Raw genomic sequence first — 72,089 nt, 5'->3', positions numbered from 1 at the left:
TAAAAAGCAAAATGACTGCCAACCTGAATAGATGCCCCTGTGTTTCTGGGCTGTGCTGGGTAATGGAAGGTTCAGTTAAGTTCACTGTTCAGTTTTAATGCTTTTGCCTAGGAGATGCTATGTGCTGTTATCAGCTGCTAATTACTAGAACAATATTGATCAAATATAGGAAAAAGAGATAAAAACAAAAGGGATAACTGGGGCTTGGCTAACTGACAAACAAATGGAATATGATGACAAGATTTATAAAAGCATGAGGATTGTTAGGGACTCAGCTAGGTATCAGATCTAATTCCCATTATGTCAAGATAAATTTTGGTGAATTAATTTAATTTAATTTTAGATCATGCCTAAGTTGCCTAGCAGGATCCTGACGGTGCCTCACAGAACAAAACTATTGTAATATCTTATGAGAACCATAATTAACTAATAACATTATTATTCAAAACAATGATTCAGTATCTGAAGAAGTGTGCATGCACACGAAAGCTCATACCAATGACAAACTTAGTTGGTCTCTAAGGTGCTACTGGAAGGAATTTTATTTTTGTTGTTGTTTCGACTACGTCAGACCAACACAGCTACCTACCTGTAACTATTATTATTCAAGACTTCTTGTTTCTTTTTTACTTTCTGATCATCCACTTCTTGCTACTGGAAACAACAACAATTGAAGGAATTTCAATTTCAATGAGGGATTTTGCAAACCATTCCCACATGGCAACCTTGGGGCTGGCTGAAAAGGATCCAAGGGATCATACTTGATGTTATATAGTACACATTTTACCTGCCCTATGGTATTTATAGTTGATGGTGGTTAAAGAAAGCCAGGAGTATTATACAGTACTTGATTAAAGGGTGACAGAGGGATTGCAGTCTTTATTTCTGAAAGCTGAGCTGGAGAGTTAGTCAACTAATTACCGGTATATGTAATTGGGAGACTGAAGTTGCTGACATTGTGCAGCCCCAGCTGCCTCAATAGCTGTGGCAAAGCGGTGCATGTGGGGCTTGTCCACACTTCTGCTTGTGCTGTGCCTAGAAAGCACATGGCTGAATGGTTTTCCGCTTGATTTGTGCTTTCTAGACATGAGTTCAAGCAGTTTCCACCTAGCTCTGCTCCTTTCCAAGGGAAAACCTGCTCTTTAGTAACAAATTGGAACAAATGGCAATCCGAGGAAATACATGAAGCACTGTTTGCTCTGATTGAGTGCTAAAGAGTGGTTTTCCTTAGAGGAAAAGCAATGGGATGAGAGAAAGTGCGTGTAAGCTCTTGGGCTCTCTACCCAGGGGATTAAATTCATTCTAGCCTGTCAGACATTACTGACATTACCAGTAGGAGAACACTTCAATCTCCCAGGACATTCTATACAAGATCTCAAAGCAGCTGTTTTATTACAGAGAAATTTCAGGAACAGACTGGAAAGAGAAGTTGCTGAATTGGAAATCATTACCAAGCTTAAAAGCATGGAAGCACCTGGGATGAATAGAGACATCGGATTCTTATCTCATTATGCATGATCAAGCTTTCTTTAGCACCTCAGCCCAGGACTAATTGCAGCCATCAGCAGCCATTAACAGCCATCTACAGGTTTACCACTCCCATCAGCCCATCACCCATTCCCACCCACCCCCACCACCCTCTGTATATATATAGGGTCTGACACTTCTGTTTCTAGTGTATCTGAAGAAGTGTGCATGCACACGAAAGCTCATACCAAAATATAAACTTAGTTGGTCTTTAAGGTGCTACTGAAGGAATTTTTTTATTTTGCTTAGACATTACTGATTCAGCCCTATAGCAGAGAGAATGGGAGAGGCATTGGGGGGTATGGTAAGCCCCACCCTGCATAATTGATGACAAGATGATACAAATGCACACCATTTGAATGGCAATGCCCATCAACTTTGGGTGGCCATGGCCTCCTCAAATATTTTATTTTGGGGAGCAAAGGGACCTCGGCCCCTAGGAGTTGGCTCCTATGAAGATGCAAAGCATACTCATTCATTCACCATCTCTCTCTCTCTCTTTCTCTAGATACCTAACTGAAGTTTGCAAAGTGACCAACCTGATATGTCTTGTTTACTTCCAGTGAGCTGCTAATCTACAAAAGACATGGTGTCAATGATTTGCTCAGTTGAGATGGACTCCCCTGTGCCACTAGGCATTAGGACAGGAATGCCATATCACTTGTCATTGAACATAATAAGACTATGCTCTTTGGAGAAAGGCAATCTGGTTGAAAAGGCAGCTGTGCTTGGAGACTGGACAAGTCGCGGAGTCAACCGATAATGGCCATGCAACGTAGCAAAACTGAATGTGTTTTAGTGGTGAACTGCAACCTGCATTTTAAAATGCCTATCATGTTCTTTTTCTTTTTCTTATTTGCCAATTCTCACAAATCTGGTCAGTCCATAAATAGCCTTTCTCCTTGGGAGTGTGTCCATGAGAGTGGCTGAGCGGCAGGTATCTATCACAACATAAACAAGGCTGCAAATGCATCATACAGCAGTAACTTGGTATTCATTCATCTCCCCCCACTACCCAACTTTGTTTCTTTTGTTTTGCAAATGAAATTTGTACTTTCTTGTGATTTATGTTTTTGGTCTTTCTGAAAACACTGAACTGAAAGGATAATACTTGTAACAAGATTAAAGGCTGCTGACCTTCACCACTGATGGTGAAGAGAACAGAACTCCTTATTTAATAATTATTCTAAAAGATCCATTAAGCCAGAACATCAATCATCTACTCCGCAGAGCTTACAATGACTTTAAACTACCATCCTGTAGTGTCTCATATACGCAATCAGGCAGCTTTAGTGTTACTGAATACGCTGGCTGTTTTATGATACTCTATATGTCAAAAGCCCAGCTCCCATCATACTCAAGGATTATCATAAAATCCAGCATGGGACTATATAGGCAGAGGAGAGGCTAAAGTCTAGTAGCAATACGTACTTGACCTGTGGGCCAGGGGTAGCTGGCATGTGCCCTTCAGATGTAGCTAGACAACTCCTAGTATCCCTGACTATTGGCTATGCTGGCTAAGGCTGATGGCTGTTGGAATAATAATGATACTGATAACAAGTTTATTATTTGTACCCTGCCCACATGACTGGGTTGCCCCCAGCTTGCGGAGGGTACTACATGGGCTACCTCTTCTGTGTGCCCTTCCCATAATAATGACTTTTCTGGTGAAGGGGGCCTGTTTTAGGTGAATATGCTGAAATTCTAAGAACACACCTCTGTGCAATAGCTGGTCAAGGCTATGACTCACATTCCATTAAATTAAGCGGAGAAACTTCCATTGGGTTATAGAGGAGATGGGAAAGCGTCTTATGAATGTTTGTCTTTTTTGTATTGTTTTTTAAAAATATGTTTGTGCTGATGGTACAAAGTCTTGTAAATTGTCATAATGTGTGCCTTCCTGTGAACATGAATAGGAATCCAAAGTGATGTGTGTGTATATAAATAAAAAACAGCCTTATGTTGCTGTCATCTAGTGATTGTGTTTCATGCTCTGTTGTGTCAGCATTCATTGTCAGGCTTAACTGCCTGTTTTGTGATCAGTTTATTACAGTCAGTGAATGAGAAAAGCAGTTATCTTTCCCCAAAGTTATTTACTAAGAGCCTAAGAAAAGCTGTGCCGGGTCAGAGCAGTGGCTCATCTTCTCAGCACCATCTTTTCACCCAACCAGATGCCAAAGGGAAGCCCACAAACAGCACCTGAGGACAAAAGCACTGCAGTTTCCAGCAACTGGCCTCTGACTGTGGAGCTAGACCAAAACCATCATTGTTAGTAGCCATAGATAGCCTATACCTCCATGAATTTGTCCAGTCATCTTTTAAAGCCACCCCAATTCCATAGTTTAACTACGCACCATGTGAAGAACTAGTTTCTTTTATCTGTCCTGAATCTTTCAACGTTCAGCTTTGTTGGGTATCCTCCAGTTCTAGTGTTATGAGTGAGGAAGAAAAACTTTTCTCTACCCGCTTTCTCCTCCCATGTTTATTATTTTATACACTTCTGACATGTCACCTCTTACTTACCTTTTCTCTAACTAAAAAGTCCCAAATGAGGTAACTTTCCCTCATACGGGAGTTTCTCCAGCCTCTTTTGGACCAACAATTGTGTATGGACATAACCAACTAAACAAGAAAGGATCTCAAGATCATAGATGTCTATGCAACAAGCAGTTGAATATTACACAATCATTTCCAAGAGAAAGCTGAATAAATTTTTTTTGGGGGGGGAATAATGGGTGGGATTCACCTAACAAGCCCCACCAGTGGAAGCTGTGCACAAGAGTTTCCACTTGCACAATGGCACTTTATCCCCTCTGTCCTCCTGTGCCTCCAAAATTGGCTTTTCGGGGGTGGGAGAACCCCCCAGGACAGTTTGCAGGGGGGGGGGGAGAGAATCATTCCACCTGACAAGCTGATCAACTTGCAGAGATGAAACATTTGTAAGAGTGTGACGTTGAATTCCACCCAATAGGTCAACCACTAAGGAAAGTAGACCATCTCTCATCCGTTTTGATCAAACAATTGCAGGGCCCTTTTACATTAATGCAAACATCAAATGCTATAATGGAGCAGCTCTGTGATAGAGAAGGAGGTGGAAAACAAACAAGCAAACAAACCCTTCAGGGTAGCCACAGCAGAAGTTATTAGAAGGGAACTGGTTGTGGATAGGTATGAATTTCTGCTCATACAATCAATGAGCTCCCAAGTTCCTGTAAAGCCAAATTTACATTTGTCTTGCCCTGCCCCCTGCCCACCAGCAGGTTGTAGAGAAAGGAACGTGCCCCTGAATCTGAAAAAGGTTCCCCATCCTGATTTACAGGCTCATAGTAGCCCTTGCAGGGAGTAGGGGCTCTGAAATTGTACCATGGGGTTGTGTGTCTGGCCTCCACATGGGGGCACCAATTTTCCACGAATGATTCTTCTGCACAAACTCTGCCTTTAGTTGTTTTGTTCAGGCATTATACTTGTTGAATGCAAAGGAGGGAAAACAAATTAACAAATAAACTAAAACTAAAACATAAACAGCAGAGCTGATTAACCCTGGTAGGCAGCTGCAAGGAAACAGGAAATTCTCTTGGGCAGAAACCTCTGTGTTCTGTGCACATCCCTTTGGAACCCTGGCCAATGTGTGGAGAAGTGCAGAGTGATTGCAGACAATGCTGCTCATGAAATGATCCATGCCTTTACAGCTAAGAATGAACAAAAGGTTACATTCATGAAATAAGTTGCTTGCTTATATTGCAACATGTTGATACTCTGAGGCAAAAATCACATTTACTGTTGTGATACCATTGTGGAGTTAATTCAGTTTACACAGCTTTTGGTCACACCAGTGAAAGTGATGAAGTCTGCAGAGAAATTTGCTGGTCACATCAGCCTCTTACATCACTTGATGTATTCCATCAGTATTGTCGCTCGTTTGTGGATGTGAAGCTTAAGAGTTAAACACCACAAGTTGTTATTCTCTGTCATGAATTTTCTCTGGTGACACTCCTTAGGGGAGACATTATCAGTTGCTGCTACTGTTCCTTATTCTATTATGGCTGCTAAATTGGTCAATATTATCTCACTATATCATTTCAATGCTTCATCACTCCTCTTCTGCTTATTTCTTAAAGCCTCCTCATGAAATAAAAAATATAAAACCCCTTGTGCATCTCCAAGCTTCTCTAAGTGGGTGATTGTTTATTCGACACACTTCTTTCCCTATTGGAATGTGAGTGATATTTCTACATGTGCCTTGATTATCTTCAATGAATCTATGAATGGGAGCTTTGTGGAGTTTTGCTGATACTATCCAGAAAGAGAGAGAGAGAAATCTCCAGACGAAGCACACTGCGTCGAGCCAATTAAGCAGACTCTGCTGGACCATAAAAGGAAAGAGAAACAGACCATAGCTGTTTGCTTTCTCTTTGGTGTTAATTATCTCAAGATATTGAATCCTGGGTCCTAGAGACGTTTAAATGATCCTTGTAATTGGGATATGGATTCAGACCATTAGAATTTTTCAGGTTCGTTTACTCTGTTCCCTCTGCTTGATGTTTCCCTTTCATGTTCCCTTCCTGGCTTCTCTTCTTCAGGGCCCAGATGCCACTGTTATGAATTCTTAATACTGTATTGTCAATAGATACAAACCACATCATCCTGATGACTAGAGAAGTTAATGTTACTGAGAACTTGGGTTCAATTATATTGGCTAGTGTTCTAAGAGCAGGTCAATCCTCTGCATGTTTACTTGGAAGTGCAATTTGCTGTGCTCAATGGAGCTTACCACCAGAGGCACCAGCTTGCGAGGGCAATTGGAGGGTGTCGATGCGCACAATGTCAGGATGTCGGGAGGAGCTGGGGGTGGAGCTGAACACAGTGGCAGCACAGCTTTAACGGCTGGCTCCTCTCCCTCCTGCCATACCCACATTTGTGTGGATGAGCCCGCACCATGAGAAGGCTAGTTGTAGTGATTGATAAAATCGTGTTTATGGAAGACAATCTTACTCGGCTACGAGTGATCACCAAAGAAGAAGAAGTTGTAGTGAGAAAGATAGCCCACCGATGCCTAGCACAACATAGGAAGCTGCATGAAGATCCCAGGTTCAAATAGAAACGTAGCTGGGAGGGAATGGAGGAAGCCGACAAAGATATGGGATATAAGATAGTTTGAAAATATTGTTGTTTTTGTTGTATTGTATTGTTATGTTTCTTGTTCTGCTTTATTATGTTTTTTGTTATGTTTTTTGTTTTGTTTTTTATGCTGTGTTATTGTAAAAAATCTATCTATCTATCTATCTATCTATCTATCTATCTATCTATCTATCTATCTATCTATATGAAGATCCCAGGTTCAAATCCCAGCCCTACCTGGAGATTCCAGGATTTGAACCTGGGACCTTCTGCATGCAAAGCATGGTCCCTTCTACAGACCTACAGACCTTCCCCACATTGCCAAGACGTGGCCAGGATAGCGGCAGCTACTAGACACCTCCAATATAAGGGCTGTGTGAATAAGTGTTTTGTCCTTGTCACCCTTGTCCAGTAGGGTGGTGTTTTTTCTCCCATTAGCATTCCGGTGTTCTGATTAATTCAAGAGAGTTCTGGAAGCTTATCTGTGTGAAAGAAACAAGCAGAAGGTTCATGATGTTTGGGTTATTCCTTCAGAGAAGCCGAGTACAGCTGGCTTAAACTGGTTCTCTTACCTCTTTCTGTCAAGGTCATGCTGGCCAGAAGGAGCCTTGGTTTCACTTTCTATCTCTTTTCCTTCTGGTGTGGTGTCCTGTATATACAGTCAAACCTCTTCTTACGTCCACTTCCGCTTGTGTCCATTTCGCTCAATGTCCACGGCAAACCTGGAAGTAACTGGCGGGTTTGCCGCCGTTCGCACATGTGCAGAAGCGGGCAATCGCTGCCCACACCTGCGCACAACGGCGCCTCTTCCAGTGACCCGTTTCGACCTCCAGACGGACCTCCGGAACGGATTATGTTCGCAGGTAGAGGTTCCACTGTAGTGTTAAGGTTTAGACTTATTATAAGTTATTGTAAGCTTAAGTTAAGTCTGCTGCAACTGGATTTCATATGGACAGTGCCAATCCTGAATGTATTGGATTTGTGGCCATTATGCTCATTTGCCTTCAGTAGCAGTAATGCTTTGCTGGATGAAATACAATTGCCTCTGGTCTATTTTGGGGGGATCCTGCAACTGAAATTTAAGTTTTTTACTCTGCTATCTATACGCTGGAATCTGCTCTAGATGAATACTGAGTAGAATTCCATTACAGTCCTGAGTACAGTGGTACCTTGGGTTACAGGCGCTTCAGGTTACAGACTCCGCTAACCCAGAAATAGTACCTCACGTTAAGAACTTTGCTTCAGGATGAGAACAGAAATCACGCTCCAGTGGTACGGCAGCAGTGGGAGGGCCCATTAGCTAAGGTGGTACCTTAGGTTAAGAACAGTTTCAGGTTAAGAACAGACCTCCAGAACGAATTAAGTTCTTAACCCAAGGTACCACTGTACATGCTTGTCCCAGATGTCACCAAAGCCTGCCTGGAATTTAATAAGAAAACTGTACCCTAAAAAGTTATTCACTATTTTACAATTTTACAGAACAATGTTTTAAATATATATAGGACTATTTTGAGGGCTAGTCTTTTGTGGTTTTGCTTCTGTTTGTTTGGTGTTGTCCACTTTTACCTGTTACAGAGATTTTCTGCACCAAACTTTACAATACTGTAACGTTGTGGCAGCGGCCATGAATGGAAGGGGTATAGATTCCAGCAATCCAGCATGAGTGTTCTGCTCCCCTATGCCACCACCATCATGCCTACAATTGCTCCGTTCCATCAATTCTGCTGGTGTACCATTTGCAGAGGAATGGCTCTGCCAGCTGAGTGGGGCATTCCACCAGCATCTCTCTCATGGTGGTGCTGTATCTGCTATTCTGCTGCCATAGCACGGCTTCCTCCGCATACTAGCAGCCCTTAGTTGTGGAGCATCAGTGTATGATTGCAGCCTTAGAGGTGCTATTTCCAGTGCGGGATTTCTGCAAATGGACTGCACAGAAAAGTTTCATTGTGGTTAGCTGGAAAATACAGATTCACTGATTCACCCAGGCTTCATCCCACACAAAGTCACACCACGAATTCTTCTTCAACATGTCTCGGTCTATGATTTGCTCTTTCCAGACCTCTTCATAGTCTTCCCCTTCGATGTGCTTGATCTCTTCTGCTGTGCAATTCATGTTTACATTCAGTCAAAACGGAATGTAACTAATTGGATGTAACTAATGGATGTAACTAATTCAAAGGGACATTATGTAGCTCAGGATTCGATCATGGAACTACTTGAACATGTTGACTTTGGAAGTATGCTGTGTAATCCCCATTGGACTGTCACGCCATCTCTGGAGGAGGAGGAAAATTTTTTAAACAATAGCAGAGTTCCCCAAAAATAGACCAGAGGCAATTGTACTTCATCCAGCAGAGCTTTACTGCTACTGAAGGCAAAAGAGCATAATGGTCACGAATCTAATACATTCAGGATTTGCACAGTTTATTAAAAAAAATCCAGTTGCAGCACTTACAATAAAACTTACAATGACTTATAATAAGACTAAACTTTATCACTATAGCATACAGAACAGAACACCACATCAGAACAAAGAGAGATAGAAAGAGAAAATGAGTGAGTTAAACCCAGGCTCCTTTTGGCCTTACTATTATAGTCAGCATGACCTTGACAGAAAGATAACAGAACCAGTTTAAACCATCTGTACTCAGCTTCCCAGAAGGAATAACCCAAACAAGAACCTTCTGCCTGCTTCTTTCACATAGAAAGAAAACTTTCCAGAACACTCTTGAACTAATCATAACAGGAAAGATCACAAAGAATACATCAGATCAATACTTTCTGTACTAAGAAATGTAAACTGAGGTTCAGCTGAACCTCAGCATGTCTTACTTTCTCTGGATCATAGAATCATAGAGTTGGAAGAGACCACAAGGGCCATCCAGTCCAACCCCCTGCCAAGCAGGAAACACCATCAAAGCACCATCAAAGACATATGCCTGTCAAGCCTCTGCTGTGGGATCAGGGCAGTGGGAAAACACAAGGAGGTGTCACAGAGGTACCTATAAGTCCTTAAAGTATGTGTATTGCTAATCCTAGCATAAAGAGTTGCACAACAACTAATGTAAGGGCTTACATCTTCTGATTCATAGCTTCCACACTACTTAAACACACCAGTGGCATAGCGCTGCTCATCGGTGCCCAGGGCGGGTGCATGCACGTGCCAGGCTGGGGTGGAGCACACTTGCCCAGTCCTCACTGCCGTGCAGAAGCAGGGAAAGGCAGGGCACAGAAGTTGCTCTTGGTGGGTACAGGACATAGGATGCTCTTCACCCTCTGCTCTCATCAAGCTCCCTCCTCTGGAGCCAGGCAGGGCATGGGGATCCCTGTGGGGGCACCTGGTTCTGTGCCTGGGGCCTTGGCCCCCTGCCCCCCCACTATGCCACTAAAACAAACACAAAGAATTTGTAATTGTGGAAGTCTACTATGCCATGGAAATGTTAGGTTTGATATGTAATCCAGTCTATTTCAAATGTATATTATTTCATGCTAACTCACCTGCCCCCCAAACCCAATAAAAGATCATAACAATGAGGTAAACATTGAAAGAACAATATGGTTGGATGCTAGCTGGCTGATTATCTCAATTGGAATTATTTTCATGGTATTTCCCACATTTAGGATATTCCCTGTCCCTTCCTCAACCCATACTATCTGTAAGAGACAAATATTGGATAGTAGCTGGCCTGATGGCGCTAATATACAGGATGAGGATCAGGCTAAGTAAATAGGGCCATCCTGCAATCCTAATCAGTGTTTGAATTGTGGGGCTTTTATGAAATCCACACTCCTCACATAAAAGTCAAGCCACTCCTTGACTTTTTCAGCCAAATCAAGTATAGCCTTCTAAAACCAGTAGCTAAGGGATCAGAATTTGAACACGATGTGGCATATGCCTTGCACTCTGGTCATTATTATTTTTTTCTCCAGTATTTTTCTTTGCATTTCTTCCACTTAAGGGCCTCTGCGGCCTGCGCTTCTTCTGTTTCAGAAACTTGTTTCATGTTCTTCCTGTAATGCAATCCCCCCCGCCCTCCAGGAGCTAGATGAAATTCTGATGAGCGGCTCTTATACTCCTCACAGAAATGACATGAGGGCTGGAGAAACATGAGCATTTTCCCTGTAAGCTAACTACAAAGCCAAGTGTTGTTACAGAAGGATGGTGTTTTCCCCCCATTAGCATTCCGCTTCAACACCAGGGATCACATGAGAATTCAAGCATCTTCCGATATGTCCATTTGTAATGGGCTACAGTTTAAAATGAAATATGATTTCCCACAAAATACTTGTTTTACTGGGCCTCAAAATAGCATTTCCCGCTTTCAGATTAAGTATGGCAGATGAGAAAAGAATCAGCCCCCTTTCACAAACAATCACAATTACCCTAGGGATAAACCATCTTTGACTTCTGGTATATACAATATCAAAATACACATGTAATCTTTCTGCCCATCATTCTAAAATGAAGCTGTCATATTGCTTAGTGCTCGCTGCAAAATAGCTATTAGGCTGCGGAGAGAGCAATTCTCATTCCATGGAAATTAACTGTAAAGAAGTCACATAACACTATAATCAGAGCCTATTGAGCTGCCATTGGAACCCATGACTCTCTTGACTTGGATTGGAAATGGGGCTGGTCCTTCTATTAGATGGAGAGAGATGGCTCCCTCAGACAGTTGATTCTGGGTGTCAGGAAAGGGTGAAAATTGTTCAGTTATTTGTAATTTTACTCTCAGACAGAAGCAGATGTGGAAATGTTTTTCTCTCTCCCTCAGGTGCCAAAACAACTTAGAATCATAGAATCATAGAATCATAGAATCATAGAGTTGGAAGAGACCACAAGGGCCATCCAGTCCAACCCCCTGCCAAGCAGGAAACACCATCAAAGCATTCCTGACAGATGGCTGTCAAGCCTCTGCTTAAAGACCTCCAAAGAAGGAGACTCCACCACACTCCTTGGCAGCAAATTCCACTGCCGAACAGCTCTTACTGTCAGGAAGTTCTTCCTAATGTTTAGGTGGAATTTTCTTTCTTGTAGTTTGAATCCGTTGCTCCGTGTCCGCTTCTCTGGAGCAGCAGAAAACAACCTTTCTCCCTCCTTTATATGACATCCTTTTATATATTTGAACATGGTTATCATATCACCCCTTAACCTTCTCTTCTCCAGGCTAAACATACCCAGCTCCCTAAGCCGTTCCTCATAAGGCATCGTTTCCAGGCCTTTGACCATTTTGGTTGCCCTCTTCTGGACACGTTCCAGCTTATCAGTATCCTTCTTGAACTGTGGTGCCCAGAACTGGACACAATACTCCAGGTGAGGTCTGACCAGAGCAGAATACAGTGGTACTATTACTTCCCTTGATCTAGATGCTATACTCCTATTGATGCAGCCCAGAATTGCATTGGCTTTTTTAGCTGCTGCATCACACTGCTGACTCATGTCAAGTTTGTGGTCAACCAAAACTCCTAGATCCTTTTCACATGTACTGCTCTCAAGCCAGGTGTCTCCCATCCTGTATTTCTGCCTTTCATTTTTTTTGCCCAAGTGTAGTACTTTACATTTCTCCTTGTTAAAATTCATCTTGTTTGCTTTGGCCCAGTTGTCTAATCTGTTAAGGTCATTCTGAAGTGTGATCCTGTCCTCTGGGGTGTTAGCCACCCCTCCCAATTTGGTGTCATCTGCAAACTTGCTCAGGATTCCCTCAAGCCCATCATCCAAGTCATTGATAAAGATGTTGAACAAGACTGGGCCCAAGACAGAACCCTGTGGCACCCCACTAGTCACTACTCTCCAGGATGAGGAGGAGCCATTGATGAGCACCCTTTGGGTTCGGTCAGTAAGCCAGCTACAAATCCACTGAATGGTAGCATTGTCTAGCCCACATTTTACCAGCTTCTTTACAAGAATATCATGGGGCACCTTGTCAAAGGCCTTGCTGAAATCAAGATAGGCTACATCCACAGCGTTCCCTTCATCTACCAGGCTTGTAATTCTGTCAAAGAATGAGATCAGATTAGTCTGACATGACTTATTTTTCAGGAACCCATGCTGACTTTTAGTGATCACAGAGTTTCTTTCTAGGTGCTCACAGACTGTTTGCTTAATGATCTGCTCTAGAATCTTTCCTGGTATTGATGTCAGGCTGACTGGGCGGTAATTGTTTGGGTCCTCTCTTTTCCCCGTTTTGAAAATAGGGACAACATTTGCCCTCCTCCAGTCTGCTGGAACTTCGCCTGTTCTCCAGGAATTTTCAAAGATTATTGCCAGTGGTTCTGAAATCACCTCTGCCAGTTCTTTTAATACTCTTGGATGTAGTTCATCTGGCCCTGGAGACTTGAATACATCTAAACTAGCCAAGTATTCTTGTACTACCTCCTTACTTATTCTGGGCTGTGTTTCCCCTGCTGAATCATCTGCTCCATATTCTTCAGGTCGGGCGTTTTTTTCTTTCTTGGAGAAGACTGAGGCAAAGAAGGCATTGAGGAGTTCTGCCCTTTCTCTGTCCCCTGTTTGCATTTCACCATCTTCTCCTCTGAGTGACCCCACTGTTTCCTTGTTTTTCCTTTTGCTACGGACATACCCATAAAAGCCCTTTTTGTTGCTTTTAACCTCTCTGGCGAGCCTGAGTTCATTCTGTGCTTTAGCTTTTCTGACTTTGTCTCTACACGTGCTGGCTATATGTTTGAATTCCTCTCTGGAGATTTCCCCCCTTTTCCATTTTTTGTACATATCCCTTTTAAATCTTAACTCAGTCAAAAGTTCTTTAGATAGCCAGCCTGGCTTCTTTAGGCACCTTCCATGTTTCCGTCTCATTGGTATTGCCTGAAGTTGTGCTTTTAATATCTCCCTTTTAACAAACTCCCAACCATCATGAACTCCCTTCCCTTTTAGTATTACTGTCCATGGGATTTCACCCAGCGTTTCCCTAAGTTTTCTGAAGTTTTATTGATTAGCCTTGGATTACGCTGCCCATTGACTTAACTTTTCCACCTCAGATAGCAAAATGTCTTGAGCAGGCCATGGCTGAAAATAGGTTAACTGCACAAACCTCTGTCCTTCACCCAACTTATTTTATTTATTTATAAAAATTGTGCACCGCCTTTCATCCGAAGATCACAGGGTGGTTCACGACATAAAAATATTAAATGAAAACACAAAACACATAATATAACAAAAACAAAACAAACAAACAACTGCACTCCAACAGATACATTTAAAAGGCTGTACGATGTTAATCAGGTAAACAGCTAGTGGAAGGGAAACATTTTCACCTGGCGTCTAAATACATGTAATGAAGGTGCCAGGCGAGCCTCCTTAGGGAGAGCATTCCACAGACTTCTCCTGTCTCCTCCTTAGTGGCCATAACATTAAAGTCCATAACATTAAAGTTCTGAGCTCCTTTGGGACAGAACAATGAGTATGGTCCTGGCTTCTAGTGTATATGATATTCTCTTCCTTCCTGTCTCTCTTACCTCCTCACTCTTCTTGTGGCTCAAATTCCTTTCCTGGACTTACAGCCCCCAGTTGCCTCTTCCACCTGCCCTGTTTGTGTGTGATGGGTAGGTGAATCGGTTCAATTGTGTTTCTCATAGGTTCAGCTTCTTCCTGTCTGAAGTTCAGTTCTCCACATTTCCACATCAGTACATGAATGCTTAAAAAAAAGAAACTCGCGAAAATGCATCAGTATGTACTAAGTTTCTTGTAATATGCATATTTTTGTACGAAATTTGCCAAATCTACACATTTTTGTAAAGCAATTTCCCCTGATATAATGCAAATTTGTTTGTTATTTTCAATAATAGATGCATTTCAATGCACACTTCACCCTAGTACAGTAGTACCTCTGGATACGAACAGGATCTGTTCCGGAGCCCCATACACATCCAGAGCAGTACTTACCCTGAAGCGCAGAATCTGCGCATGCTCCCTGCGCGATTCAGCACTTCTGCGCATGTTCATGACGTCATTTGGCGCGTCTGCACATGCGTGAATTGCTGAACCCAGTAGTAGCCCGTTCCGTTACTTCCAGGTTCGGCGCGTATGTATCCCGTGTCATACGCAACCTGAAGCATACGTAACTAGAGGTATGACTGCATATGTATTCCAGAAAAAGACACTGTGAAATTCAGAGAAGTGCGAATTTTGAAGAATGGCGACGTTTTAGTTTTTGTATTGTTTGGGAAGTGTGACTTAGGTAGGTTCTCCTTTAAAAATGAACTGAATTGAATTTATTTTCCACCCTCAAAAGGATGAATTGAATTTATTTTCTACCCTCAAAAGAGATGCTTTGCCTGTACTGTACTGCACTTTGGAGCCATCACCAACCTGAAGCATACTCATCTATCATTCTGAACATGTTACAGCAAGAAACACAGGAGTCCCCTTGGTACAAGAAAGATCCATTCTACTCTGTGCTGGTTTGTACTAATGCTAACACTGTAACAGAAACTCTAGCATTCTGGATCAAATACCTAATCAGACTGCTGCACCATCTAGCTCAGGGCTGCCTACATTGACCACAGGGTTTCAGACAGGACTCTTTTGCAGCTCTTCTTGGGATTGGGCATGGGACCTTTTGCATGCAGAGCATCATATGCGCTACCACTGAGCTATGGCCCATCTCCAGAGTTTTTAGACCATTTCCTATTGTAACAAAAGTTGCACACCACTCCCCCCTCTCTGCTGAGTGTTAGCAAGATTCCAGGGGGTTCCTTTGAGAATCAAGACTTGGCAGATTCTCTTTAGCTTTAAGAAATGTGTTTTGTTCACATATTTACACCTGAGTTTGGATGGAGTCCAGATCTTACAGCATGGTCATCTCAAGAGGGGCTTGTTCCACACAGCAGTGCAACTCTGGAGTCCAAGGCATCTCTCCCAACCTCCTTTCAGCCAAAGATGGATCTCAGTCTTTGTTTCAGCTATGCCAAGCCTCATGCCAAAGGCCCCAAACTCTTCCTCTGGCATCACACCCACGCTTCAGGGCAAGGTTATTATTATAATAACAGTTCTCTTGCATTGCCAATGGCCCTCCATGACCCTGAATTGTTTCTTAGTGGCCCTAGTTTGGCCAGGTTGTTTTGCATAGTCTAGCCCAGGAATTCTTCTTCATGTTACAGTGATACCTTGGTTCCCGAACAGCTTGGCTCCTGAACAAATCAGCTCCTGAATGCCACAAATCTGGAAGTAAGTGTTCAGCTCCTGAATGCCACAAATCTGGAAGTAAGTGTTCTGGTTTGTGAATGTTTTTCGGAAGCCGAATGTTCAACATGGCTTCTGTGGCTTCCGATTGAGTGCAGGAAGCTCCTACAGCCAATTGGAAGCCGTGTCTTGGTTTTCGAATGGTTTCAGGACTCCCAACGTACTCCCAGAATGGATTAAGTTCAAGAACCAAGGTACCACTCTAGCCTGTAACACTAACACACTGTGTTGTGAATTTCTGCTGCATTTAAGAAAACCGATACAAATGTGCTGAATACTGTGTACAATTTTCCTAATGGTTTTGTTTCTGTAAGATGGACATCCAATTTATATTTTGAACTTCTAGGATGGTGACACTTTCTTGCAAAATGTCCTTGGGTGAAATAATACATCTACTTGAGTGAATGCCAGTAATGCAGAGCACAGTATTTGCTTTCAAGGTAAATCTCCTTTTGTGCACGGAATTCTCCAAGTAGGTAATCAGCTATTCAATGCAGGAACACGTTTCCCAAGTCTCCACATATTACGCATGGCAATTTAGTACAGAAGTCACATTCTCGTTAGGAACAAACTTCTTACCTTTAGGCAACTAGTTTTGGTTCCAATACAAAGGCTTATTATAACAGCCAAGTACTTCTCATATGCTATCTGCTGTCTCTTTAACTTTCCTCCTCCTTTCTGGGGATTCCACCATATGACTCTGACTCATAAATACTCTCTTGAGTCTGACTCAGTTTCATTTTGCTACCCTCCAGTAGATTTTGGTAGTATGTACCCCCTTTTGTGTATGCACCCATTTTTATTTATTAATGCCATAAAATGTATATACTGCTTGTTTAAAAATAATATCATCAAAACGGTTTACAAAAAGATAAAACAAGAAAACCCAAGGAGAATTCACAACCATACTTTAAAACATACAAAAGTTAAAATGCTAAAACAGATTGAAATTACAGATCCACATGCAGATAATCAACACACGGTTCAGTCATGGGGATGTAGAAAGTGTTTAACTTGGCTAGTTTGGACTAAAGTACACAGAGACTTCCCATAGGTAGTATTTTTTCTGTGGGCTTTTTAATGCACTGACCTGGGCATATATCCAGGCTGATTTTGGCTTTGAAACAGCGGCCAGACTGATCTCTCTGGAATGTTACTGGGAACAGCCATTTGGAAAGTTTTAACACACAGCAGATCCCTAGTCCTACAATCTGATCCATGTGATTTCAGATCACATCTTATTCTTCTGAAACTGTACCAGTTTTATTCATATTTGTTTTCATGTTTCCATGGAAATGCACGAAGCAGCATACAATAACTGAACTGACACATGATTGTCCATTGCTCCCTTTCATATCCAGCTGTTAGAGTGCACAGTCAAAGCTGATTTGTGTGGCTTTTTAAATGTGTTTTTGGGAAGGAAGTCATTGTTTTTGTTGTTGTTGTTATGTATTTTGTATTCTCATTTTGTAATTTTGTAATTTTCTGTTGTGATTCTCCCTGGGATCTTTGAATGAAGGGTGGCATACAAATTTAATAAATAATAATAATAATAATAATAAAGGCCTGAACACAGCTTATGCTGTAATGTTGCTTGTTGGCTTTGATAGATACAGTGTTGGATAAATATCTGAGGGCTGTTTAAAGTGGTATAAGTTACAGGTAGGTAGCCGTGTTGGTCTGCCGTAGTCGAAACAAAATAAAAAAAATTCCTCCAGATATGTATCTGAAGAAGTGTGCATGCACAGGAAAGCTCATACCAATGACAAACTTAGTTGGTCTCTAAGGTGCTACTGGAAGGAATTTTTTTATTTGGTTCTAGCACAGATACGTTTACTTGAAAGTAAGGATGAAGTCCTATGGAGTGATACCCATTACCCAAACTAAGGCCTCAGGACCAAGCCACATGTTGCACTTTTCCTATACACACCTGGCAGTAGGTCTCCTTGAATTCAATGGGAATTACTTATATTGGAAAGCATTGTCGATTTACTTCAAGAACACTTTCTGTCCTGTGCTCCATAGGCATACTTATGTGGAAGCAAGTCTCACTGAGTTCAACGGTGTTTACTCACAAGTAAGTCTGCATAGGACAGCCATATATTGTAGACCAGGAGTCGGCAACCTTTTTCAGCTGTGGGCCGGTCCACCATCCCTCAGACCATGTGGTGGGCCGGACTATATTTTGAAGGGGAAAAAATAAACGAATTCCTATGCCCCACAAATAACCCAGTGATGCATTTTAAATAAAAGCACACATTCTACTCACGTAAAAACACCAGGCAGGCCCTACAAATAATCCAGAGATGCATTTTTTTTTTTAAAGGACACATTCTACTCAGGTAAAAACATGCTGATTTCCGGACTCTTCCGTGGGCTGGATTGAGAAGGCGATTGGGCCGCATCCGGCCCACGGGCCTGAGGTTGCCTACATTGTTGCAGACATATTAGTTGTGATTCCTGCATTGCAGGGCATTGGGACTAGATGATCCTTGGTGTCCCATCATACTCTACAATTCAATTTCTATGGTAACAGTAGGCCAGGAGCCTTGGTATGACAGTCTCTGCCATAGTGTTTGTTTTGCATTGTTTTTAGACCTATCTCCAGTTATTTTTATTTTATTTTAAAGTACACTATAAAGTTTCAAAAGACCATTTCCGAAATGCAAAGCTTGAAATACACTTTAAGCTTTTTTATAATATCACCTTGCCACGGCCCTCAGATGAGATTCATATCAATAAATAAAAAACATCCTCAATTTCATAGCGATCCCACCCTTCGTTTCAAGTTAGCAGCATAGGCAGTGGTAATGGAAACAGCCCGTCGAAAGTTTTCTGCAAACTAAACCTTCGCTGTACTTTATTTGAATCACTCAATATTGCTTACAGGTAGGTAGCCGTGTTGGTCTGGATTGAAGTAAAATAAAAAAATTCCTTCAGTAGCACCTTAAAGACCAACTAAGTTTTTATTTTGGTATGAGCTTTCGTGTGCATGCACACTTCTTCAGATACTATCTGAATATTATCTGAATATCTGAATATTCTGATATTATCTGAAGAAGTGTGCATGCACACGAAAGCTCATACCAAAATAAAAACTTAGTTGGTCTTTAAGGTGCTACTGAAGGAATTTTTTTATTTTACTTCAATATTGCTTGTCATCCATCATCATCTGTTGAAACGCCTCAAAATTCGCCCTCAGTTTATTGGCGATGATTTGAGACGGGGCGGGAGGGAGCATCTGTCGGGGACTCGGATGGAAAGCCAGCCTCTCCCTGGACGAGCGCGCTGGTAACGGAGAGGGGATGGGTGTGGCTACAGGCAGGAAGAGCCACGACGCTTGGCCTCGAGCGAGAATCAGAGCGCAGGGCGTGGCGAGCAGCGAGAACCGCAGCGCTTCCCTGGGCGCCTCCACTCTGTGCGCGTAATCGCTGCCGTGCGCTTCGCTGCTCTCTCCGTCGGTCGAGTTTCGGTGAGTTCCGCGGGCGTGTGGGCCAGGAGTTGTGGACTGGAGAGGGGTAATGGCACCTTATAGAGAAGTGTGTAGTGAAGGCTCTTGCAGTGCAGTGCGCTAATAACAAAAAATAAAATCCTGCGATATATAAGGAATGCGTAAACATCGTTGCAGGAGGGAAGGCATTCTCTGTCTGTGATAGTTCCGTGCGCCTGCTGAGGGGAAGGGGGGACATGGGGACACGTTTGCCGGCTTGGGCGTTGGCTCCTGACGTGACGATTACGAAATCGGAACTTCTGGGTGCTGGCAGGGAATCCTCCGTTCTGCCTTTTTTGCGCCCCCGCGTTTCCTGCGCCTTTGCCAGAGTTTACTGACAACTCCACAGAGCACAACCTGATACTTTCTGCTCGGCTTCTCTTGCAGCGTCTCGTCTTCGCCGGATCGATTCCCGAAACAATGGCAAAGGTGAGTCATACCCGGATTCCTTTTCTTCCTCCTTATTAAAATGTGTTTTATTAAATTAACGCAGGGGTGGGGGGTGGGGAAGCAGCCTTGGCGCCATCTTGCAGGGCATTCATTTATCCGTATGGGTTCCTTCTCCCAGTCTGTCTCTGAAGAGCTCAGGGCGATGTGCAGGGTCTCTAACCGCCCTCCCTCTTTATTACAACCCAGTGAGGTACCGGTAGGTTAGATCGAGGGAAGGTCTCATTAAAGCTCACAAAGTAAGCTCTGCAAAGGAACGGTCATGGTGGCTGTTGGCTTTAAAAAGATGCTTGGCAGAGACATAACAAAGTTTTCCTTCCCCTGTTAAGTACTTGGAAGTTGGCACCTGGCTTACTGGCAGTACATGCGAAAAGGATCTAGGGGTCTTGGTGGACCACAAGCTTAACATGAGTCCACAGTGTGATGCAGCAGCAGCAAAAAAGAGAGAAAAAGCTAATGCTATTCTAGGCTGCTTCAACAGAAGCATGGTGCCCAGATCATGGGAGTAATAGTACCACTCTATTCTGCCTTAGTCAGACCACACTTGGAATAATGTATCCAAGTCTGGGCACCACTATTTAAGTAGGATGTTGACAAGCTGGAATGTGTGCAGAGGAGGGCAACCAAGATGATCAAGTGTCTGGAAACTAAGCCTGATGAGGAGCACTTGAAGGAGCTGGGTATGTTTAGCCTGGAAAAGAGGAGACTGAGAGGAGATGATATGATAGCCATCTTCGAATATCTGAAGGGCTGTCAATCACATGGAGGAGGGAGCATGCTCGTTTCCTCCTGCTCTGGAGCCTAGGACTCATACCAATGGCTTCAAGTTACAAGAAAGGAGATTCCCACAAACATTCAGAAAAACTTTCTGACAGTAAGAGCTGTTCAGCAGTGGAACAGACTCCCACAAGAGGTGTGCACTCTCCTTCCTTGGAGGTTTTTAAACAGAGGTTGGATGGCCATCTGTCATGGATGCTTTGGCTGAGATTCCTGTGTTGCAGGGGGTTGGACTAGATGACCATCTGAGACCCTTCCAGGTCTAAGATTCTATAATTCTATGACCGTGACAGTCTGGTTCCCCATCATTTTCTTAGTCCCTGCCTTACTGAAGAGGAGTGTTTTCTGGTGGTTGGGGAAGTCTGTCCTAAAGATAAAAGGGACTTTCACTTCTGCCCTTAACTTTCATACTGAGTCAGTCCATCCAAGAGTTTTAAAGAGAGGCAGAATCCATAGCAATATGAGCTCAGCCTAATCATGTGAAATCCACGTCAGACTTTCCCCCATTTTTAATTGTTTTAGCCAAGTTTCCTGCACTGTAGATTTGTGGTGTGAGAGGGTGTTGTCTATTTCTAGTGGTTAAGAAGCAAGAAGCCAGGCAGAGAGAAAGATTCCAAATTCCACTTTCCTCCTCCTCTGTTTTCTATTACTTACTCCTTGTGGCCAGGCTTCTTTTGCATTACAGTACATTCATTTTCTCTCTTTCTGAATGACTTTTTCTTTGTAAACCTTAAAGTTATTTTTTTCTAAATAAATATGAAAACTTTTTAGTATCTTTGCAAGACTTTACTTTGGAAGTGTCCAAGAATGGCAGCTGAAGGACTAAACACATGTGACTACAGATATTTTATAAGTTTACAAAAAACAGCCCTGGGGGTGAAGATAATTTGGACCATGATATTGGTCTGGGTGGACACCTTTTATCCTTTGCCCCAGTGTCATAGTGCCAGCGCAAATTGCCCCATCCCTGAGCTGCCCTCCGCAACATCCAAAGGTCCTGATCCACTAGGCGCTGGGTTGGATTGAACCCTGCACCTTGCAGAGTCAGGCCCAGGCTGCCTTCGGGCCCAGCACTGGCAGCAGCAACAAGCAGTTCCTGCTTGCCCAGCCATACTCATTGCCACCACACCAGCGTACTTACCTGACCTGGGGGTTCTGGATCACGGGCTCTAGTGGGCAAAACAGGTGCCTCAGCTATCTCCCTCTCCCACTGAAAACAAACCAGGACTTCTCCAAGAAAATGCACATGGCACAAAGGAGCATTAGGCCCTGGTGGGCCACCCCCTCACCCACTTGTGATGGGCCAAGTGGGATAGCTAGCCAATCAGGATTAAAAAATAAAATAAAATAATTCCTTCTATCATTTCTCACTTCCTTCTGTGGCCCCCTAGCCTCGTGCTGTGTCCCCCCATTTATACATTTTCACCTGTGGCTCCCTTTGAATATCCTGGGGGGGGGGGCAGGAGGGTCATATGGCCTTCAATTGGGAAATACTGCTTAACCAGAAGTTGGTTGCCATTCATAAACATCAGAATCAACACTATGTGTGTCTGCAGCCTGAACAAAACATCTAAGAAAAATATGTTTATCATGGGGTTACAATCCAGGAGGAAGCTGGGCTGCATACACATTGAGCATCCTTGCTCTGTTCCCAGACCATCATGTATTGGGTGCATAGGCTTTTTTGCATGATCAGGGAACCCCAACTGTCTGTGCTTCCTGAATTTCATGGGGAGTCTAAGCATTTTCTGCCAAATATGCATAGGTTCTCTCTTCAGATCTTTTTCTCAACACAGGGAGGTATGAGTTGGAGATATTGGAGCCAGGAACAGCATTTGTGGGCCTCTGCATGCATTCATTAGAATGTGTGTGTGATAACTTCTGAAGAGGGAAAAAGAGGGAGTAAGAGGCAAAATAATGTGAAGTACCCGGCTCAGCTCATACAAACATTCCATTTTCTGAATTCCATGAAGCTCACAGTTTGATCTTTGAGAAGATAGATGAGACAGAGAAACAGCTTGATTATTTAATGGGATGATGCATGATGTAAATGTAGTAAACGATAAGGGGCTCAGAACAGCTAGTTTTGTTTGCAGTTACTCTGATTCTTGAAGCCTGAGAAATAAGTCTGTTCAAATACCTTCCACATCATATCTAGTCTGGCACTGTGATAACATTCAAAGCAGCATGGGCAAATCTGGCTTATGAGGAATGAACAAGCAGGAGCTAACTACAAGTGAAGTAAGATAATTTTTCAGTCTTATGGAAGGCATGCTAAAGAGTACCATAGATTACAGAAGTTACTGGCACTTAGTATTTGCCTAGTCTTGCTCTGCTGTAGTCTGGGTTGACTAACAGTTGTAATGTTATATCACAGTACCGTCACCTAATGTCTAGAATAACCACCTTGCTGCAATGATTACCCGCGTCCTTTGTAATTGGAGTAGTTTAGCTTTCTAACAAAGCTGTTTCTATAGTAGCGGTGCACAACTGTCACATGTTTGGATGTTGTCCCAAGATACTAGGAAAGGAAGCCCAGAACATTGAGTTGATTGCAATGTGTGTACCTTTGGAGAATATGCAATATAAAAGATGTGTGTACTGTTTTTAGGTATGTTTAATTGGGCAGTCCTTAAACCAATGTTGCTACATATAATTTTGTATGAAGGGCAACACTGCCTCTACTCATGTACAGAGTGTCTTCCTACTCAGGAACACACAGTTGAAAAAAGGGTCACTAACATGGCTTAAAACCTGAGCAGCCCTTGCCACCTGTCCATGGCTTGTTATGAACCTATTTATATTCAGAGAAAGTATATTGTAAAATATATGCATATTGCATCAGCTGTAAAGGGTGGAGCACATCCATTAATTTATCTTTTAAAAAACCATAGGCAAGGGTTTGGTTCTTTTCTGGTTGGTGCTCATACTCCTTTATAAAAAGAAAAATGATTGATTCATTCATCTACCTTTCATAACAGACATGATCTTCAATGTATGTATCCTATAGGAAATGGCTCCTAGAGCACACATCCCTGGATACACAAAGCAGGCTCATTCATATTGTGAGCACACTCAGAAGTGTTTTCCTGTTAGGGCGGGGCGCGCTGTGGTCTAAACCATGGAGTCTCTTGGGCTTGCCGATCAGAAGGTCGGCAGTTTGAATCCATGCGACGGGGTGAGCTCCTGTTGGTCTGTCCCAGCTGTTGCCACCCTAGCAGTTTGAAAGCACACCAGTGCAAGTATATATATAGGTACTACTGCGGCAGGAAGGTAAATGGCATTTCTGTGTGCTCTGGTCACGGTGTTCCGTTGCACCAGAAGCAGTTTAGTCCTGCTGGCCACATGACCCGGAAAGCTGTCTGTGGACAAACACCAACTCCCTTGGCCTAAAAGCGAGATGAGCGCCACAACCCCATAGTCACCTTTGACTGGACTTAACTGTCCAGGGGTCCTTTACCTTTACTTATATAGACATAAAATGATTTTTCAGAGCAGGGCAGACTTGAAGCATTATAGGTTTGTTGCTGTCCAGGGCATGCTTGGTCATTTCCCATCCTGCTGCTATTTCTGGTCCTGCAGCATTTTTAAGGTTTTTGAAGCATTTTGTTGCCTGTGGGAAGTGGGGCACATTAATACAGACTTTTAAATACTCAGTGCTAGCTTCTGCCAATAAAATTAGCAATAATAAATGGGTCAAGGATACAGGTGCAGTGGCACAAATTGTCCAAAATAAATTGGCTTCTCACCCACCCACCAGTGTTCTAATGGAAGAGAGCCAGGAAGAGACCTCTTTCCAAGTCAGTTTCACAAAAGCATGGAGCTTTGCTCTGAGGTGATAGGATTGCGAAAAGGAACAGTGAAGAAGAAAGGCCTTTGAATCCAGTGTGGGTCGTGTTGTCTCTTTTCCGCTATCTGAAAACAGATGGTGCGATTCCTCAACAAGCTGCTGGTTTGGAGGCACCCAAGAAGAATATATTTGTTCTCTTGGATTAATTATCAAAGGAGAAGATGGATTGGATTTTAATAGTGATGTAGCAAACAAATGAATAGGCGAGGGTGATGTTAAAAGTAAGTGCTTAGGAATCGATGGTGTAGCTAAGGACCAAAAGTGCAAAAGACAGCCTTGCAATGTTTTTTAAAAAGGAGAAGTATATGCAATCTGGTAGGAAGGAGTGGTGGACGGAGAGACTGCTTAACTCTTTCCAATCCTGCTGCTGTCCACTAAAAATCCCTCTGCTGATTTTTCTCCCCACGGAGTGAGAGAGAATTACAAAGTTTTCTCATTTATAAAGGATATTTTTAGTAGAGAAATGGCAGGAGAGGGAAGAGTTAAACAGTCTTTCCTCTGTTGAACTTCCACTCAAACTGGCAGGTTTCCATGACTCCTATTCTTTTTAAACAACTAAAGCAGCCCACAGGCCTTGGGAAGCTGTTCAAACATACCTTGGCTGATCTTTCTCTCCCCTTACATCACTGCTTAGCTTGTCTTCTCTCCCATTCACCTCCTGCTAACTCTCCTGTTTTCAGAGCACACGTATGTTTGCAGACTGTAGTCTCCCCACCACCACCCTGATAGCGTTGTTTACATAGTTCAATACTGGCAGCTGTCCTGGATAATGAAATAATGGGAAGACTGGTAGTTTTCTGCCTGGGTTCTGCCACAGAAAAATCCTAGTAAGCTACCTTCTCAATGAATGTCACTGTCTTTACTTGGAACGCTAGGATTACAGCGGTTAAACATGCATATACTTGCAAGATGAGGGCTTCCAATCATCTGAGCTGTTAACTAGGATTGCTTGTGTGTGAACAGAAGCTCGTTGCAAAACTCTGCATGCAGGATTGAGTCTTCAGTGTATTGCATCCTCCTCCCCAACCCTTCTGTGGTATTTCTCTCCACCATAAGCATTCTGCTGGAATTTGCCCACACATGTTATGATAAGATCTAGAAATGAACACTTATGCCAACTCTGTGTAACTCTTTCTTCCTAACTGAATACTCAGCATGTTCTCAATTGTAGTCAAAACAAAATTCAGTGGTACCTCTACTTACAAATTTAAGGGATTCTGAACGCACATTTCTAAGTCGAAAAAATTTGTAAGTCGAATCCCATAAGAATGCATTGGGAGAAAAAATTCGTAAGTCGAAGCAACCCTATCTAAAAATTCGTAAGTAGAAAAAACCCTATCTAAACCGCATCCAAGATGGCGGATGGAGCTCCGTTCATAAGTAGAAACATTCGTAAGTAGAGTTATTCGTAAGTAGAGGTACCACTGTAGAAAAATTCCTTCCAGTAGCACCTTAGAGACCAACTAAGTTTGTCATTGGTATGAGCTTTCGTGTGCATGCACACTTCTTCAGATACACTGAAACAGAAGTCACCAGACGCTTATATATAGTGAGAGGGTGGGGAGGGGTATTACTCAGAAGGGTGGTGGGAAAGGGTGATTGACTGACTGATAGCTGTTAACGACTGTTAATGACTGCAATTGGTCTTACAGGAAAAAGCAAGGGGTGAGATGGCTAAAGATAGCTTTATCATGTATAATGAGATAAGAATCCAATGTCTGGTGACTTCTGTTTCAGTGTATCTGAAGAAGTGTACATGCACACGAAAGCTCATACCAATGACAAACTTAGTTGGTCTCTAAGGTGCTGCTGGAAGGATTTTTTTAATTTTTTTTTTGACTACGTCAGACCAACACGGCTACATAACTCAATTGTAGTGTAAGTGTTGTAATCCTAACACAAACAACAAACAGCCCCAAAAAACTTAGCTGAACTGGGGAATTAATTCAGCCATACTGAAAAAAGCAAGTACCTCTTTAATTTTACTGCAGTATCTTTTCCCCTCATATGTATTTCATGACAAGATGAAAAATAATCCTTGCTGATCTCCCAGTCTTGAGACACTTTCAGATTATTTTTTAAAAAAAACCTTTCTCCACACCAGTTCATAATCTGATCAAAAGGTCATTCTAAACTGATTTCAATAGACAGCATACATGCAGCAGTCTTCTTAACCAAACGCTCCTTTAAACCCAAATTTTATTTATTGATTCATATTTTAAAGCTAAGAATCATTTGTAAGCAGTTTGTAAGAATAATAACAGGGGCCTGCATGTAATTGGCCTTGATACGAAAAATGGTGGTCACGATGTTCCTCTTTGCTAAGGAAACGCCTTATTAGTCAGTTGATTTGGACAGGCAGGCAAGGAGCTTGTAAGCTTGGCCCCTTCGTAAGGAAGATGCTTTGGTGCCTTGCTTCCAGGTGTCCAAGAAGGGCTCTGGTTGTCTTTCCTGCAGGGAAAGGGGTTGTTAGAACAGTTAGAAGGCAGGGGTGTTGGACAGCTCCCCTCAAGCAGTCAAACAACCCTTGGCCTTCCAGCCTTGGAGCTGGGAGGGAGCAGAGTCATCACACAACTGCTGGAACAACCCTGTCTTAAATCTTCCACTTCAAAGATGTTAGAGGTGGGCCTAGTCATTTGCTAGAGGACACTGGCACCCCTGCCACAGTGAGCAGAAACGTAGAAGTCTGAACAATAGTGTTTATTTGAATTGATTGTAAGTTTGGGCAGGGGTATGTCAGTGGGTGTGGAAATATTCATTTAGGAGCAGGAAAAATAGTGTTTACTAGTCTTTTTGAGTTTTCTAGTCCAGAATAAATTGAATAAAATGTTTTATGTTTGACATGTTGTTATGTTGCCTGTTGCATTTACTTTGCCTAGATTCTTTTTTAAAAAATGTAGTGTAGCATGGCAGCTATCCCATTGGGATATAATGATTCAGCTTTGGCTTAGAATAACACACGCATCTGCTGCCAGATAAATTACAGCTGCTGTTCAGATGCCAATTCTGTTTTGTCCTCTGTCTTTGCCTTTGACTTATGGTTGCCCTCTGAGCTAGATCCCTTTTGCCAGTTTTCTAACAATAGAGCAGATTAATTGAAACTGGTGAATAAAGAGTTGCGATTCCTTGCTGGAGTCAGAGAACAATGCTAGTTTAATGTGCTTATGCATCATAACATTTGAGTCAAACTTGTTGGATTCTTTTTTTATTATTATTACTTTATTTAAATTTTCAAAAAACAACAACAACCCAATTGAAAACAGTTCAGTCCATATTCAAACATAGAAATCATAGATCCTTCTACAGTTTCAATACCTTCACCTCCCTCCCTCACCCCTTGTGCTTCCCTTCACCTGTGTGTGATCCTCTTTGCCTACTATTCTTTTTGTTATCGTTGCATTGACCTCTATCTAATTTATCATGCCATTACTATTCTATTGTATTTTGTATCTCCTTGCGGCTTATTTTAATTATAGCATATTAAATTTCAGACTCTAGCACCAACTTTCCCCATATATTCCTTTACACATTCGCATTCTTTCTTATTTTCTTGAGTCAAGCATTCTCTAATTGATGCTGTTAGTTTTGCCACCTCCACAAACTCAAACATTTTAGTTCTCCATTCTACTACTTCAGGTGTTTTATCAGATTTCCAACTTTTTGCCCATAAGATTCTGGTTGCTGCGGTTGCGTACAGAAATGCATTCCTTTTATCCTTGCCAGATTCTTATTGTTCCTGTCTTTTAGATATTGAGTTAATATTAGCGTTAGATGATTGAGGATTCCACCCCTGCTTTTGGAGTTATTCTAATATTGCCAAAACTGCAATGCCTTGATGTAATGTTGTGTTTCTTTCCAGTATACAAAAGGCACCGTGAAGGATTTCCCTGCCTTTGATGCCAGAGCTGATGCTGAGGTCCTTCGAAAGGCAATGAAAGGCTTGGGTAAGGCATTAATTGTTTTACAGACTAGGTGGACCATTATCAGAGTTAATCAACATGTTCGGATTCCTGCTTCATCCCTTGACATAGCAGTCATTCACTGATGTTTGCATAACCAGGATATGGCATGCTTAGAAAAGCAATCATTAACAATGTGTTCCAGTAAAAGTAACTTTATCCTTTTTCCCCCCTGAACAGTGGAAGCCCTGTTCTAAAATAGTTACATTTCTCAGGAAATGTTAATTATTGTTTTTCTAAAATAAAGGCACCACTGATTGATTAAAGTGTGAGCTGGAAGCATTGATTTGGCTTCATGATGTCACAGCATAGACAAATTTGATTGGCTATTTGGCATCATTGGGAAGCCTGATCAGAATTAGAGTGATACTTCCTGCTCCAACTCGGATGCCATGTTGTTGTACATTATCACTAAATCTAATTGGTTGCCTCACACATACCTTGGGCAAATTTCCCTTTTTCTTTTAATGGCGATGAAGCAGGAGGTTGGAGAACTAATTAGTTGCAAGCAGTGCTTGAAAAAGGTCATTTGAGTTCATGGAAATCTCCCTCATAGACCAGGCACTTTCATGGGCAGAAATCTGGTTTAGCCATGCCATACCAATAATGCATGTTAAAATATGTTTGGATTGGATATTGTATGGTGAAGTAGAGAAATATTTATATAACTTGCTTCCAGCAACTCAGAATTTCTAGAAAGTGAATATTCATGTGTACTGTAGCCTATTTTCAATGCTTGACATATTTATCTACAAAATATTTATGTTCATCATTGCAATCAATCACTCTGTTTTTAATTTGCATAATTTAAGGAACGGATGAAGAGCCAATTGTGAAGATTCTAACGAGCAGAAGCAATGCGCAACGCCAGGAAATTGCGGTGGAATTTAAAACGTTGTTTGGCAGGGTAAGGAGGCTACTTTGGGTTGGGAGTTGATTTGTGTGCACTTGTCTGTATAATATGGATTTAGTGATGAATAATACTTCAGGTCATTTACCTTCCTGCCAGAGCAGTACTTATTTATCTACTTTTAATACTTCAGGTCTACTGAATTTTATATTACTCCATGCATTCATCCCCAAATAAATACCATACTTTTCTGTGTATAAGACTAGGTTTTTTTAAAAAAACTAAAAAATCATGTTAAAAGGGGGGATAGTCTTATACAGGGGGCAATCTCCCCCATTTTATTAATTTTGAGTCCCCCCAAATAGAGGGGCATCTTACACACAAGGGCGTCTTATACACAGAAAAATACAGTATACACCCTTCATGAACTTTTCATTCATCCTAGTGATGTTCCAGTTTTTATGGCTGATGGGTTAATTTTAAACTGCATTTCTCATTAGTCAGGCATTTCTTATTAATTAGGCATTCTTCATTCTGTCAATTAGGACCTGGTTGATGACTTAAAATCGGAGCTTACAGGCAAATTTGAGACTCTGATGGTTGCTCTGATGAGACCTGCACGGCTTTTTGACGCCCATGCACTGAAGCATGCCATTAAGGTAAAATGAGTGGCACAAAATGAAAATATTGATGACTTTTTCTTTTTCTTTAGAAATGTTTCTCCTATCATTATGTCTTCCAATCATTATGATGATGATTGTTCTGCTTGATTATCTATGGTGATTGCTTTCATTTTAACGATCTCATTTATTTTCTGATCCACCTGAGTAATTCCAGAAACATCTCAACCACTTGAGCTTTCAATGGCCTTTTGTCTTGTGGAAGAAGTGCAAACAATGTCTCGTCCATAAGTGTGTGCAAAAAAGCCATACATGCCAAATGATCGAATTTCACAATCACAAGGTGTCTTTCCTTTTATAGTGGCCCTCTATGTTAAATTTATGAGTGAACCCCATTGAAAGCTGTTCTGCTTCCAGTGGAAGTTTATAATGGCCATTAATGGTTTGTGATTAAATACATTATATACAATGCTATCCATAGGGATGGGTAGCCAGCAAGGAAAGTTCACAAGAGCTTTGCCTGATGAACACTGCATTTTGTTTCACAAAGTAGCCAACCAGGTTCCTATGCAAAGCCCATTAATGGGACACAAAGACAACAACTTGCTCCCATGTTGCTTCCACCAAGAGGTATTAAGAGGCATCTTCCCTCTGAGCCTGGTGATTTATTGTGATTTAATAGCAATTGGCCACCGCTATATCTTACGATGGCAAATTCCATAATTACCTGTTGTCTGCCCTGAATTACCTTCTCATCAATTTCATTGGATGGCATCAGGTTCTAGAACAGTGAGAGGGAATAAAACTTCCTCACTTTCTTCACACCATGCATAATCCGGTATGCCTCTTATCATGTCTCCTTTGCTGTCCCCCTTTCTGCTCTAAGAAACCCCTAGTTGTAGGTTTTCCTCATAGGGCAGGCCCCTTGTCATTTTTGTTGCCCTTTCCATGTAAGACAGATAACCGTTCTGTAAAACTGCTCACATTTGGCAATATTTCTCTCAGCACCTTTTGTAAGTACCTTTCAAATTTCAGCACAGGGCTTAGGCTGGGAAACAAAATAACCTCTAGATATTATGTGCAAACGTCTGGTTAGATCCAAGAATGTTTAGCCGGGACAAGCCCTCCAAGATACAGTTACTTACTAGTACAGTTATTCAACTATGTAAACTGTTTCCAGTTGCTTATCCACTCTGAGCAGAGTATTCTAGCCAAATACTGATTATCCTTTCCCAGCTAGGAATTTGAGGCGGGAAGGTTACTGGGGTCGCTGAGTAAATGAAAGGCCCATGATCTCATGTTAATTTTATGTGATAAAAATAATAATCATTAAGCTGACAGAAGGAGGAACAGGGATGGAATGGTTAATGATTAAAAGACTTGTTACTCAAGCCAGCTTGGTTATACTATGTAGAATGAGTAGACCTTTGTGGGAGGTTTTTTTTTGGGGGGATGCCTGATGAAAGCAGCCATTGATAATTCTCCATGACCACCCACCTTACAACTCTTCTGTTGTTTTACCCTCCTGCCTCAAGAGACTGGAATGACATTTTGGGTACTAGAACCCACACTGGGAGTCCACACCTCTGCAGGGCACCTGTAAATGGTGACAAGCTCATGTTTGGAGCCTGGCTGGCTAAAAAGCAGTGGTTTACCTAGTTTTCCATATGGTCATTTCACTCATGAACCTATCTGCATGTTGTAGGAAGAGGCCTTCTTACACTTTCCTCCACTGTCTGTGGAGGTAAGGACCCATGGCCAGGCCTTAGTACTGGGCCCACCCTTAGAGTTTCACTTCCTACAAGAACTTGGCAAGGCCTTTTCCTGTGTGTTCAGATAGCAATTGAAGACAGTGCTGCTTCAGTTTATTTTTTATGATGTTCACTGAGCATTGATTTATTCCCTTCCTGCCCCAGTTGCTGTTCAGTTTTGTTTGTTTGTTTTGGTGCATTTTGTATTTCATTTTAGTGTTTTATATAGTGGATGCAAGCCATTCTTTCAGTCCCACATCTGGACAAAAGTGAAATGGTTTTCTAAATTACTAAAAAGCATATGGTGGGAGAAGGTTCCAGGGGACAAAAGCAGGGAAAAGATTAAGCACCTTCTTTCCCCCACTGTTTCTCCATTGCAAATGCCCCAGATTTTCAGACTTTGGTCTGCCAATGAAAGTTGAGTAGTAGCCCCATGAATGCTACAGGATAAAAAATAGGGGAGCATCTTTGCCACTGGACTGGCTTGTAGTCTATTTCTTGCCCCAATTCAAAGTGCTGGGTCTAACTTTTCAAGCCCTAAGCAACTTGGGGTTGGGTTACCGACAAATACCTGCCCAGACTTTAAGATCTTTATCTGAGGTCCAAATACAGTGTGACTACTAGGGAGAGGGTCTTTTCAGTGGTGGCACCCTGATTATGGAATAAACTCACCAGAGACCGTTTCCTGGTACCTACACTGTGGTCTTCTTGGTACCATTTGGCGACTGTTCTTCTTTCCCTAGGTTTTTAAATTCTCTAACCTTAAAGCAATATTTTAGTAATATGATTTATCAAAGTTTTAAGATCTGTAAAATGTCTGTTGTGAGTATGCTATATTGATTTTATCCTCTGTTGCCAGTTTTGTGCTGTCTTGGATTTTGTGGTTTGTATATTTTGTGGTTTACATTTTTATTATAGGCCACTTTACGTTGTTTGGCACTCCCAAAATATGGATAGTAAATAAAAATAAAATACAGATTTTATACTTACAGTGGTGGAAAGCAAATACATGACCTCTTTGCTACATGGCAAATTCTGCACAAATTAGTGCAACTGACATCTCAACTCATCGAACAGATGGCATGAATTGGCCCTTGATTTTGAAGCATCCCTGTGTGTTCAGAATAAAGAATTACTTTGTTCACAAGTGCTGCAAATACATGCTGAGCAGTAAGCTCTGAAAAGAGGGGAGATAAATGAATCAAAATGGTTTATCAACCATAAATTCAACCAGATGTTTGCAGAGCAAATCTAGGCTTGTAGTGATAAGGTAGTTTAAAATATTGGCTTTCAAAGTATAATCTTGTAGCGTTGTAATGTGACCATAGATATTAGAAGAAAGATACATCTATACAAAGTGGCAATTAAGCAAATGCATTAGCACTGCAACTCTAGAACTATTTAGAGTCCTGGGCACTGTCAAGGTCACTTCCTAGCCAAAGGAATGCACACGGCTGATGGTTAAGTATTTATTGTCAAAGATAACACACACAGTCGCTTCTACAGCTCTGGATATCTATACATACCATACCAATTTAACGGCTAGGCAGCTGTTCCTAGGTCCGCGTTCTATGGAGCAGTTGCAGCAACAGGGGACCACCTCTGCTCCACTGGTTTATGTACCTTCCCCTGATGGGTTTCATGCATGTAGTCAGAGACTGCGCCTGCGTGGAAGCTTCCTCCATTCCTCCCTTTTCTATTCTCTCCTGGTTCTGGGGGACAGTGGTGTATGGCAGGGTGGGGAAGCAACTGGCCTTTCACTTGCCTGACCTGCCTCTTCTGCCTCTTCTTCCTACCCATCCTATGCTCCATCCTCCAGCTCTGAAGCTTTTCTTGCCTCTGGCTCTTGCCTCCTGGCTGGTACAGATTCCCATTGACCACTGCCCCCTTCTTCTGATTCAGACTGCAGCTTGCTGCCCCCCCCCTCAAGTGCAAACAGAAATTGCAGTGAAATAATGCGGTCTCGGGGAAGGAGATCCCACCAACTCCTCTCCACACCCCTATCTTCCCAGGAAACAAGAGGCATATATTTCATTCTTGTTAAGAATTGGAATGGATCTATGAACTAAGCTGAAGTTTTGCCTTCTGTTTTCTTCATAGACTTTCATTTAAAAAATAATAATAAAAGTTTGTAACAACTGGAGGGCTGGAGGAAATCTGGCTGCAAGCCACATCTGATCTGTGAGCTGGGCGTTCTCCTCTCTTGGTTTAACCCCCAAAGTGGGTCATTTCTGTCTTGAGTGCTGAATAAATGCATTCATTTATAATAAAACTTTTAAAAAGCAATCTTGTTCCCATTAGCAGGCATGCTTATTTGTGCTTTGTATTTATTAGGCAACAACAGCTGTTATAAAAGTAACCACTAATGGCTCTTAGCTCCTCTTCTTTGCTTTTGTTATAAACTTTGCTGGTGGAGAACGGTTATATTGGAGGAAATGGGAGGCAGATTCAAGCACACACTTTCCTGTACACATGCAGAGAAATACCATGACCTCATTGTCTCTGTTCCACAGCTGGACATCTGTCATCTGGCAGGACTACTGATAAGAGATGGTGGTCATTCTGTTCTTTGGCGAGGCTAAAACCATCCACTTGGCAGGCCCATTGGGATTTTTTTAAAGTTTTATTAAAATGACCGTGTTGTAGGAATCCTTATTTCAGCTCTTAACTCTGCCACATTTCCTTTGTGAGTCAGTGCAAATTCTATTTCTGGGTCTTCATTTACCCTTACTGACGTGGCATTCAGGAAGCAGAACTTTGTAGTCTTGAGCATTATGAATTTCTTTCAAATGCATTTTAAGTAATTAAATGTTTGAGGTGTGGTTGTTGCTGTTTTTTTTAAAAAAAGAAAATTCTGTAGTAAATGAACGTCCCCATGAGATTAAGATAGAGGTGTATACTGAACAAAAATAACTTACATCATTTCATCAACAGGTAGGTAGCCGTGTTGGTCTGGATCGAAGTAAAATAAAAAAATTCCTTCAGTAGCACCTTAAAGACCAACTAAGTTTTTATTTTGGTATGAGCTTTCGTGTGCATGCACACTTCTTCAGATACAGTGAAATGGAAGTTTCCAGGCACTTATGTAGAGAAGGGGTGGGGAGGGGTGGGGATGGGGGGGGGATCACTCAGAAGGGTGGTGGAAATGGGTGATTGACTGACTGATAGCTGTTGATGACCGCAAACGACTGCAAATGGTTTTGCATGAAAAAGCAAGGGTTGAGATGGCTGAAGATCGCTTATCATGTATAATGAGATAAGAACCCGATATCTCTGTTCAAACCAGGTCCCTCCATGGTTTTGAGCTTGGTGATAAGTTGCAATTCAGCAACTTCTCTTTCCAGTCTATTTCTGAAATTCTTTTGTAGTAAGACAGCTACTTTGAGATCTTGTATAGAATGTCCTGGGAGATTGAAGTGTTCTCCTACTGGTTTTTCTGTCTTCTGGTTCCTGATGTCAGATTTATGTCCATTTATCCTTTGGCGTAGGGTTTGGCCTGTTTGTCCAATATAGAGAGCTGAAGGGCACTGTTGGCATTTGATGGCATACACAATGTTAGAGGATGAGCAATTAAATAGTCCTGAGATGGTATGTTGGATGTTGTTGGGGCCAGTAATGGTGTTGTCTGGGTGTATGTGGCAGCAAAGTTGGCATCTGGGTTTATTGCAGGCTCTGGTACCAGTGTCCATGTTAAGTCTGGTGGTTGTATTATTGTGGGTGAGGAGTTGTTTAAGATTGGGTGGCTGTCTGTAGGCAATGAAAGGTCTTCCTCCCAGAGCTTGAGAAAGGGAGCGGTCATTGTCCAGGAGAGGCTGTAGATCTCTGATGATGCGTTGTACTGTTTTAGCTTGGGAGCTGTATGTGATGACTAGTGGTGTTCTGTTATTTTCTTTTTTGGGTCTGTCTTGCAGCAGGTTCTCTCTAGGTATCTGTCTGGCTCTGTTGATCTGTTGTTTAACTTCATCAGGTGGATATTTTAGTTCTAAAAAGGTTTGCTGTAGATCTCTTAGGTGAGATTCTCTGTCTGTAGAGTTGGAACAGATGCGGTTGTAACGTAAGGCCTGGCTGTATACGATGGATTGTTTGGTATGTTTGGGATGGTAGCTAGAAGCATGTAGATATGTTTGTCGGTCAGTTGGTTTTCTGTATAAGGTGGTGTCTATACGTCCATCCTGTATTTTTATAGTAGTGTCCAAAAAATGTATTTCTTGCATAGATTGGTTCATTGTTAGGTTGATGGTGGGGTGAAAGTCATTGAATGTCTGGTGGAAGGTTTCCAGGGTCTGTTGTCCATGTGTCCAGATAATAAAAATATCGTCAATGTATCGCAGGTACAGGAGAGGTTTGAGTGGGTAGGAGTTAAGGAAACGTTGTTCTAAATCTGCCATGAAGATGTTGGCATACTGTGGGGCCATGCGGGTGCCCATGGCTGTGCCGCTGATCTGGAGGAACAGGTCATCACCAAATTTGAAGTGGTTGTGGGTAAGGACAAAGTGGCAGAGTTTGGTAGCAAAGTCCGCTGTGGTTTTATCTGAAATGGTGTTCCTTATGGCTTGTAAACCATCATTGTGTGGGATGTTGGTATATAGAGATTCCACATCCATAGTGGCTAGTATAGTATTGTTAGGAAGATTGTTCAAATATTGTATTTTCCTCAGAAAATCTGTGGTGTCACGTACGTAGCTGGGAGCACTGATAGCATATGGTTTCAGAACAGAGTCCATATAGCCGGAAACACCCACTGTAATGGTGCCAATACCTGAGATGATGGGGCGTCCTGGGTTTCCTGGTTTGTGTATTTTGGGTAGAAGATAGAAAGTTCCTGGCCGAGGTTCCGCTGGTGTGTTTGTGAGGATCTGTTCTTGGATGTGTAGGGGTAGCTCCTTAATAATCTTGTTCAGTTCTTTTTTGTATGCTTGTGTGGGGTCTGAGTCCAATTTCATGTAAAAGGCAGTATTGGAAAGTTGTCTGTGGGCCTCTTGGATGTAATCAGTTTTGTTCATGATGACGACAGCTCCACCCTTGTCTGCCTCTTTAATTATAATGTCTGGGTTGTTCCTGAGATTTTCTATGGCTCTCCTTTCAGCATGGTTTAGATTTTGTTGTAAGCGATGGTGTTTTCTGGTCACATCCGTTTGGATTCTGTGGCGGAAGCATTCGATGTACAGATCTAGTGTGGTATTGCGTCCATCAGGAGGGGTCCATGTGGAGTCCCTTTTTGTGTAACTTCTTTTCGGTGGTAGTTGGTGGTCAATGTTCTGTTCATTGATGCGTTTGGAGGGTGATGGTTGTTCCCCAGTAAGTTGAGAGGTGTTGTGTTGTGGGGATGTAGTTTGTTCTACTTTGTCTTGTTCTTGTGTGTGATGAAAATACTCCTTCAGGCGTAAACGGCGGAAAAATGCTTCCAGGTCCCCGCAGAACTGAATCATGTGTTGGGATTTGGCAGGGCAGAATGATAGTCCCCGTGAAAGGACGGATTCCTCAGCTGGGCTGAGTGTTTGCTGTGAAAGATTGACAATGTTGTTGATCTTGTTTTGATTGGTGGCCTGTAGGTTGGAAAGGTTGCAGAGTTTTTTATTTTTCTGGTTCTTCAGTAACTCCAGTTGAGAGTGGTAAATGGTTTGTTTTTCCTTGTGGAACTTCTGCCAGGCCGGGTGATTCCTGATGGAGTTCTCCAGTGCAGAGAGTTCCTCCTTTATTAACTTCTGTTTGGAATACAGAACGCCGATAAGATGTTTCAGCAGTTTCTTAGATAAAGTGTGGCATAGTTTTCTGGCATATTCTGTGGAATATGCCAGAAAACTATGCCACACTTTATCTAAGAAACTGCTGAAACATCTTATCGGCGTTCTGTATTCCAAACAGAAGTTAATAAAGGAGGAACTCTCTGCACTGGAGAACTCCATCAGGAATCACCCGGCCTGGCAGAAGTTCCACAAGGAAAAACAAACCATTTACCACTCTCAACTGGAGTTACTGAAGAACCAGAAAAATAAAAAACTCTGCAACCTTTCCAACCTACAGGCCACCAATCAAAACAAGATCAACAACATTGTCAATCTTTCACAGCAAACACTCAGCCCAGCTGAGGAATCCGTCCTTTCACGGGGACTATCATTCTGCCCTGCCAAATCCCAACACATGATTCAGTTCTGCGGGGACCTGGAAGCATTTTTCCGCCGTTTACGCCTGAAGGAGTATTTTCATCACACACAAGAACAAGACAAAGTAGAACAAACTACATCCCCACAACACAACACCTCTCAACTTACTGGGGAACAACCATCACCCTCCAAACGCATCAATGAACAGAACATTGACCACCAACTACCACCGAAAAGAAGTTACACAAAAAGGGACTCCACATGGACCCCTCCTGATGGACGCAATACCACACTAGATCTGTACATCGAATGCTTCCGCCACAGAATCCAAACGGATGTGACCAGAAAACACCATCGCTTACAACAAAATCTAAACCATGCTGAAAGGAGAGCCATAGAAAATCTCAGGAACAACCCAGACATTATAATTAAAGAGGCAGACAAGGGTGGAGCTGTCGTCATCATGAACAAAACTGATTACATCCAAGAGGCCCACAGACAACTTTCCAATACTGCCTTTTACATGAAATTGGACTCAGACCCCACACAAGCATACAAAAAAGAACTGAACAAGATTATTAAGGAGCTACCCCTACACATCCAAGAACAGATCCTCACAAACACACCAGCGGAACCTCGGCCAGGAACTTTCTATCTTCTACCCAAAATACACAAACCAGGAAACCCAGGACGCCCCATCATCTCAGGTATTGGCACCATTACAGTGGGTGTTTCCGGCTATATGGACTCTGTTCTGAAACCATATGCTATCAGTGCTCCCAGCTACGTACGTGACACCACAGATTTTCTGAGGAAAATACAATATTTGAACAATCTTCCTAACAATACTATACTAGCCACTATGGATGTGGAATCTCTATATACCAACATCCCACACAATGATGGTTTACAAGCCATAAGGAACACCATTTCAGATAAAACCACAGCGGACTTTGCTACCAAACTCTGCCACTTTGTCCTTACCCACAACCACTTCAAATTTGGTGATGACCTGTTCCTCCAGATCAGCGGCACAGCCATGGGCACCCGCATGGCCCCACAGTATGCCAACATCTTCATGGCAGATTTAGAACAACGTTTCCTTAACTCCTACCCACTCAAACCTCTCCTGTACCTGCGATACATTGACGATATTTTTATTATCTGGACACATGGACAACAGACCCTGGAAACCTTCCACCAGACATTCAATGACTTTCACCCCACCATCAACCTAACAATGAACCAATCTATGCAAGAAATACATTTTTTGGACACTACTATAAAAATACAGGATGGACGTATAGACACCACCTTATACAGAAAACCAACTGACCGACAAACATATCTACATGCTTCTAGCTACCATCCCAAACATACCAAACAATCCATCGTATACAGCCAGGCCTTACGTTACAACCGCATCTGTTCCAACTCTACAGACAGAGAATCTCACCTAAGAGATCTACAGCAAACCTTTTTAGAACTAAAATATCCACCTGATGAAGTTAAACAACAGATCAACAGAGCCAGACAGATACCTAGAGAGAACCTGCTGCAAGACAGACCCAAAAAAGAAAATAACAGAACACCACTAGTCATCACATACAGCTCCCAAGCTAAAACAGTACAACGCATCATCAGAGATCTACAGCCTCTCCTGGACAATGACCGCTCCCTTTCTCAAGCTCTGGGAGGAAGACCTTTCATTGCCTACAGACAGCCACCCAATCTTAAACAACTCCTCACCCACAATAATACAACCACCAGACTTAACATGGACACTGGTACCAGAGCCTGCAATAAACCCAGATGCCAACTTTGCTGCCACATACACCCAGACAACACCATTACTGGCCCCAACAACATCCAACATACCATCTCAGGACTATTTAATTGCTCATCCTCTAACATTGTGTATGCCATCAAATGCCAACAGTGCCCTTCAGCTCTCTATATTGGACAAACAGGCCAAACCCTACGCCAAAGGATAAATGGACATAAATCTGACATCAGGAACCAGAAGACAGAAAAACCAGTAGGAGAACACTTCAATCTCCCAGGACATTCTATACAAGATCTCAAAGTAGCTGTCTTACTACAAAAGAATTTCAGAAATAGACTGGAAAGAGAAGTTGCTGAATTGCAACTTATCACCAAGCTCAAAACCATGGAGGGACCTGGTTTGAACAGAGATATCGGGTTCTTATCTCATTATACATGATAAGCGATCTTCAGCCATCTCAACCCTTGCTTTTTCATGCAAAACCATTTGCAGTCGTTTGCGGTCATCAACAGCTATCAGTCAGTCAATCACCCATTTCCACCACCCTTCTGAGTGATCCCCCCCCCATCCCCACCCCTCCCCACCCCTTCTCTACATAAGTGCCTGGAAACTTCCATTTCACTGTATCTGAAGAAGTGTGCATGCACACGAAAGCTCATACCAAAATAAAAACTTAGTTGGTCTTTAAGGTGCTACTGAAGGAATTTTTTTATTTCATTTCATCAACCAAATCCATTAATTACAGGGGGCAGGAACCGATGAAAAAGTCCTTACTGAAATTCTTGCATCCAGAACACCAGCCGAAATCCGGAATATAAAACAAGTTTATCAGGAAGGTAAAAGCAGTGCTTTTTCTGTGTTTTGAAACACTATTGTACTTGCAGGAGCTTTTGTCTGTGCATGAAATAATAGAATAAGGAAAGTGGGAAATATACAGAATGCAACTTCAGTACTTGGAGAGATAAGGCTTGTAAAAGCTTCATATGCCTTTTGGGTGCATGTTCTTCTGCTTTGCACTACACAATTGAATTTCTTCCTTTGACATTTTCTTTAGAATTTAATTCAGTCAACGAACAGGATTCTAACAACACGTGAAAGAGGGAATTCAGTACCACTTAATGATTTGAAAAGGCTTATTCTGAACCATTGATTGTAGATAAAGTATTTATTTCCTGGTTCAAAGTGCTATGAAAAAACAACAAAGGGACTTAGGTTCGCTGGCAGGGTTTGAATAAACATACACAATCTTTTTTTATCAGTAGAATAGAATTAAATGCTGAATTGATATGTATAATTTTAAAACATGCAGAAATAATATGAATAGAGAAATCAGAAAAGGGAGCTGAGGGAAGTCCGGGTGGGTGGGAGAGGGAGGGGGTGGGTGGGGGGAAAGGGGAAAAAATGTAATTGGTTGTAAAATTGATAAATTGTATTGATTTGAACTTTCTTAATAAAAAAAATAATTTAAAAATAAATAAAAAACAAATCAGCATTGTTTATAAGTTACAGTCAATATAGTCAATTGGATGGGACTGGTTTTTTAAGGAGGAGGAAAAGATCACAAAGCATAATAGAGTGAGGCAATCAGTTCACACATTATTTTTGTGCTGCAGTTTCTCTTTTCAGATAGGCTCTCTGGTAGATCTACTATAGAGGAGGAATCTGCAGATGGGTAGCTTTGGGTAGCTGTGTGACCTGTAGTATCAATGAGCATGTCTGATCCCAGGGCTGGGGGGTGGGAAACTGCATGGAGGGAGGGTAGAAGAATATCAGAAGCCCTGTTCACACCTTACCTTCACATATGTACGGTATACAGTGGAACCTTGGTTTATGAACACCTCGGTTTACGAATTTTCAGTTTATGAACGCCACAGACCCATCTGGAACGGATTAATTCACTTTCCATTACTTTCAATGGGAAAGTTCACTTCAGTTTATGAACGCTTCAGTTTATGAACAGACTTCCAGAACCAATTACACCCATGCTTCGGGTTAAGTACGCTTCAGGTTGAGTACTCCCCGGACCCATCTGGAACGGATTAATCCACTTTCCATTACTTTCAATGGGAAAGTTCGCTTCAGTTTATGAACACTTCAGTTTATGAACAGACTTCCGGAACCAATTGTGTTCATAAACCGAGGTACCACTGTACCTCTTGCACAAAGAGGAAGGAGCACCAATCCCTGCCCCAATGGCCTTGCCCCTGCCACATCCATTTGTTCAGTGTGGTTGTCTGTAAAGGGGCCGCTGTGCATGAATAGCTGAATGCATGAAAGTGACCCATGTGTTGGGCAACTGTGTCAATGTCTGTTTAAGTTTCTCATTTTCCAGTCTTCAGTTCAGCACATTTCCACATCAGTGCAACTTCTTTAAAAAGAAGGCGGACCTGGTGCAATTTAGTGCAGATACACACATTTTTGCAAGCAACATAATGCATGTAATATATGTTTTCATTCATAAAAAAACTTACTTGGGAGACTTGCAATTCTAGCTGTTTTGTATACATATGTATGACCTCAACATAAAGTAGCTCACATTTTGTACAGTGATCGGTGTGTTCCCTTTTTTGCAGAATATGAAGCTGACTTAGAAGATCATGTAACTTCAGACACTTCTGGTTTCTATCAGAGGATGCTGGTAGTTCTTCTTCAGGTAAGCATCTGCAGTAGATGGGTTAAGCAGGAAATTCAAGGCAAGGGCTGCTTTATTTAAAGTGGAGTCTCTGCATTATGGCTCCAGTATACATTTTGTGGGCGGTGGGATTCATCTCCCCCAAGCCTGTTTATATGTGGATCCTTGCTTCTTTAAGGGTATAGTTCAGTCATTTTCCCTTAATAGCCTGTGTCCCATAGAACACAGGGTGGAAGGAAAACATGAATCAAAAAGCATGAATGTTGTAAGTTTTGGGGTCCTGTCCCAATTTCCTAAACCATATTCACCCTTTCCTCTTACCTTTTTTTAAAGTGACTTTCCCCCTTCCTTTCCTCCTTTGTACCAGCCCCTTGGAACCCCTACGCCAGTTTTAGTAGTACTGTAGAAAAGGTTACTATTGCAGGATGGGCATTTCTTGTCCATATGTGCCATCCTCTCAATAACATTGACAGTAATGGGTACTTTCCGACAGATTTTCCCTTAGGTCCTGGCCTGTTTGTTTAGCATCCAGAGCCCATGCACAGCTTGGCCCTGTCTATCTGCATACTGGAGACAGTGAATCACATAGGGCATGTATAGCCCATGCACAGTGCCTGCCAGTGAAGGCTGAGGTGGCTGCAAAAAAAAAACGTTTTGGGAAGGACCATAGCTCAGCGGTAGAGCATCTGTCTTGCACACATAAGGTCCCAGGTTCAATTCGCACCACCTCCAAGTAGAACTTGGAGAAACTTCCTGTCTGAAACTCTGGAAAGCTGCAGCCAGTCAGTGTAGACACTACTGAGCTAGATTGAACCATCGGTCTGACTCAGTATAAGGCAGCTTCTTGTGTTTCTCTTTGCCATATCAAAACCTTTTTCGACAGTGCAGAATTTTTATACCCAAGTATATTCATCACTTTCATTATATTCATGAACCCATTCTATTCCCCCCCCCTTTTATCCCATTTAGGCCAATAGAGACCCCGATGGCCAAGTGAATGAGGGGCTGGTCGAGAAAGATGCTCAGGTAAGACTCTCTACTTGTCCTTTTCCCCAAGTGTTTTTGAAAAAGCACCCTAAGAATACATGCAAGTAGAAGTTCACTTTGAGGGTGCAATTCCAGCATGGAAATGTAGATCTGCAGCCCATTCAGTTGTGCGTGCATTGAGAATAAAGGCCTTCCCATTATTTCCCCCCCCCTTGTTTTCATCTTACATTTTGCAGTTACTGCATTGTACAAACTTGGCAAATAAAGGAAGCACTGCTTGGAACTGGTCCCAAAGGGCCCCTGCATTTCAGAGCCGTGTTCTCAGCCTGTAAAAGGCAGAGACATTTTGAATATTTTTTTGCAAGTGAGAATTCCTGGGGTGTGTTGATGCAGCTTACTGAGCCTCTGTTAAGCTTGCAGCCACCATTTTCTTCTTTTCCCAGAATGATCCATTCTGAGGTGCCTTTTGGGAAAGAAATAGCTGCAACACAAAAAGAGAGAACCTCACTTTCTTGAGTGTGGCGGCCATCATTTTATTTTCATTCTGGGAAAATGGCCTGCAGCCCTCAAGAAGTTTAATAGGCCTCCCCATTCCCAATTCCCAAACAATAAGAAAGAAGGGGGTGCAGGTTCACTTTCCTCTTTTGATGAGGCCCCAAACTCTTCAAATCTAGGCTGGTGGGTCTCTCTGGAAAATGTTTGGCTCAGCCTTGACGTTAGAGGGAGCATTTTGTAGCATCCCATTGCTATCTGGCCTTGGGTCATTCAGTCGGAACATGCTGAGCCTGGCACTAATCTACGCTGTTGCACAGCTATACTGTGTCAGAGATTGGCCATGCTTCATTCTGATGTGCAACAAAGTCCTAGGGTTGTATCCAGTGCTGCACCAGTAGGGTCCACAGGTGCAATTGGACTTCTGCCCCCTCTTCTCACCCTCCACACACCCCAAAATTTGCTCCAGCGTGTCTACCAACCCAACTGCACCACTCTTAAGATTAAAAAAAGATAAGTAGGAAGGAGATCGGACCCACAAACACCCCAACAAGAACTGAGCATGTTCAATGGCTGTAGAAGACTGACTGTCCCATGATTCGAAATGTAAAAGCAAGAGGGAAGAGAACGGGGTATCCTGAACGAGGGTGTTCCAGTTTGCAACATGCTGCAATTCCCGCTTGTGTGTCATAGTATATGTGTTAATTCAGATCTTAGGGGTGACTCATCAGAGGGTGGAGTGAGTACTAAAACCATGTAAAATTACTTTGATGGGATTCTTTTTGGGAAGCAGATGAACGTTTTCCATGGTTGTGTGTGTGTGTGTGTGTGTGTGCGCGCGCGTGTGCGCGCAAGCTCTGAGTTGGTTTACAAACAGGAAAAAGGAGTGGTAGAAACCAAGTAATTGCTTAGGTCACACTGTATTTTAGAGCAGACTGGCTGGGTAGTTAATTATAGTAATCTTAGCTGCTTCATCACAGAACAACTTCATCAAATGTTATCGCCATTTTAAATGATTTTTCTTGCCAAGAGGAGGTTCCTCCCAGAGCAGGCCTTCATGGTTCCCAAAGTATCCTTCATTCTAGTACCTTTCTTAAAAAATTAAAATTCATCAGTATTTCAACCTCCCTTGAGAGTATTTTTAAAAATGCAAAATAAAACAATTCCTTCCAGTAGCACCTTAGAGACCAACAAAGAATGAATGTGGCAAATGTAGTTCTATAAGGGATAGTTCAAAACTTCTGTGCCTAAATAGAGTGGGGTTAGGTTCTTTGGTCTTAAGTCCCAAGCCTAACCTGCCCCTCAGACATTTCAGGGCTTTGTGGCTAAACCTTTACCCCCTCTGGTGGTTTTATTCGCAATATGGTAAAGTATTCACATTTGCTTTTGGGAGAGTAAACCTTAGCTTCATTTTTATCTTCTGATTTTAACAGGAGCTGTTTAGAGCTGGTGAGCTTAAATGGGGAACCGATGAAGAAAAGTTCATCACCATCCTGGGGACTCGCAGTGTAGCTCACTTAAGGAAGGGTGAGGAGAACTGAACATTTTGGGCTCTTTTTAAAGGATTGTAATCATCATACTGGGGGTGCAAGTGGTGGGAGTGAAGCTTGAACAAAAACTGGGCCTTGGTTTACTGTGTGGGGTGCCCTGGCTCTGATCCAGGGTAAACTTGACCTGGTTTAGAACATTTCTCCTTGACATGCTATCAGATTGTGCGGGATATAGATTATACACTCACTTTCAGTCTTAAGTAGAATGGTCCATGTTACTTTCCTGAACAGTTGAATTTATTACTATCCTGGCTTCCTTCAACTCTTCTGCCCAAATGTTGATTGCGTTCGGATGGGTATAGGCTTTGTTATGCTTGTTTGGAAAAGCAGAATGGAGGCAATATGTAAAATACACATAATTGCTATGTATTCCTTTTGTGTCTTTCAGTCTTTGACAAATACATGACTATCTCTGGCTTCCAAATTGAAGAGACAATCGACCGTGAAACTTCTGGTCCACTAGAGAAGCTTCTGCTGGCAGTTGGTAATGAGCGGTCCTAGTTGCAATGCACTATTTATGAGAACTGCAAACAAGCTGTTGGGGGGGGGGGAAGCAGCACAATGTGCTGATCAAAGAAACAAAATGGCGTCTTGGTAATCTGATTCAGATGCGATGCTTGCTTGCATTTTATTTGTTATTTAACACGGGGCTCTGAATTCTAGACTCCACAACAGCACAAGGAGATAGGAGGGAAAATCTGCACAGCTACTCAGAAGTGAATCCCATTGTGTTCAGAGGGCTTTACTCCCAGCTAGATGTACACAGAATTGCGGCATAGCTCACTGTTATGCCCTGTTATGAAAATACTGGAAGGTGCCTTTTCTGTGTGAAGCACCATGCCATTCAGATAAAGTTATTTTTCACTGTTTTCAAACTGAACTGGATTGTGTTTTCCCCTTTCAGTGAAAAGTGTCCGAAGTGTTCCAGCATATCTTGCTGAATCACTGTTTTATGCAATGAAAGTGAGTACTTATTTTATCTTTCTTTCTTTCTTTCTTTCTTTCTTTCTTTCTTTCTTTCTTTCTTTCTTTCTTTCTTTCTTTTTAAAGAAGGACAAGTTTCCAAGTTGAAACGAAATGAGGGTGGTAAAATGTTGACTTTTTCCTGACTCTTTATTTATGCTGAGCACTGGATGCTCTATAGAGAGCTCACCACATTAATATAGTGCAGTAATTCAGGATTCTATTTCATGCAATTGTGATAAAATCTCCTAACTTCAACGGCAAGAAGGAGGACTATTAATCCTCAAGGTATTATATACATTCTTCAAATTTCTCTATTGTACAGTCGTACCTCGGGTTACGACCACCTCGGTTTGCGAACAGTTCGGGTTACGAACTGCGCAACCCCGGAAGTGTTTTCGCCGCGCGCGCACATAAGCCGCGATCGCGCGATTTGCGCATGCGCAAAGCGCGAAAATCGCAAAAATCGCGCTTTGCGCATGCGCAAAATGGCGGCGCCCATCGCGCTCGGTTTGCGAACTATTCGGGTTATGAACTGCGATCCGGAACGGATCGCGTTCGTAACCCGAGGTATTACTGTATATGAATTCTGTGTGACATTCTCAGATGCAGCTATTTGCTTAGTGGCTAAAGTTAAGCCCTTTAGTTTCACTGACTTCAGTGGGAAAAATTAAGCAACTGAAAGGAGTGGTTCCTGAAAATAGATTATGTTCTTAATGGGTTGTTTAAAACGGGTGCCCTTTTGATTTTACTAGGGGGCTGGCACTGATGATGATACCCTGATCAGGATCGTAGTTTCAAGGAGCGAAATTGATCTGCTGGACATCAGACAGGCGTTCAGAAGAAATTTTGCAAAATCTTTGTACCATGCAATTCAGGTAGGACTTGCTTTGTAAAACTAGTATATTTCATTCTCTTTTCGAATGGGAAGTATTGACTTAATAGGCTCTTTTCTTTTTAAAATGGAATGCTGTGTGTTTGTCTTTTAGCTGTACAACTGTTACAATTTTGCAAATAGAAAAAAAAGTCCACTTTCCAATACATGTGAAATCTACCATCATGAGGCATGTAGGCAGCTAGCCTAGGTGGGCTCCCATTCCTGGGCAACCTCCCAGTCCTGTGTCAGGAGGGAGAACTAAAGGCAGGCAAACTAGTTTGTCTAATGCAGGCATCCCCAACCTGCAGCCCTCCAGATGTTTTGGCCTACAACTCCCATGATCCCTAGCTAACAAAACCAGTGGTCACGGATGATGGGAATTGTAGTCCAAAACATCTGGAGGGCCGAAGGTTGGGGATGCCTGGTCTAATGCCTTGCTGGATTTCTGGTGGTTGGACAGAAGTGAAGACAGAGTAGCGTTTTCCTTTTGTTTCCAGGCTTTCTCCCTCCCTTTTAAAGGAACCCCCCAAATGGAAGGGAAGATACACCAGTCCTGATGTTGGTGTATTTATGTCCCCACCCCCCATTTTGGGGGTGGGGAGAGTGTCAGTGGACTGTGAAATCTATGGCTCCTTCAGATTCATAGCTTTGCCACAATGTACGGTATCTGCTGTATCCTCCCTTGCTTCTACTGATGTCAGTATGTCAGCTTCTGTAATGCAAGGCAAAAATCAGTAAGGCAAGGGTGGTGGAGGTTTCTGCAGCGGCAAGGAAGGTCCATATGGAGTCAAATCTTCCTCTTCACCCATGAACAGGGACATCTGTATGCCCACTGGCATTCCCTCTTTGCAACCATATGATTGCACCCTTAATTGGCTTAAATACAAGTATTCTGGTTTAATTGATGTGTACATAGGGCCTTTCCCTTTCCCTGCATTTGATAAAGGATATCAAAGTTGTTTAAATCCTCCTTGTAATGTATAGAGTTAAGACTTTTTGATCTGCCATTGGAAGGCAAATAGATGTTCCCCCATTTTGCTTTTGCGCACGCGCGCGCGCACACACACGCACACACACATATATATGTTGCACAAAATAAATAGCTTTCTGGAGAACTTTGCTTATCATTCCTGAGTGTATAGTCATACAAATGGATTTCCTGCTGCAGAAAAGCTGTCATTTGTCAAGAATTTTCCCCTGAATCATTACTGACTCATTGCCATTCGATCCCTGTCTTTTGATTTGCAGAAAGATACATCTGGTGATTACAGAAAAGGCCTTTTGCTGCTCTGTGGTGGTGAAGATGACTAACTGATGGCGATATGAAAGCCAGAATCTTAACTCCTGCCTTGTGCCTCCTTCCCGCTTTGTATGGCTAAGCTTTCCATTGGCATTTAGAGCAGCAGCCTTTTTTTTGTGATTCTCATGGATATCCTTGCTGTGAAATGCAATGTGCATATCATTAGTACAATGATATAGTAACATGGTTGAAATCCATATCAGATCCCATTCATAGTATTGCCACTCCTTTCTAGGGAACTGCTTGTTTTTCATTGATAGTATTTTATGTTAGTTTTATACAATGTTAACATACAGACTGCTCTGAAAAATATTAAGCCGGCCAGTTGGAAGTCATGGGGCTGGGATCAGGCTATGCTAGTTGCACATTGAGATCAATGTGACAAGCTAGTCGTGACTTAAGTCCCATTTAACTCAATGGGGACTTAATGCAACTAACGTAGTCTGGATTCAGCCTCTTTTGTATAAAATAATTTAATGCAAAGTGCCTCTTGTGTAAATGTGTCTCCCTTGTTTTGAAAACTATGTTGGAAGTCAGGAATCTGGTGCCTTTTGTTCTTATTTTGCAAAAAAATAGAAGTAAAAGACATTCCAAGAACTAAAACCAAATTACCTTTTAACCTGAATAATATTTTTGCATTTGTACTGATTTGCAGAAAGCTTCCAGCAATGGCTTTGAAATTGTGACCTATGCATGATTTTCATGTATTGTAATGATTTTGGTGCTATTAAAAGGAACAAAAATCCTACTAAATGATACACGGAGGACCAATAAAATGTACCCATGAGCTTTCTGAATACTTCTGGTTTTATTAAGCAATTCTTCCCCAGAATATCTCCTCATTTTTGTAGAATTTGTTCCAGTTCTCCTATTTTATGGGTAGGAGAGAAGAGCTACCGTATGTGGATCGCTGAAATTATTATTATTACTATTTGTTTCATTTCTATACTGCTTTATACATATTTTAAAGAAAAATCTCAAAGCAGTTTACAGCATATTAAAACATCAAAAAACACCAATAAAACAATGTGAAGAAAGCAAATATACAGTCAAAGCAACATAATTAACAGAAAACTGAAACATTATCTTAAAAGATTTCAAAATAAAACATTGCAAAGGAGGTCAACTGCAGAATACATATTTAACACAAAGTTAACCAAAATAATAATAATCAAACATTTTTTATACAAAAGGTTCCACCTCCAACCACTAGAAATCTTCATCACCAACCCTTCTGATGCCTATAATTTCACCAGACAGGTACATTCAGACTTTTTAGCTTATCTTCACACCTCTCATGGTTCCTTTTTTAAAAAGAAAAAGAAAGATTTTCAGGATACTTAATTCTCTGGGCTATACCACGCCCTTTTCTTTTGGTCCTTCAGTGGAATTGCAGTCCACGCACAACAGCATACACAGGTTATTTCCCCTGCTCCAACCCCAGTTACGGCAATTAGCCAAGTGTGGATTCAGTAATGGCTGGCATTTGGGCTGCTTCCATCATGACAGAAACATGCTTCTGAGAGGCCAAAGTGCTTGTAAAAAGCATAAAAATCTTAAGTTTTTTAAAAACAGCTTGCACATTGAGATGACTCATGGGAAGACACTCTCATGACCCAGGCCCACAGCCAGAATCTTGTGGGGCCTAAGGAGAAAGGGAAGTCACTGCAGAACAGCCAGAGCCTAAAACACACTCTCAGAACGAGAGGTTCTGTACCTTGGCACTCAGGGCAACTGGCAACCCAAAACCTTTTCCAGAGGTGCTGTGGATGGTGTCACAATCCAGGGGTTACTGAACACTTCCCATCCCTTCTGCTTTCCACTGCTATACTGCATCACTCAACCCACCCATCCCCTGGTTCTCATTAGCTTGTGTGTGTGTGTGTGTGTGTGTGTGTGTGTGTGTGTGTGTGTGACAGACAGACAGACAGACAGACAGACAGACAGACAGACAGACAGAGACTGAGTGGACCCATTTAGAACAGCGCCTCACACATTACCATTTATTAAATCTGTATATCACCCTATACCCATAGATCTCAGGGCAGTTCACAACATAAAATTACAGTAAAAAAACACAACAAAGATCTTAAACTGTGGCCATTCATTCAGCAGCTATTGCCTTTCTTCTTTTTTAAAGGTAAAGCTAATGGGTTCAATGACCCTTGTCATGCTGAGCACACAAGGTATCAGAAGGATGGAGACGAGTAAAAAAGGTAAAGGTAAAGAACCCCTGGATGGTTACTTCCAGTCAAAGGTGACTATGGGGTTGCGGTGCTCATAATAATAATAATTAATAATAATAATAATATATTATTATTTATACCCTGCCCATCTGGCTGGGTTTCCCCAGCCACTCTGGCCGGCTTCCAACAGAAAAATGAAATAAAACAATCTATTAAACCATTAAAAGCCTCCCTAAACAGGGCTGCCTTCAGATGTCTTCTAAAAATCTGGTAGCTGTTTTTCTCTTTGACATCTGATGGGAGGGCGTTCCACAGGGCGGGTGCCACCACCGAGAAGGCCCTCTGCCTGGTTCCCTGCAACTTGGCTTCTTGCAACGAGGGAACCGCCAGAAGGCCCTTGGTACTGGACTTTCAGGCTGAGGGAGCAGGCATTTGTCCGCAGACAGCCTTCCAGGTCATGTGGCCAGCATGACTAAACCGCTTCTGGCACAACGGGACACAGTGACGGAAACCAAAGTGCATGGAAATGCCATTTACCTTCCTGCCACAGCAGTACCTATTTATCTACTTGCCCTGGCATGCTTTTGAACTGCTAGGTAGGTAGGAGCTGGGACAGAGCAATGGGAGCTCACCCAATCACGGGGATTCGAACCGCCGACCTTCCGAATGGCAAGTCTAAGAGGCTCAGTGGTTTATACCACAGTGCCACCTGTGTCCCCCTGGAGATGAGTAGTCCCTGACAGGCTGCAGAGTCAGGTCTGTGCGCTGGCCTGACTTTGAGTTATGGTACTATTCCGGGCTGCTTTCCTGCTCTTTTCTTAAATCATTCTAGTACTTCAGTCTACTGTATGCAGTGCAATGTAAACAATGAATTTCAGACATGGAGTAAATGCGCTTTTATAGGTAGTACTGCAATAACAGTTAAAAAGAATTAGTTGCAGTTTTTAAAAATAGACTTGAATAGGTTTTGGTATTACAAAGAGTTGGGGATGTCTTTTACAAATCAGTTTCAATTTTAGAAAAAAAAGTGCATTCTTCCCCAGTTTGTATATATCAGAATGGCCAACGACCCGTTTCTTGTCCTGTTGTGTATTAAGGCTATTAACATGCTTCAACTCAATCTTTTTCTCTATAGTTTATTCACCATTTCTTACACACTGGTTTACAGAGACTCTTCAAGAAAGAAGCTAATGGCATTGAATCAGTGGTAGCTATTACACAATATAGTAATGGGCAGAAAGAATGAATGTGTTGGGGAATATAACTTGCAGACCACGAAGGAAGCTTTTTGGACATTGTGGCTATTGGCAGGAATCAGTTTCTACTTAATATTTGGTAATGGAAATTGCAAATGCTAATACAGCATTATCTAGTATTCCCATCTCATACATGCATACGTCATTAAGCTGCCTTTCCATTGTTAAAAGCATCCTCAAGGCAGCTTATGACTTGGGGGGGGGGGAAATCACAGTTACAAATATAACAAAAGTAGTGATAAACAATAAATAAAACACATCAAAAAGTACAGAAACAAATTGAACAATTTCCATTCAAGTTCTAAAAATAAAGATACAAAAAAGCAATATCAAGAACAGCTAAAACCCCCAGCAACTTCTGCTAAACAATACCTCAACCAAAAAAGGCAGTGCAAAATGGGATTCTCTCATATTGAAACAATAATAATTTTGAAACTCCTTTTTACATCCTTACAAACATACCATAAAATCAGCTAAAAATAACCTTAGATTTTCATATACTTACCTCCTTTTTTATTTCCTCTTTGACAAATTGTTCCGACAAACCTCTTATCCATTTGCATCTCCTTTTCAAGACTGCTTGGTTGCATATTTTGTTGAAAAACTGCTCTGCACCCAGATGAGCAAATCAAATCTAGAATCTTGGCTCGGACAAAAAGAAAAAGGAAAAAAAGAGGGAGGACCAAAAGCAGTTCTTCCTCATTTGTGCCTTGCATCAAAAATATCCTAGCAAAGAAGAAGAAGAAGAAGAAGAAGAAGAAGAAGAAGAAGAAGAAGAAGAAGAAGAAGAAGAAGAAGAAGAAGAAGAAGAAGAAGAAGAAGAAGAAGAAGAAGAAGAAGAAGAAGAAGAAGAAGAAGAAAGGCCTTTCCTAACAAGCTAGTCTTGGACACAGATCTTCCTTGCTATGCAAATGGTCCAAACAGTACAGGCTGACTTCAGATGTGGTTTACTTATGGTTCTGGTGCCATCTAGCTTCTGCCAGCTTTATTACTGTTCTGATTAAAACAACTATTATTTGCAGAACTCATTATCTGTGTTACTTTTTTTTGGTTAAAAAACCCCCAATAGGATTCTGTGCACTAACACGAATAAACAATATGATCCATAGTAATATGCATAATTAGGTACCCAGGTGGCGCTGTGGGTTAAACCACAGAGTCTAGGGCTTGCTGATCAGGTCGGCGGTTCGAATCCCTGCAACGAGGTGAGTTCCCGTTGCTCGGTCCCAGCTCCTGCCCACCTAGCAGTTCGAAAGCACATCAAAGAGCAAGTAGATAAATAGGGACCACTCCGGCGGGAAGGTAAACGGCATTTCCGTGCGCTGCTCTGGTTCGCCAGAAGTGGCTTTGTCATGCTGGCCACATGACCTGGAAGCTGTCTGCAGACAAACGCTGGCTCCCTCGGCCTATAGAGCGAGATGAGCGCCGCAACCCCAGAGTCGGACATGACTGGACCTGATGGTCAGGGGCCCCTTTACTTTTACCTTTAATATGCATAATTAGTAAACTCTGTTCTGAATATATGCTATATTTTATTTATTATTACGTTCATAACCTACTTTTCCTTCCCAATGAGCTCAAAGTAGGTTTTATGCTTCTCCTAGGTGGCGCTGTGGGCTAAACCACAGAGCCTAGGGCTTGCTGATCAGAAGGTCGGCGGTTCAAATCCCTGTGATGGGGTGAGCTCCCGTTGCTTGGTCCCAGCTCCTGCCAACCTAGCAGTTCGAAAGCACATCAAAATGCAAGTAGATAAATAGGAACCGCTATAGCGGGAAGGTAAACGGCGTTTCCATGTGCTGCTCTGGTTTGCCAGAAGCGGCTTTGTCATGCTGGCCACATGACCCGGAAGCTATACGCCGGCTCCCTCGGCCAATAATGTGAGATGAGCGCGCAACCTCAGAGTCGGTCACGACTGGACCTAATGGTCAGGGGTCCCTTTACCTTAGTTTAGTTTAGTTTAGGCTAAGAAGCACTGCTTGGCCCAAGATATTCCAGTGAGCTTCATAGCAGAGTGGGAAATTGAATCTTGGTTTCCCAGTTTCAGCACTTGAACTGTAACACTACCCAGGTACTCTGTGCAACTGTTTGCTCCCAAATTCTGCTGACATGTATCAATAAAACTTTGCCTAGGAATTTGTGTGCTACAATTCCATTGTAGCTGAAAAATAGTGTTGCTTTGTTTTAAAGCATTTAGCTATTGCTGAAACCTTTCATTAGTGATGTCGTCTAAGAGATGGATATATACAAGCACCTGTAGTGAAAACAGCGCTACAGTTATGTCATGCTTGGAATAATTTTTCCTTCTGCTCAACTCATAAGCAGCGGATCTCTTAATGGCATGAATCACCTTTCCTGAACTGTACAGAAGGATCACACAGCACACAATGAGCACTTCACCTAAAAGGAAGTGGCTTGTATTTATTAAGGTATCACTTTAGTAAGGGAAGAGGAAAGGAATGGAAGCTGGCTGGCAAACTGGTGACAGATGTGCTAATTGTGCTAATCTCTGCTAATAATCTCTGTGCAGCTGATCCATAAATTAGTTCCCAGTGTCAATAATAATAGCTTCTGTTCCTACATCTGGTACTCAAGAGCCTGCTCACTCAGGCTCTCAACTTGTGATTTATATTTTTGCAGAAGATGAACTTCAGTAGTTTTGCAGAGTTGCAAATCCACCCCTTCCTGAAGACCTATTCCTCAAATCGGCTCCCTAATGCATCCATGAAGCTATATATGGGAATAGGGTACAGACTAAGGAACTGCATACCAGGATCAATATCTGCTTTCTGAAGGTGCTGAATGTTCCTCTCTCTACAGTACCTCAAAAGAGCCAGGAATGGGCATCCCTATACACTTGATGCAATTAGAGTTGAAATTGCATTGCATGAGTCACCTCCAGAGGCTCATCACAATATGGATGAGTTTCTGTGTTTGGTCTACAAAAGGGAATCTTGCTGAATCAGGGAGACGGTAGCCCTATTCACACTTCTCAGAATTACATGCAGGAGCATGGGGATTAGTTCACAAGCTCCACCCCTGCCCTCTGTCATGTCACTGTCATTGTTTCCATCCCTATTGCTCTCAACACCTTGGAGTCAGGAAGTCTGCTGTGCTTGCTTAGGTTTCTGGCACAATTTCCTCTACAAACATTGGCCATCCAACACAATGGAAATGGGCCCATTGATGCAACAAAGGAGGCAGAGCTAGCTAGCACTATCCTTCATGTGATTCTAATCTTATGAGGGAAACTGATGCCTGAATCAAGTACAAAAAATTAAGGAAAAAGTATAGACATAAATCCTATATCTGTTTAGCTGGGAGCAAACTCCAACGAACTTGGTAAATATAGTGGAATTATAGAATCGTAGACCTGGATGGGAACATGGAAGTCATCTAGTTAACCTATAGACCAACACAGGATCTGCAATGTCAGATGCAACACAAAATCACACCGTTGAGGGTGGGATCCTGGCTTGTGCCACTGCATCAGTCTCTGCTGTTGTTTTCCAAGGTGAGTGAGCTCCAAGGATAAGATTGGGTGTTTGTCCGCACTTTGTGCATATTGACTGATATACATGCCATTCCAATGCCGCAAAACACAACATTTTGCTGCTTTGGCTGGCAGATGTTTCGGTACAAACATTTAGAACCGAATTGCAAGTTCACCCATTCATGAAATCTAAAAGGCTCTCAGAGTTGTAAATGGTGTGCTCTTATGTCCTAAGTGTAGACTATTTTAAAAAGACTGTAATTTTATCCTCTCAAAATCAGCTCTCATTTGAATGTTCAAAATCCCTGGCTGATGAGAGCTATTCTCTACCAAATTTCAACATTCTTCAGCAGTTTCAGTCCCTGGGCTGACTTCTGTCTTGTTTACAAGACTGTTATATACTGAGGGTGGTGTTTGTCACGGGAGCCCTTTGTTTTCAAAATAACACAATCCATTTTCACTGACTCTGAAAATGAAGACAAAGCCAGAATGCTTTCAACTGGATAAATGAAAGTCAAGTTAAGGTTGGATAAATTCTGTAAAGTTTCACATATCCAAGAATCTTTGCTTTGCAACAATATTTTAACAGCTGACCTAGAAAGCTGGTGTGTGTGTGTGTGTGTGTGTGTGTGTGTGTGTGTGTGTGTGTGTGTAATTTATAAATTTACCAGTATTTGAATTGTGGGAGTTATATAAAACACACATGAGCATATTTTCCCCAAAGCCTGGAGGAAAGGGAACAAGTCTTGCACTTCTTCAAGGAGGCACAGGAAGGTTGCGCAATTTGGCACTCAACCAATTATCACCAAGAATTAATTATCACCAAGATATTTTTAGGCCCCACAGTGTTCCTCTCTTCTGAGTGGTGAATAACATAGAATCACAGAGTTGGAAGTGACCCCAAGGCTCATCTAATCTAACCCCCAGCCATGAAGGAATCTCAACTAAAACATCTTTGCTTAGAAACCTCCAAGAAAGGAGAGTCCCCCATCTGCCAGAGTCCATTCCACTGTCAAACTGTCAGAATGTTCTTTTTCTTTTTTAATTTTCATTGTATTTTCTTCTTCTTATTTATTATTTTAAGCAAAGTAATAATAATAATAATAATAATAATAATAATATGCACCCCACCCCAAGACCATTCCATTATAACTATCCAGCCTCCCAAAATTTCAACACCTCTTGCAATGTTTTAACCCCGTTCCTTTTTAACAGTACAAATTCTACAAACACCTTCCATATCTCCTCAGAATCATTTCTCCTGCATATTCCCCTTCTTACCTTAATGACACATGTTAATTTATCATTCATACTATATCCCACACCTCTATATACCATTCTTCCATTTTATATTCACCTTGCCCCTTCCACTTCCTAGCTATAAATAACCTGTGCAGCTGTTAATAAATTTGCGAGCAAGTACTGTACTTCATAGCCTGTGAACCTTCCACTCCATCATAAATTGATAACAATGCTACCTCTGGACTTTCAGTCAACTTTAACCCTGTGATTTCTGTTATCTCCTTAAACACCATTTGCCAAAAGGTTTGTACGCATTTACACCCCAACCACATGTGAACATAAGTCCCGGTTTCCTGGCATCCCCTTCAACCTGGTGTTAAGTGCCATCTCCATGCTAACTTATCTTTTATCCTTATAGACAACATACTCAGAGTTTCTTCCATACCCCCCCCATAGCTGCCAAGTTATCCCTTTTTTAAAGGGATTTTCCCTTATGCTGAATAGGCTTCCTCGTGAGAAAAGGGAAAACTTGGCAGCTATGCCCCCCCCCAGCTTTGCCTATTTATCTGCCCTGTTGTCTCCTTTTCCCACTCCTCTTTTAATTGATCTTGTTGATTCTCCATTTCTAGAAGGTTCTAGAAATCTAGTTTCTTGTAACTTGAAGCCATTGGTCCGAGTACTACATGCCAGAGCAGGAGAAAACAAGCTTGCTCCATCTTCCATGTGACAACTCTTTTAGATATTTGAAGATGGCTATCCCATCTCTTCTCAGTCTCCTCTTTTCCAGGCTAAACATAACCAATTGTTCTTCATAAAACTGGTTTCCAGACCCCTGATCTTCTTGGCTGCCCCTTCTGCTGGGTCTTAGTAATCACAGCATCCTTTCCTAAGAGCTCAAAGACTGACTGTTTAATTATCTGTCTTGTTACCTTTCCAGTCAGTAGTTACCGGAGTCTTCCCCCACCCACTTTTTGAAGATGGAGGTAACATTTGCCCACCACCAGTTTTCAGGGACCTCACATATGGTAATCTAATATACAGCATCGTCTAGTCCAGGCATGGCCAAGCTTGGCCATCCAGCTGTTTTGGGACTACAGTTCATCATCCCTAACCACTGTTAGCTAGGGATGATGGGAGTTGTAGTCCCAAAACAGCTAGAGGGCCAAGTTTGGCCATGCCTGGCTAGTCAGTTGCCTGTAATCACTGCAACTCTTGTGATGTTGAAAGGCATTGTGCAAGATCCATTGCTTATGAGGGGGTGCCTACCAGGGATCATAGAGTTGGCATATCACACAGACATGTTCAATCACCAGCCACTCTCCATTCAGGCACAAACAAGCCCCAGCTTCAGTCCACAAATATCCACACAGCTTCCATCAATGGGCTTCCAAAAGAGAATTTCAACCAGCTTACATTCACAAATACCAGCCTGCTCCAGCCTTGTGGCATTTGCCAGCATCCAAATGTGAACTCCCCCTGCTTCCACCCACCAACATCTGCCAGCTTCCATCAGGTCCATTGCCAGACACCAGCCAGTTGCTCACCACGGATATCAGCCACGTTCAAACTGCAATTCCACTCAGCAAGCAAACCTGCCTTCTCATCATTCCACAACAGCCCACTGCAGGATGATTGCCTCCTTCTGTCTCCTAATTCTCCTCTGAGTGGAAAAAGACCACTCAGTGATGAATGCCACAGCTGTTGTCCTCTTTGGGAAGGAAAAACACTTTTGTCTTGGCTTTCCCCTTGGCCCACCTTTATAGACCCTCTCATCTGCCATGTGCCATTTGTGACACCACAGGCAGTCCACAGTCAATGGCAACAGCTGGGAAGGTGCATCAAAACCTGCTTAGCTCCTGCAATGGTGAAGGCATTTCCCTATTTGTTGTTGAAAAGATGTAGAGCCCACTCCTTATCTGTATGATACTAGGGAAGGGAACACCATAAGCCCAGGGGAGTCATTTTTCAGCCCAATGGCTGCACACCTTCATGTCCAGTGTTCCAGAGACCACATGCAAGTGGCAGGTGGGGGTACAGAGGCAGAAAGGGCACAGAGTGACAAATGTGACTCCTATCTTTGTACAGGAGACACCATTCCAGAGGCTTAAGCACCCCATTTCTCTCAGGCCAGTTAAGCAAGAAATATAATCACAGTCGAAACATAGGATAAACATAGAATAGGGTTCACTTCATATGTTAGAAAATTTATTCTGTATAGAAAGTTTGTGCATTGAAGTGGTTCATATTAGCAGATAAATCTCCTGCTTTGCTATGCCCACAAGATGGTGACAGTGAGTTATTTATCAGGCTGTAAAGTAACAGTTGTTTCAATATTTCTCAAGGTATGTCGTGAACTGCTTCAATTACTACTTATTCATTAAAGTACTGCATTTTATTTTCCCCTTCCTAATAGCAAAGTACATAATTCCCTGTCATTGGTCTGAAAGTTGAACTAACCAAAACTCCCTCCCGCTGCCTTGAAGCCAAAATTTTCCTAGAACCCCAGGTGGGATTCTATTACTCAATCCTTTTGCTTTTTCAATTCTTCTTTTATTGTAGAATGAGTGAAGCGGCATAAAAGAACTTCTGAGTTTATTGCATAATAAACACATGGAGTTGCAAAATGAATCACCTAATCAATGCAGGTTCTCTTGTTTTCAACAGATGTGCTTTTCATTTCTGTCCAAGAAAGGGCATATCAGGTCTGAGGCAGGATGAAGCAGTCACCTTTCTTTGCAGAAGTGCTGCCAGCTGCATTGAAATTCAAAAAAAGGGGAAGTTTTCTGATTGTACACAAACTTAGATGCCATTTGGATGCACCAACTTTGGGAAGACTGATGTGCCTTTACAAAACAAGCAAAAAGCTCAGTGAACATTCAAATTATCATATATTCCGGCGTATAAGACGACTGGGCATATAAGATGACCCCCAACTTTTCCAGTTAAAATATAGAGTTTGGGATATACTCGCCATGTAAGAATACTACCCGGCGTATAAGATGACCCCCGACTTTTGAGAAGATTTTCCTGGGTAAAAAAGTAGTCTTATACGCAGGAATATACAGTAATGTACTGAAAGTCAGGCTGTGCACACGCAGAGACGTTGCCTTGCAAGTAACTTCCTCGGATCTGTAATTTTGTGGGTATGATTGACTCGCAAATGCCCACTCACCCTTTTTTTAGACGTTATATTGCTTGCTCTTCCAGTGCTTTGATGGGATGTATCAGGGTGTGTGTTTGGGGGGAAGTTGTCCCTCTCAGTCCCTCCTGCCCTGCCCTGCCCTACCCTCCACCAGGGTCTTGTAGTTCTGAGTGAATGAATAATAATAATAATGTTTGCCCTCTAGCATGTGTATTGCCTCTCTTTCTTGCACATGCACACGGGCACCCCATATAGCAGAAAGGGAAAGGAGGAGGTGGAGGTGGAGGAGGAGGAGGAAATCCACTAGCTCCTTTGCTTGGACTCTCCTCTCACTCCTCCTTGCCACAGTTGCAGCCATTCTCCAGGCAACCACTGTCAAGGTGCTGTCAGCGGCTCCCGGCTGTTTGCCCAGGAAAGTATAAAGACAAGGAAATGTTTCTTACAATCTTTTTTTTATTTCAATCTTTACAGAGAGAGGCTATAGAACCCAGCCTCTTGGATAATGGTGTTGACCCCTGTGAATCTCCACCCCCCATCTCTCCCACTTCCTCATTCGTCATCATCATCACCTCCTCTATGGGTGTCGCTAAGTGTCCTCTGTCTTTGAGCTCTTTGCTCTCCTACTTTTAAGGCTCACTGGGTTCTGGGAGATGTTGGGTCTAGAATGCTTTCTGGTGACAACGTGTCAGCCAGCTGCTGCTCCAGCTCTGCCTGCTCCTCCTCGCCCATTATTTCCCAACTTTTCCCCTCATCTTCCTTTGAGCTGTGACCTCTCGCAAACCACTGTTGTAAATTGATACTGTCTTCCTGTTCCTCCTCCCTGGAAGGTCCATGATGGGGAGGAGGTCTCCACCACTTCTCCTCCTCCTCTGCCCAGCCCCTGACACCACCTGGGTTAAATTATTTTAATGCGCACATTTTACAGCTTTGCACAAGAATACTTAATTAAGAAAATATACACACTGTGAATGTTCTGCTTGCAACATAAAAAGCAATGAAGTTCTCAGTTCATTCCTTCTTTTGCCTGACTGGCATTGTGTGTCAGTATAGTCTATACTATACAACCAGCTTCGAGTCCCTGCTTCATCTCCCTCTCTTGCCTCCCCTTATCAGGAACCCTCCTTTAGTGTTTCCCCTAAGCCAACTGTTTCCTTTTCCTTCTGTCACATGGAGGGGATGAGGAGGAGTTTGTGGGTTGGAGAGAGATGAAGCACTTATAGGGCAGGGCAGAAAGGGGGCGGACATCTTGCTTTGAACTTGGATCACTTCCTCTTTTTCTGGAAAGGAGAAATACAAAAGTTTGAAGAAAAGCAGAGCACAGATACAAAATTGGATTTTTACTAAGTGCTCAGCAACACTGGAGTTTAATATGGATTTGTAGCTGCTTGCGATTCATGACTTCTTTCCCAGCATCAACATAAATTCTTCCTCATCCAACCAGCAGCCTGCACTCCCGCAGCCTCCATAAAATTCATATTTCCCTGATTCATAGATAATTCAATAAGGGAAGAAAATCCAATATAAAATTGCTTGTTTCCTGACTGCAGATGTACTGAAGCACATGGTGTCAGTGGTTTGTTTGTTTTCCACAAGTATGTTGGCATTTACTGGGTACCATTTATTACCACACCTCCTACTTCCATCGTGTTTCCATCAGTCCACATAAAAGGATGCAGCCTGCCCTATTGTTGCTGAAGGCACATTCTCAGTAATTTTACTTTTCAAACAGCTCCCTTTTTTTGCAGAAATGCTCTTTGGCAAGATAGCTGCATTCAGAATAAATGGAAAATCAATTTTAAAATGGGGGGAAAGTGTGGGCTGCCACTTTTGGTAGACAATGCAGAACGGTGAACTTGGGGGGTGGGGAAGCACACACAGGATGTATCAAATTCACTTTAAATTGCCATATTTACACATCTTCATTCATAGTCTGACACCAGGAAGAATATGACAGAACAATGAATTGAATGTTCAGAAGCAGTGTTGGTGGGAAGTTTCTGTCATTATCTTTTTTTTTTTTAAAGAACTTCGTAGCTGACATGAATGAAATGTCAATAGAGCAATGTTTGAGTGACATTTCTGTGAAAAACTTCAGACGCAAGAAGAAGATTCTTCTGTCTACCGAAATTTAAATCCTAGCAATAACTACACTTCTCTGAATCTTTCTCAAACTGTGTTTCTACTTCATCTCTTGGGCGTGTTCAGTAGTAAGACAACAGTGATCAAAACTTTGCCCTGCCCAAGGGATGGAAGAATGCCAAAGAAAATCCCACCCCCATTTTAGGCTTCACTACAATGCACACTTACTAGGGAGTAAGTTCCATTGAAAATAGTGTGGCTTAATTTCTGAGCAATCATGCATGGAGTCACAGTAATTGTAGAATCCGTGGCTGAGAGTAATGCTACTTCTGCCTCTTGAGAACCTCAAAGATAGGATTCCACACCATCCTTTCCTATGGATTATGTAGATTTTCAGAGCCAGTTTTTGCCAAAGAAGGAAGGTTTGAGGTGAGCCTTCTGTGTAAGGTTTGAAAAATAGTAGCATTCTCTATGGTGATATTTCCAAAAGTATTATGCTCATTTCCCACACTGCCATTGGAATTACGGTAGAAATAATGAAGCTTAATCAATTACAGAAAGCAATTATGACATTGTTATGGTCTGATAAACCAAGTAGGACAGCTAATGAAAATTGGTACCAGAAATCAAGTCAGGGTGGGTTGGGAGTAAGTAATACAGTGGTACCTCAGGTTAAGAACTTAATTCATTCTGGAGGTCCATTCTTAACCTGTAACTGTTCTTAACCTGAGGTACCACTTTACCGTAGCTAATGGGATCTCCTGCTGCCGCGCCACCGGAGCACAATTTCTGTTCTCATCATGAAGCAAAGTTCTTAACCCAAGGTACTATTTCTGGGTTAGCGGAGTCTGTAACCTGAAGTGTCTGTAACCTGAAGTGTCTGTAGCCCGAGGTACCACTGTATAACACAATATTGCAGTGCCTCAAAAGTATCATTGATCTCTGAATGGTTGGAACATTGAAATATAACTTGGAAATCTTTTTTTATTTATTTAAGATTTGCACTTACTAATCATGATGGATTTTTTATATGCAAGTCCTATTCTGTAAGATTAAAGTTTGAGAGATAGGCTCTTGAATTGATCCAGCAATGTCTTCTTATGTTATTATCCCATTCCCATGATGGATGTGCTTGATCTTTTTTCTACTGAGATAATACTGAAAATATTTTTGTGACAGCTGTACTTTTTTATATTTTAATAGAAGTTTCTCAAAAGGAATCATAAGATGTCGTACATTGTGTCCGCCATTATTCCACTATTTACTTCAGTTGATGAAAGAAATAAAATAATGATAAACAAGCTTGATTTATTGCTTTTCGGGCCTGTTCATTGGAGGTGATATGTCTTTGTTTGTACCAGTTGCTAAGATGAAGTAGCTTTTCCCAGATACATATTGATTGTCATGTTTGAATGGTTCTATAATTGCTTTTCAAAAATCTCCAATTAATGAAGATGGTGATGGATTAAATCTATATGAGGATTTTCTCCATACGTTTGTTATAGTTTTTGTGGAAGTAGATATATGTCAGGGACTGGACTGAACAGGAGGGCTGGGAAGTCTCCCCTCAGTCTGCTTGGCTCCTCTCAGAAGAGGAGGGCGAGTGGGGATAATAATAATAATAATAATAATAATAATAATAATAATAATTTATTATTTGTACCCCGCCCATCCGGTTGGGTCTCCCTAGCCACTCTGGGCAGCTTCCAGCAAAGATTAAAATACAATAAAATGTCATAGATTAAAAACTTCCCTAAACAGGGCTGCCTTCAGATGTCCCCCCCCCCCCGTCTCCAGCAGTTTCAAGAGGAGAAGGAGACAAGGCTGACTTACAGCTGAAGAAACAAATGCTTAGTTACAAGATAGTGGTGGTGGTGGTGGTGGTGGAGGAGGAGGAGGAGGAGGAGGGGAGAGTGAGAGAGCAGCCAGTAGAGACCTCCCTAGAGAGTCTGGGAGATCTTCTCCGAGGTCACGCCGATCCCTCCACATTCAAGAATAGAGAATGCAGAGGAGTGTGACTCCCGGGACTTCGAGAAGGTACTCAGGATGTTGTTGGGGATGGAAGAGGAGGGACCCAGAGTAGGCAATGTCTCCTTTGCATGGAGACATGGATTCTTTGGCTTGCAACCAGATGACTGAATAAAAACCATAAATGCAAACTTGCTTGTTCTTCTTGCCTTTGATGCTACTAGGGGAGGAGAGGATTCTCCACGTCTAACAGTATGTTAGAGTCTTTTATGGTCTTCTTTGAATCAAACCAAGGTAATCCCCATAACTGATAATTATATAGCACTAGTTCTGCTTGTAGTAATATGTCATTGTTATGTTACAACTATTCAGAGATGGTTGAACCATTTCCTTGCAGTGAGAGAACTGTCAGATGGCCCTCAGAGCTGGACCTCAGTGTCTGGGCTGAATGATGGGGGTGGAGATGCTCCTTCAGGTATACTGGGTTGAGGCCATTTAGGGCTTTAAAGGTCAGCACCACCACTTTGATTTGTGTTTGGAAACACACTGGGAGCCAATGTAGGTCTTTCAGGACCGGTGTTATATGGTCTCGGCAGCCACTCCCAGTCACCAGTCTAGCTGCCGCATTCTGGATTAGTTGTAGTTTCCGAGTCACCTTCAAAGGTAGTCCCAGGTAGAGCACATTTCAGTACTCCATAGCCATCATGGGCAGTAGCCAACTCCCCAAATGGTAAAAATGGCACCTCCACCAGCTACCACTGCCCTTGCTTAGAAAGAGCAAACAGGAAGAGCAGGAAGAGCAAACACTCATAGCAAGGGCGTACCCACCACGGGGCAAGTTAGGGCAGCTGCCCTACTCTAGAAGCAGGGCTGGTGGGCAGAGGCGGAGCACAGCCCGGTGGAGCGCGAGTTCGCCATTCCCGCCACGCCGTACCCTCCCTCCAGCTCCCCGGCACGCCCTCAGGCAAGGCCAAGCACGGCGGGGAACCAGGGAGCGCGGCGCGGTGGGCGGGAACGCCGAACTCGCGCTCCGCTGGGCTGGGCTCCGCCTCCGCCCACCAGCCCTGCTTCTAGGGAGGGGCACAGCCCGGCGGAGCGCGAGTTCGCCGTTCCCGCCCACTTTGTGGCCCCTCCCCTTCTGTGCCTTGGCCCCTCCCCTTGCCCCCCCAGTTTGGATCCTGGGTACGCCCATGACTCATAGAGGCCTTTTGTAGGTGCCATCGGAGGTATGGGTGGGCACAGCAGTTGCCATGTTGGTGACCTTAGCTCTAGAGTTTGAAAATCCATAGAGAAGAACTTGGAGTTTTGCTGTTTAATCTCAGCTTCTTAGGGAGAAATCCTAATTTCCAAGGGAAGGCAGCTAAAAGACCATTGGATGTTGCAGACCTCCTGGTTGATGAATGGTCTGGGAGCAAACAGGGAACTCTGCTTGTGGACCTTGGTGTGGTGGTAGAAAGCTGTATCACTGTTGCGGTACTATAGGCTGTGCTTTGCGGGACTGAAAGCTGGGTGTTCCAAGGTGTCTCAGGAAAGACCTTGGATCCATAGGATCCAAAATGTTCCCCCACCCAGAAAGGCAAAAAAAACTACAGCACCATAGCAGCTACCGGTAGCATTTTTTTCCTCCTTCCCATTCGTGTTAATGCAAGAAAAAACAAAAACAGAGTGGGGGAATACTGGGGAAAGCCGTTCCCACCTTCTGCTCTGGCCACCACAAGTCAGTGGTGCTTGTTTCACCATAGATCTTTTCCTCTGCTCGATGTTGCTCTGCAAGTGATCTGATGCTCCTGTGAACTTTATCGATGGCTGAATTCTGAGCATTACATATTTTATGTTGGCACTTTCTGTCAGCTTTGAAGACTGCAATGCATTTTTAAAAACCTGGATGTGCCAATGTCTTCTATCAGCATGACAGTAATACGTGTTGATTTCTTAAGTGCAGCAGACTTGCCATGTTCTAGTTTTAAAAGATTATTTACAAGGTTGTTTAGTATTAGCGGAGTGTGGCAACAAGAAGTTGCAGCTCGTGCTCCAGCTGGGATCAGCTCTCCACACCCAGCCCTGCATTGCTGGTGGGGGAGGGGAGGCGCTGACCGTCCCACAAAACTGCTGCACCCCTAAAAGGTGGTCAAAGAAGTCTCCCAATCACACTCCTATTTGCAATTATTTCATGGGAAATAAGTATGGGAAAGATTTTATGCTATCATTGAGCAACAGTTAATTGAGAGAGGAGAGTCCTGGAAAAGAACTGTAGAGTGCTTATGTCAAAAGAATTGTTGCAATATTCCTTAAAACATTCAGACCACCACACCAAAGTATGTGGTAAGCAGCAAGCTTGTGCTTATCAGGCACAAATTCTCTAACTAGAGCTGAGCATTAGGAGTTAGATGTAATATTACTCTGTATTTAACAAAATAATAAAAAAATTCCTTCCATCAGCACCTTAGAGACCAACTAAGTTTGTCATTGGTATGAGCTTTCGTGTGCATGCACACTTCTTCAGATACCTGTATTTAATGTTTATATTAGACAGCTGTGTATAAGATTTAAGACTGTGTATGCACAATTCCTTTAAAGCCCATTCAAAACACATTTTTCTTTCTAATAACTATGGGCACTGTAGTTTACACCTCACAGAGTTACAATTCCCTGAATGAGTACCCTAGTTTCTAACCCCTATCACAGGGACACAGGTGGCACTGTGGTTTAAACCACTGAGCCTAGAGCTTGCCCCGCAATGGGGTGAGCTCCCATTACTTGCTCCCTGCTCCTGCCAACCTAGCAGTTCGAAAGCATGTCAAAGTGCAAGTAGATAAATAGGTAAACGGCGGGAAGGTAAACGGCATTTCCGTGCGCTGCTCTGGTTCACCAGAAGCAGCTTAGTCATGACCTGGAAGCTGTCTGCAGACAAACGCCGGCTCCCTCAGCCTATAGAGCGAGATGAGCGCCACAACCCCAGAGTCGTTCGAGACTGGACCTAATGGTCAGGGGTCCCTTTACCTTTAACTCCTATCACAGAAATTCATCATTATCCCCATTATTTTACACAGAGGGAGTTTCATTTGCAAAGGAGAGGACATTAAGCTTTAGCCAAGATCATATTGACTTTCAAACTAGACCTTAAATTTATATTCCTGTCCTTCTGATGTTCTTTCAGCATGATCAATCCCAAATAGCAGAATCATTATGGAAGCATTAAGATCAGACCTGCACAACTTAAGGGAGAGGAACTCATCAGTCATGCAGCAGTTGGCACAAATGGTGTTAGGGAAATTATGCTGAAGTTGGCTACTAGTTCTCTGTTCCCCATCTGCACAAAAAATCAAGAAGGATGCTGCCCAAAATTCAAATGCAGCATTTTCAAAAATATATATAATATTGTTAATTAAGAACACACGCCATGGTTTGTTAACAATGCCCTTTTCAAAGTAATACAATACAAAGAAATTTGGGGACCCAAGTTAAAATTTGGGTTTTTCCTGTCAGGGGACCACTACCAGGGGTCAGCGGGGAGCCTGAAAGGGTGGTGCCAGGGCTCTCGGACAGGCAAGAGCACAGCAGTATGGTGGAGGATGAGCGGGATGCTACAGGCTCAAGGCAGCCGCAGGAGGTGTCGGGAGCATCAGAGCGCAACACCACGGAAGGGGAGGTTTCTGGGGAGAAGCAACTGAGCAGCTCAGGAGGGGAGGGGAATGTTGTCCCTCCACCCCCCCAGTTATTCGGGGGGGGGGGAGGCGCCGGAAACAGAGGAGGCAATTTAGGGCGCCAAGGATGCTCTGCTGGAGAAAGTCCCGCTGAGTGACACTTCTGGATTCTGACTTGGACTGAACGGAAAGAATAGCTCTTTTCAACCAGGCCTGTTTGTTGATAGCTGATTGATAGCTGGGCTCTAAACTGATGGCTAATAGGCCAAGATCAAGAGCATTTTGAAACAAGATATTAAACGTTAAGTAATATTCAACATTAAATAATTTCCTCTCAAACACGTAACATTAGTGCAACCCCAGAGCATACAGAAACTTGCTCCAGAGGAGCCACTCTTCTTCCTCTTGCAATGGAGAGTGGAAAGGGGGGGGATGGATGGACAATGCATAATTCTGATACACTGCTACTGCTTTTAATTTAATCCTTTGCATTTTTAATAGTTGGATTATTATTTCTTTTCTGTTTGCTTTTTAGCCATACTGTAAGTAACAGGAAAGAGCAGCAGGAAAGCAGGCCATTCATTGTATAAATTAACTACATTCAGCTGTGTCTGTGAACCCTTCGGCATATTTCCCTGTTAATGAGGGTGGATGAAAATTCAACCCCCTCTCTGCCCACTTTAAACTCTGTAACAAGCACACAAGCACCACACTTTGCTGAAGCTAAAGCAGATCTCATTACGTTCTGTTCCAGGAACGGTGACCGCATACTGTACACGCCACCTTGCGTTCCATGGTGGAAGAACATGGTTGGTAATTTTAAGGAGGGGGAATACAGTCATCATTGGCTGGAGCACCTGCTGCTAACAGTCACAACCCCATCACTTGTCTTGTTTCATGCTCTCTCTTTTTCAACATATCAGTCCTGCTTCAGGGCTCCTTATAGTTACATTTGTAAACAATGAGATGTGGCCAGTCTAAGTGTGTTTTTGAATCACATTGTTAAAGTCATGTCTAGTTAGACCCAGAAGAGATTACCTTTTTGGTCTCTTTTGTACTAAGAGAAGAATACAGCAAGAATATCTGCTTTGCTAAACACTTTATGCTTCTGGCATAAATACACATTTTAAAAAATTCATGGCTGAAGTTTGTTGCTGATTTCTGAGATAATGCAGTAAATTCTTCTCCCCATAAAAGTGTCACTTTTAAAAACAAAAATAAAGATGATTTGTAGCATATTACAATTCCAATTAAGCTATAATGAGTCCCCCCCCCAAATTACACATGATGTAGGTTCTCATTATATAATATAAACACTTCTTTCCTGGGTTTCCTTTTCTTGGCTTATGGTGTTTTGTATCTGCCTTTTCAATTTCAAAAGAATGCAATAAACTGAAACATATTGAATGCATAGAAATATGCTCTGGGTGGTATGTTGTTGTTGTTTAGTCGTTTAGTCGTGTCCGACTCTTCGTGACCCCATGGACCATAGCATGCCAGGCACTCCTGTCTTCCACTGCCTCCCACAGTTTGGTCAAACTCATGTTCGTAGCTTCGAGAACACTGTCCAACCATCTCGTCCTCTGTCATCCCCTTCTCCTTGTGCCCTCAATCTTTCCCAACATTAGGGTCTTTTCCAGGGTGTCTTCTCTTCTCATGAGGTGGCCAAAGCATTAGAGCCTCAGCTTCACGATCTGTCCTTCCAGTGAGCACTCAGGGCTGATTTCCTTAAGAATGGATAGGTTTGATCTTCTTGCAGTCCATGGGACTCTCAAGAGTCTCCTCCAGCACCATAATTCAAAAGCATCAATTCTTCGGCGATCAGCCTTCTTTATGGTCCAGCTCTCACTTCTGGGTGGTATAATAAATGTTATTTGAAATTAGATTTCATTGAGCCATGAAGCTTGATCCTGTCCATGGTTACATGGAAGTAAGTTTCACTGAGTTCAACAGAAGCTACTTCCTAGTAAGCGATCACAAGACTATGGGCATAATAACTCAATTCCATTTCAATTTAAGTAACAAAATAGGGTGGTTTTGTTCCTCCCTGATCCCATTGTTCTCACTAATACCACTTGTTCTGGATCTTGCCATCTTGTGCTTTCAATACATGGCAGCCCTTCTCAGATGTTCAAAGGAATGTGGATAAGTCAGCGAAGGAGCCTGACTTGCCACCACAATGCTGTTCCCCCACCCTGAAGATTCCTTTCACTCCACGACAGGGGTGAGGAGCTTCCAGCCATGGGCCTAATTAGACACAGCATTTGTCCCAGTTTGGCCCACAAGTCCATATTCCCCAAACCATGCCCATCTACACCACACCTGATGTCATCAGGCACGGGGCAGGTGAGGATGTGGCTCCAAAGGAACAACGGGGAGCTTAAAGCAAGTTCCTGATTGCTGCTTCGCAAGTGAGGCTTGCTGGTTGTGCTGACACTGAGCCCAGCTAGGATCAGATGCACTAGGAAGTTCCCCACTAGGAACTCCTCAATAGGGAACTCCTTAATGCAGCTGTTGACTGGTAGTTGCAGTGAGATGCTTTGAAAGCAGATTGCCAACACCGATCAGCTTGATGGATCAGCAGTTATAGTGAGCCTCTTTGAAGTTGCCACCTGACATCATAAAGGGGGGGAAAAGACAACATACCTTATGAAATCACTAATACAGTAGTCATATTAGACAATACTGGGCTTGATTAATTTAACGTCCTTGTTACACTTGAGCATATAAACACCACCTTTCCTTGAATACAAATTTGGATATTTGGATGGCATCTATATGTGTCAACCAAGATGGGTGGATTGATGTTTAAATGTATTCTTAGTGTGAGCTGATTTTTTCCCCCGTTTCAAGGGTTTTTTTCTTTAATGAATTTGCAGTAAAAACCAACCAACCGAAAAACACAACCATAGCTGTCAAGTTTTCCTTTTTCTCGCGAGGAAGCCTAAGGGAATTTCCCTTTTAAAAAAGGGAGAACTTGACAGCTATGAACCCAGCCTCCATCCATTGGGGAAAGAGGCAGTTGGCAACCTGTGCTGTTCAAGCTGTAACTAGAAAGGCAGATATAAAAATATACCTAATAAAGAAAGTATGCCAAGTTGCTATGCAACATGTCCCCTGAGAGAGATGCCCTGCATCTCTGCTGTCATGTACTGGAAACAGAGGAGCAGAAGAGGGCAAGAACTGGATCCAGCTCAGGGGAGAGGTGGTGAGATGTCTGCATTGTCAGAGCTGTGGAGGAGCACTGAGTAGCAGTAATCACTGCTGCATGATTAGGAGATGTTGGGGGATGATGGAGAGGCAGCAAGGGGGTGACCTCAGACAGCAATGTATCTTGAGCCATCTCAGGCAGCAGAGCCGTCTTTCCCATAGGGCTTAGTGGTGTGTCACGTCAGGGCGCCAGCCTCTCAGGGGCGCCCCAGCGGCCTCCCCTTTCCCTGCACGCACGCCAGCTATGCCCCGCCAACCATACGGCTGGCAGGCGTGCAGCTTCCCTCACAAGCCTCTGCGGAAGCTTGGTAGGGAAGCTGCGCTCTCCTTCCACGGACGCTTGGGAGGGATGCAACTTCCCTCCCAAGCCTCTGCGGGGATTGCTCTCCTCCCAAGGAGGCTTAGGAGGGAAGGTGTGCTCTCCTCCCACAGAGGCTTGGGAGAGAAGCTGCGTACCTACCAGCCATATGGTTGGTGGGGGGCGCAGCTTCCCTCCCAAGCCTCTGCGGGGATTGCTCTCCCACAGCGGCATGGGGGGAGTTGTGATCCCCCCCCAATGGCTGGCAGTGCTCAGCTTTGCCCCCCCCCACTATCTGTGGTAATATGGGGGCGCTGGGCACCCTGGCGCTGCATCTGCTAAAGACGGCCCTGCCAGGCAGGAATATATATTTCAGCCATCTCTATTTCACTCTCCCTCCATTTGACCAAATTGAAAACTGCTAATTGCTATTTCTACAGGCACAGAAATCACCCACCTTCTCTGTCACTTTACCCATTTTGCTATTTCACTTAAAATGCCCACAGAAGATCTACAGATCTCAGGGGACCATCTCCTCACAATTAGGTTCCAGGAAGAGCCATTATGTGCTATTAGGAAACAATTTCCCTGACAGAAGGATGCGGTTGGCCAGCTTTAACAGCACAATCCATGGAAGTTTACACATTATCATGTACAGCTTTTGCCAACAGTCCACAATGGCTGAGACTGATGTGAGTTGCTATGCAAAATATCTGGAGGACATGAGGGTGGCAAAAATGATCTACTAACTTTTACAAAATTCCTTAAATTCACAATGTTTTGTACCAGAAGTAATAGCTCTCTCACTAGTAATGAGAAGGCAGGCAGTCATAAAAGAGCAGCAAATGCACCTTTATCACCTTGGGATTCTGCTTGCTTGTATTCTTATGGGAAAAGATTTGGTAATTACAAAAAGAGAAGTAAGCAAAGGTACTAAGACAAAAAAGGGGCAAAGAAAAGAAAGAAACCCCAATAACGGATGAAACCCTTACCAGGGTCTCTGTGTGCCTTGTAGAGGCAATGCAGAAAGAAAGCTCTACCTGGTAATTGTTGCAGAGAGGCCAGCTAAACAATTGTATGTAAAAATCGCTTGGAGAGAAAAAGATACGTACTGAGTTAGAGTTGAGAGCGAGAGCAAGAGAGAGAGAGCGAGAGCAAGAGAGAGAGAGAGAGAGAGAGAGAGAGAGAGAGAGAGAGAGAGAGAGAGAGAATTGGAAACCTAGAAGAATACCGGACAAGACTGTCTGCTTTGGATGCCCCTTTTTCCTCAGTACTGACTCCAGCTTTGAAGAGCC

At 42.6% G+C, this 72,089-nt stretch overlaps 2 protein-coding genes across 2 annotated transcripts in view; both read left to right on the top strand.

Moving 5' to 3' along the window:
• Positions 1-2,401, top strand: part of SMIM43 (small integral membrane protein 43) — a 6,616-nt gene extending 4,215 nt beyond the window's left edge. Inside the window, exon 2 of the mRNA XM_060279135.1 lies at positions 2,036-2,401. The gene's annotated coding sequence lies outside the window, so the exon portion shown is untranslated. The remainder of the gene's footprint in view (positions 1-2,035) is intronic.
• Positions 2,402-19,157: 16,756 nt separating this feature from the next.
• Positions 19,158-49,078, top strand: ANXA5 (annexin A5). The gene is made up of 13 exons (XM_035112905.2): positions 19,158-19,316; positions 19,722-19,763; positions 28,268-28,352; positions 29,180-29,274; positions 29,763-29,876; positions 40,224-40,314; positions 42,052-42,131; positions 43,080-43,136; positions 45,023-45,116; positions 45,528-45,623; positions 46,044-46,102; positions 46,858-46,980; positions 48,228-49,078. The coding sequence occupies exons 2-13, from the start codon at positions 19,755-19,757 to the stop codon at positions 48,288-48,290; spliced, it is 966 nt and encodes a 321-aa protein (XP_034968796.1). The 5' UTR covers positions 19,158-19,316; positions 19,722-19,754; the 3' UTR covers positions 48,291-49,078.
• The last annotated feature ends 23,011 nt before the right edge of the window (positions 49,079-72,089 follow it).

Source organism: Zootoca vivipara, chromosome 9, assembly GCF_963506605.1.
Source record: "Zootoca vivipara chromosome 9, rZooViv1.1, whole genome shotgun sequence".
In the NCBI taxonomy this organism is placed as follows: domain Eukaryota; kingdom Metazoa; phylum Chordata; class Lepidosauria; order Squamata; family Lacertidae; genus Zootoca; species Zootoca vivipara.
Note: the sequence above shows the minus strand (reverse complement) of the source record. Positions and strands in the feature narration are given on the sequence as shown.

Coding starts and splice junctions, on each gene's coding strand:
- ANXA5 (XM_035112905.2), top strand. Junction 28,353..29,179: donor AAAGGCAATGAAAGGCTTGG/GTAAGGCATTAA, acceptor GCATAATTTAAG/GAACGGATGAAGAGCCAATT. Junction 29,877..40,223: donor CACTGAAGCATGCCATTAAG/GTAAAATGAGTG, acceptor CATTAATTACAG/GGGGCAGGAACCGATGAAAA.